Source organism: Bubalus bubalis, chromosome 11, assembly GCF_019923935.1.
Source record: "Bubalus bubalis isolate 160015118507 breed Murrah chromosome 11, NDDB_SH_1, whole genome shotgun sequence".
Taxonomy (NCBI): Eukaryota; Metazoa; Chordata; class Mammalia; order Artiodactyla; family Bovidae; genus Bubalus; species Bubalus bubalis.
In genome coordinates this window covers 96,389,595-96,461,683 of record NC_059167.1, presented here as the reverse complement: position 1 = coordinate 96,461,683, position 72,089 = coordinate 96,389,595, and the positions used below count along the sequence as shown (strand labels likewise).

Genomic DNA, 72,089 nt, shown 5'->3' with positions numbered 1-72,089 from the left:
TACACACGAGTAAACTTCTGCCTCCAGTGGTTCCTGGGCTTGTTCACTCACCTGTGCATTCATTTCTTTCTTTCATTCATTCATCAAATATTTATTAGGGTTTACTATGTACTTGGCTGTACATAGGCTGTACTCAGCTGTACTTGTTAGAAAAGAACTCGTTAGAAAAGACCCTGATGCTGGGAAAGGTTGAAGGCAGGAGTAGAAGGGGGTGACAGAGGAGGAGATGGTTGGATGGCATCACCGACTCAATGGACATGAGTTTGAGCAAGCTCCAGGAGATGGTGAAGGACAGGGAAGCCTGGCGTGCTGCAGTCCGTGCAGTTGCAAAGAGCTGGACATGACTGAGTGACTGAACAACAGCAGTGTACTCAGCTGTGTACCAGATTCTGGGGACCTAGAGATGAATAAGACTGAGAAGCAGTATAGAATAGTATGAGTTTAGAATGAGACAAATACAGATTTTTCATCTTAGCTCTACCGTTTTCCAGCTGTGTGACCTTAGCAAGTTGCTAAACCCCTCAGAGACTCAATTTCCACATTTACAGAGTAGAAATTGATTGCTGATACGGTTAGATATAATGTGTGCCTGGTGCTGAACGAATAGCGGGTATAATGCATAACTTTAGCTGTGCCATTTCAGCTCAGTCTACGTCTTCAAAAAGGGGCTATCTGTTGAGATCACAGACATGCACTTAAAAGCATTTTGACAGGGTCTGTGCAAAGTACTATGAGGACGTGGACTAGGGGGTAGCTAACTCCACTGCAGGGCTGGGGAAGGATTCAGACAGGAGGCGGTGTCATATGTAAAGTAAACTAGCCAGGAAGGAAAGGGGAAATAGCATTGAAAGAAGATGGCACAACATGTCCTAAGGCCAAGTCATGAAAAGCACAGCATTTCAGAAACAGAAAGGATATCCATTACTACGGCAGAGTATGTGCATGGGAGGAATGGCAGGAGGTGAGACTGGATGAGGGGCCGTGTCTGTCATAAAGGCTGCGTTGTAGACCAAGGGGAGGAAAGTACTTGGGGCTCTCTTTACCCCATCCCCCAGACTCTAATGGGAACTCTAATGGGAATTATTTACTGGTTAAAGGAGAAAGCAAGCCTTGGCATAATTAAGTTGCAGCGTATCTGACTCTTTGCAACCCTATGGACTACAGCCCATCAGGCTCCTCTGTCCATGAGGATTCTCCAGGCAAGAATATTGGAGTGGGCCGCCATGCCCTTCTCCAGATCTTCCCAGGGATTGAACCCGCATCTCTTACTTCTCCTGCATTGGCAGATGGTTCTTTACCACTAGCACCACCTGCTACTGCTACTGCTAAGTCGCTTCAGTCATGTCCAACTCTGTGCGACCCCATAGATGGAAGCCCACCAGGCTCCCCTGTCCCTGGGATTCTCCAGGCAAGAACACTGGAGTGGGTTGCCATTTCCTTCTCCAATGCATGAAAGTGAAAAGTGAAAGTGAAGTTGCTCAGTCGTGTCTGACCCTCAGTGACCCCATGGACTGCAGCCTACCAGGCTCCTCCGTCTATGGGATTTTCCAGGCAAGAGTACTGGAGTGGGGTGCTATGGAAAGCCCCAATTAAGTTGGAAGGTTGCTCCAATTCAAATCAAGAAATATGTATTGGGATTTCCCTGGTGGTCTAGTGGGTAAGACTCCATGCTCTCAATGCCGGGGACTTGGATCTGATCCCTGGTCGGGAAACTAAGATTGCGCATGCCATGTGGTATGGCCAAAGAAAAAGAAATAATAGTCATCAAGTTTCCCATCTGAGTCTCAAATAGCCTTCCTCCTAGACATGTCTTCATCGTTGTTCAGTTACCCAATTGTGTCTGACTCTTTGCAACCCCATGGACTGTAGCATGTAGACAGGTAAGTGTCTTTAACCTATAGACTTTTTATATATGTTCTAATTCTGAAGGAGATCAGCCCTGGGATTTCTTTGGAAGGAATGATGCTAAAGCTGAAACTCCAGTACTTTGGCCACCTCATGCGAAGAGTTGACTCACTGGAAAAGACTCTGATGGTGGGAGGGATTGGGGGCAGGAGGAGAAGGGGACGACAGAGGATGAGATGGCTGGATGGCATCACTGACTCAATGGATGTGAGTCTGAATGAACTCCTGGAGTTGGTGATGGACAGGGAGGTCTGGCGTGCTGGGATTCATGGGGCCGCAAAGAGTTGGACACGACTGAGCAACTGAACTGAACTGAACTGAACTGATGTAATCTCATAGTTTTATACTTGTCATCCACTTTATCAGATCTTAGCATTATGTCATGTTTGCTTCAGTTTTTTTTTATCCTTGGGGAATACCTTCCAACACCCCCAGTGGATGCCTGAAATCACATACAGCACCAAATATATACATGAATTCCTATGTGAGAGTTTCATCTATGAATTAGGCACCATAAGAGATTAACAGCAATAACAATAATAAAATAGAACAATTATAGCAGTAAACAGTAATAAAAGTTACATAAATGTGTAAAAGGGCCCTCCCCCTCTCTCAAAATAGGTTCTGGTACAAATGTAATGCCTTTTCCTCTTCACTAACCCATCACCCACTGTTCAGGATGCGGCAGTACAACTAGCAACTAGCATGATTTTTCTCCTTCTTCACAATTTCAGTTGGAAGATTCATTCTTACCACATAGCTTAGCAACCTCAGCCTACGATTTTTTTTTTCTTTCCTTATTGAGTCAAGAATGTTCACCTCTTCACTTTAAGGAAGTTCTTATGGCTTCTCTTTGGATCTCCCAATTACCAGCATCACTACTTTCGCAGGTTGCATTATTAAGTAAAATGAGGGCTACTTGAACACATGCCATATGATACCCCAACAAGCCATCTGATAACCCAGGCAGCTACTGAGTAACTATTGGGTGTGATGCCCTGGACAAAGGACAAAGGGGTGAGCTGTTCTCAGCGGGATGGAGGGGGACAGTGTGAGATTCCATTATACTACTCAGAACAGTGTGCAATTTAAAACTTTTGAACTCCTTATTTCCAGAATTTTCCATGTAGCGTTTTCAGACTGCAGTTGACAACAGGTAGTTGAAACTGCAGAAGGGAAACCACAGGTAAGGGGGATGGGCTACTGTAGATTGGCTTATGACTTCCCGTGAACCACAGCCTGATCCTAGACTTCCCACCCTCTCCAGGGCCAGTCACTGCCAGACATTTGGTATGGGTCATTGTGTGGTGTGTATTTATATACTTACTAATGTGTGCATCAATAAACAACATTTAATGTTGTTTGATGGGGCTTGCCTGGTGGCTCAGAGGGTAAAGAATCTGCCTACAATGCCAGAGACCCACATTTGATCCTTGGGTCGGGAAGATCCCCTGGAAAAGAGAATGGCTACCCACTCCAGTATTCTTGCCTGGAGAATTCCATGGACAGAGGAGCCTGGTGGGCTATATAGGCCATGGAGTCCCAAAGAGTTGGACATGACTGAGTGATTAACACTTTCAGTTTCAATGTTGCTTTGCATATTGAAACTATAAAAATAAATACAAGAAACATGATTCTTCAATTTTAACAACTTTTCAAAATGTCAACACCTTACTGCCTTCTGTTGTCTTAATAAATGTTTCTATATGCTTTTTTTTCTCTGCTAATTGAGAGGCTAGAAGTTATATTTCTATTCTTTTAACCTTTACTCTTACATTTTTAAATCACAAAATTAACAGGCTTTCCTAAACATGTCAATAATTAATTTATATTTCTATCTTCCTCCTGGCCAAGCAAAGCCTTGTTTTATTCGGAGTCCAATCAAGAGACAGGAACCACACAGTAATTTGGGAAGGGAAAACGCATTTTAAAGCAGCATTAAGTATAACTGGAGATTGGAGCAAGGAGACATTTCTACAAGGAGATAAAGAGAAGTCTAAAGAATATTTGAGCTCTACTCCTGGGGCAGAGCCTTAGCACCAGGGAAGTAACACGGCTGGGCGTTGTGTTACAAGGTCCTGTTTTTCTAGCATGGACCCAAACCCCACTGAAGAGGCTGCATCTGGGCTCGCTGGAGGGCATCCCAGGAGGCGGTAGTGCTAAAGAACCTGCCTGCCGGTTCAGGAGACATACGGAGCCTGGCGGGCCACAGTCCAGAGGGTCGCTAAGAGTCGAACACGACTGAAGCGACTTAACACGGATGGCAGAAGTTTGCGGGGAGCTGCCGCCTGCAGATCCTCGGGAATCCACCAGGGGGTGGTGCTCAGGGAACCCACGCTCTAGGGCGACGGGGGAGCCGCCACAGGACACGCCCAGGCACACCTGCCAAAAATAGAGCCTCTTATTTTTCTACAAAGCTTAACATCGTGCCATTTTGGCAAGGGAGAAAGATCCCAGCATCACAAGCAGGGCCATAAAGGGTGGATTGGGGAGAGAAGAGTCTATAGTTTGATAAGGGACACAGTAACCTACCAGGGTTTTCCTACAGCCCGCACGCTCCACCCTTGCACAAACATGCACACACACTTTTTTATTTAGAGTTTTAGTCTTACCTTTTACAAAGCACATCAAAATAAGTTTTATATCAAAGGTTAATTCTGTTTGCCAGGATATTTTCTCAGAGTTTGTTTAACGTTGCTCCTTCCCCACCTCTGCTGTGTGTTCACTTCTCTTCTAGCTGAAATGCACTCATTAATTACTTTTTTAATACAGGTCTCTGGGTGGTAAATTTATTTTCTATATATCAGAAAGTATCTTTATTTTGCCCTCATTCTTGAATTTTAACTGTTTAATATAAAATATGTGAGTTTATATTTTAAAACATCCAAGTTTAAGACTATCACTGTTCCCTTTTTAAAGTACACCATTGACACACACTGCTATAAGTTAAATAGATAACCAACAAGGACAGGGAACTATACTCAATATTTCATAATAATCTATAAGAGAAAAGAATCTGAATATATATGCATATATATGCTTGTGTGTATAACTGAATCACTTTGCTATACACCTGAAATTAACATAACATTATAAATCAACTCTACTTCAATAAAAAAAGAGAAGTCTGATGATGAGAAGTCTGCCGACATAAAAAATTGCTATTAAGTAACTGTTTTTATAAGTAATCTGTTATTTTTCCTCTGATGACTCGGTATGTTCTTTTTTAGCCTTGATGTTCTACAGTTCATTACAATGTGGGCGAATATCATTTATTTTTAGTTCTCCTTTTTCAGGGTTCTGAGTGAGCTTTTGATGTAGGAACTCATATCTCACTTCTTTTCTGGAATGTTCCTAATAAGCATATCTTCAAACAGTGCTTCTCTTCCATTCCCTCCACTCATAAGACAAATGTTGGGGTCCTGCCTACCCTCATGTCTCTTTGCTGCTTTATTTTTTAAACACCGTCCTCTGTGTGCTGCGACCTAGTTATATACCTCAGCACCCATTTCCAATTTGAAACACATCCATTGTTTCCTGCCTTTTTTTTCTCCTAAGGTCTATAATTTCTTCTTTCTCATATTCTTCTGTTATTTATATTTCTTAATTTCTAAATAGTCTGTACATTTTTATTTTTAAATCCTTTTTAGACTTTTAGTAAATGGTAATTTCCAAAGCCAGTTCTCATTCCAATAAGCTATTGATATCGCCAGGACAAAGCTGATGAGGACCCAGCTCTTGTCACAGAGCCAGAAAACTGGCCCAGCCATTACATCTTCCACTGGCCCATGAGCCCTGCTCTTCTGTCTGAAGCTCCCCAGGGGTAAGACAGAGCAGCAGGGTAGCAGAGACATCCACCTCTTTTCAACAGCATGAGGACATACCTCTAGTAGGGAGCCTGGCTCTGTCACCTCCCTTGTGGAACGGCTTTAATCACTCCACCTCCCAGAACTTGAACTCTGAGTCATTTCTTCTCATGTGTGGCTCACATCTCTTCAGGATCACCTACCTTTTGGAATTTCAGTTCAACTTCTGGTCTGTGGAGATGTCTCTCTTCTGTTTGAGCCAGCTGTGCCCTTTGGTCTTATTTTAATCTTCTCCATTGCTGTAATAATGTAGCATTCTTTAACATGAAGTGCGTGAACTCCCCCAAACACACATAGAGACCTTCAAGAGGTTTATATACAAATAACTGATTGGCTAGAACACAGATGCTGCAGAGGGATAGATAATTTGGGCACTTTCTCTGAAGGGCAAAATAGATCTAGAATCTAAAAAATGTTCATACCCTTTTGACATTATCCAGTTCTGTAAATACAGCCTTGAGAAATGTCCCAGCAGGTTGAGGCTGCTATAACAAGTTACTGTAGACTGGAAGACTTCAACACACTTTGATTTCTCACTGTTCTGGAGACTGGGAAGACCAAGATCAAGGTGCTGGCAGATTTGGTGTCTGGTGGGGGCCTGCTTCCTGATTTTCAGTTGGTCTTCTTTTTACTATATCCTTGCATAGCAGAGATAAGAAGCAAGCTCTCTCATACTTTTTCTTATAAGGGCACTAATCCCATTCATGAGGGCTCCACCCTCGTGACGTAATTTCCAAAGGTCTTGTTGTGGTTGCTTTGGTTTTCATTTTCATTGAGTTGAGAAGGGGTGCAGGGGGGTGGGGGAGGGTGGGCAAATGCAAACATTCAGTCCATAGCAGGAACTAATCTCAGGTAGGGACAAAGTCTCAGCTACAAGAATTCTCCTCTAAGCATTATTTTTAAAGGTGGAGAAAAAGGGAAATAGCTAAGAAAATAAATCAACAGTGTTTTAGAATAGAATATTGGACAGTAACTAAAAACATTTTTTAAAGCAACTATGAAACAACAAGAACAAGTGTTTGCTGATGTAATATTAAGTAAAAAAAAAAAATCAGGAACTACAACTGTCCCTGTTGTACAAAAACTACAGCTACATATATAATATGTAGCCAAAGACATATTTAAAAAAATATACATATGTGTACATTGAATAAAAAATCTAAGTACCATTTTTCTCTGTCTTTTAAGGTAAATTCTTTCTTTGTTATTTTTTGTATTCCCCCTGATTTCTACACCTGAACATACTTTTGTAATTAGGAAAACAAAAAATGAGGCATCTGAGAAGTCATAGCAATTCCCATTTTGAGCTCTCACTCAGTCCCTGGGGCTGCTTTTGCTGTTTCCATGAACAAGCATTAAAAAGTGTGTTCTCCTGGGAGCTGGGTCCCCCTCCCTCCCCACATTCACAGGCTGGTCACTTGGGGCCCAGAGTGGTCACCCACGGCTACTTACCCTGAGTCTAGCCCCTCTCAGATCCCCTCCACACTGCTGAGCCCCTGATGAGACCCCCAGCTACTTCCTGCCTTTGTGACTTGCTATATATTCAGTTTCACTTGACAGGAACATCCCACATGCCAGACACTGAGCCCAGAGCTTTGCGGCGCCCTTTTCTCATTCTCAGAACAACCCATGAAGTAGGTATTCAGTTGTGCAAACTGGAAAACAGGCTCAGAGCCATGAAACCAGTTGTCCAAGGCCAGAGAAAAGAAAGGGACTGACGCCGGGGCTCTCTAGTCCCCAAGTGCCCCTTCCCTCTGCTCTGCTTCATGACCTTTGACGGGGAAGAGCTGAGGCTCCTCTGCTCTGATTAGCAGCACCCCTCATTCACTCCCCATCTCCCCACAGCACCCCATCCCAGCCCCTCCTCTTCCCATCACCCTCATTTGCTGAGCCTTACTGAGCAGAGCAGATGCCTTGCTCCCCATGACAGCAGCTGAAGCCTGCAAGGGTGTCTGAGGAATTGTAACTTTCAAAGGAGGAGAAAAGCAAACATGAGACAGGGAGGCTTGACAAAGTGACAATGAAAAGCCCAGAAAAAGGCCTCTTGAATCTGACACAATTTGATCAAAAGAGACAAAAGGCTAAGGGGTGAAAACGCTGTGCTGCTATGACTTTAATATTGTGTTAAGAGCTTCAATCTTTTTCCTCAGCAACATGGAAACAAAAAGTAGATTTCCCTGTGCTGGAGAAGGTATGGGAGAACTTGAAATTGGGTCAGTGCCACTTGGAAAGTCTGGGAACTTTGGAGGCTCTAGAGGTGGGGAAAAGCCCTCCCTGGGAGGTGGCTCCCAGATTCCTGTAGACCCAGCAGAGCCTGCCTGGGGTCACCAAGAAGCAGGAGGAGGGGTCTGTACACTTTGCAGTGAAGCAGCAAAAACAAAGTCCCCATCCGTTTACTGATATTGCATCACGTGGAAGCATGCACAGGAGACACACACAGTTCACTGGATGAGCTATGCAGAAAAATTCCACAGGCTTCCAGCAGATGAGAGAGTTCACCATACTTGGAGGTGTGACCATTGCTATGCATCCAGCTGGCTCATCCCAGCTCACAAGAGCAGACAGTAGGCATCAAACCCAACTCTGCATTCAGTGATCCATTGGTAGCTTGCAATCCATCATAGTGGGAATATTTACAATTTTACAAAGCTCTTAACAATTGCAGCATTTGCTGCAATCGGCAAATGCTATCAGCCAAGGTTATTTGTCCTCTTAGATATTCCTGGGATTCCCCAAACCCTCTTTAAGCTAATGACTTCCAACGCCACCCATCCCCAGCAAGGACTTGTCTCTGATGTCCAGACCCACATCACCAGTTGCCTTTTGAATATTTCTTTTCAAATATAATAGTATTTTCTACAGATCAGGTCTTCCCCAGTGCCTATCTCGGTCGATAATACTACTACCTCCCAAGTCACATCCTTGAAATCAACCTGGGCCCCTCTTGCTTAATGAATCTGGTCACCGTGAAGTCCCACTAATTTTGCCTCCTCCATAACCACCCTCAGCCCCATTTCCCTCTAACAACTTTGGTCTTGCCTCCCTGGATCACCTCTGCTTGTATAACAAACTCTTTCTCTCCCCTTCCACATCATTGCACAAATGGTTTAGACCTAAATGGCTACTCTCCTACTTTACCCTTCCCACGGCTCATCACAACCTTTAGAGTGATAGTCAAGCCCTTTGACATTCCGAGTCCTCTATAATCTGGGCCCTGCCCGCTCTTCCAAAGTACCTCCGGAAACCACTTCCTCCATAGGCAGTGATCCAACACGGGAGATTAGTGTTGCCCCAGCCCTCCTCGGTATGCCAAGCCCTTGTGTGCTGGCACAGAAACCATCACACCTACTGTTCATCTGGTGACCTTCTGTTCACCCTTCAAGACCCGGGCTCAGGCATATCTTTTCTGTAAGTCTTCTCTGAAATATGCCCAACCCTCAAGAAAATCCCATCAGAGTCGCCTTTATTCTCCCCCTGGAATGCTTGCACAGTCACATTATTTGTGATGGTCTCTGTGCATCCAGCTCTGGAGGGCTGGGTCATGTGGTGGTTATCTTGGAGCTCCTCCTGCATAGTCCAGGCTCCAGCACCTACTAGGATCCTGGGGAAACCTTGTGGTGTGAGGAATGAATGAAGGTCCAAGATTACACGTCTAGAGATCGCAGAGGACTTAATGCAGGGCCCAGGGATCTCTCTGCTGAGTGGCCTGGCTTGTCATGGGGAGACGGGGGAGTGCCTATCCTGAGAGCTGGACCTGTAGTTCCTGAGCTGCACAGTGAGTCTCACATTAAGAACACGATCTGGGAGAGAGAAGTCAAGACTTCTGCTAATAAACCCCAGAGAACAAACTAAAAAATGCACAAAGCTTTTTCTGTAGTAGATGTCCTGTTCCTGGTGCCTTCCCTTTCTTTTTAATCATTGCCTTAAGCTGCTGTTATGTGTATAAGATCTCATCAAGATGTTTTGCATACATAACCCACATCTGTTAAACAAACAAAAAAAAATGCAAACATTCACTATATATCTTTTTCCCTCCAGTACTTGTAAATTATGCATGTTCTTGAAGATATATAATGTTAAGAATTATGGAGGGAATACAAAGAGATAGAAATTGATAGCATAATAGATTTTTTTTTTTTTTTTGCTTACTATAATAGATCATCTCATGCACCCCATTCACTCCAATTACAAGTGTCCATTTTGGAGGGCACTGGTCTATAACATCAAAATATGAGCAAACCCCACTGCTCAGAATTAGAAGCAGGTTACATTAATTGTAACTGGCATCACCAACTCAATGGACATGAGTTTGAGTAAACTCTGGGAGCTAGTGATAGACAGGAAGGCCTGGTGTGCTGCACTCCATGGGGTTGCAAAGAGTCGGATACGACTGAGTGACTGAACTGACTGACTACATTAACTGACCCCGACACCACCACCAGACTTGAATGACATTGTGCAGAGCACGGACATGATTTAAATCCTTGCTGTGTGTCCTTGAACAAATTGGCTTCACTTTTCTGATCCTCAGTTTTTCCATTGGTAAAAATCTTAATAATCATTCCCTAGGTGATCTGAGCTGGTTTCAGAAAAGGCAGAGGAACCAGAGATCAAATTGCCAACATCTGCTGGATCATCAAAAAAGCAAGAGAGTTCCAGAAAAACATCTATTTCTGCTTTATTGACTATGCCAAAGCCTTTGACTGTGTGGATCACAATAAACTGTGGAGAATTCTGAAAGAGATGGGAATACCAGACCACCTGACCTGCCTCTTGAGAAACCTATATGCAGGTCAGGAAGCAACAGTTAGAACTGGACATGGAACAACAGACTGGTTCCAAATAGGAAAAGGAGTACGTCAAGGCTGTATATTGTCACCCTGCTTATTTAACTTCTATGCAGAGTACATCATGAGAAATGCTGGGCTGGAAGAAGCACAAGCTGGAATCAAGATCACCGGGAGAAATATCAATAACCTGAGATATGCAGATGACACCACCCTTATGGCAGAAACTGAAGAGGAACTAAAAAGCCTCTTGATGAAAGTGCAAGTGGAGAGTGAAAAAGTTGGCTTAAAGCTCAACATTCAGAAAATGAAGATCATGGCATCTGGTCCCATCACTTCATGGGAAATAGTTGGGGAAACAGTGGAAACAGTGCCAGACTTTATTTTGGAGGGCTCCAAAATCACTGCAGATGGTGACTGCAGCCATGAAATTAAAAGATGCTTACTCCTTGGAAGGAAAGTTATGACCAACCTAGATAGCATATTCAAAAGCAGAGACATTACTTTGCCAACAAAGGTCCAGACGGACCTTTGTCAAGGTTATGGTTTTTCCAGTGGTCATGTATGGATGTGAGAGTTGGTCTGTGAAGACAGCTGAGCATTGAAGAATTAATGGTTTTGAACTGTGGTGTTGGAGAAGACTCTTGAGAGTCCCTAGGACTGCAAGGAGATCCAAGCAGCCCATCCTAAAGGAGATCAGTCCTGGGTGTTCATTGGAAGGAGTGATGCTGAAGTTGAAACTCCATTACTTTGGCCACCTCATGTGAAGAGCTGACTCATTGGAAAAGACCCTGATTCTGGGAGGGATTGGGGGCAGGAGGAGAAGGGGACGACAGAGGATGAGATGGCTGGATGGCATCACCGACTCGATGGACATGAGTTTGGGTAAACTCTGGGAGTTGGTGATGGACAGGGAGGCCTGGCGTGTTGCAATTCACGGGGTTTCAAAGAGTTGGACACTACTGAGCGACTGAACTGACTCACTGACTGAGGTGATCTGATAGGAGAAATTGGATACTTACCCATCCCACACAGAGTATAAACAGTCACTCACCAGAGAAGGTACAAGCAATGGTATCTGGAATATTATATAGTCATTTAGAATTATTCATGTATTTATGAAACATTCGTAACAAGGCAGGGTCTGGGGGGCTGCTGAAAAGATGTTCACCAAACACATGCGGATTATAGATTGGCAGATAACCCAAGGGAGAGCAGGGCTGTGTGCTGAAGAGGACTGAAGGTCCTCAAATAAATGTTTCAAGTGGGAGGATTATTTATTCAAAAGTTTCCGTTCTACCATATATAGTTATGGTTGACTGTTTAAGGAACCCAAAGAGAGAGAGAGAGATTATAGAAGGGAACAGAAATCTAAGGTGCCCTGAGAATGTGCAGGACGAAGATATTCCTTCGCTCCACACATCTGTGTTGTGAGTGTGCATGCGTCACAGGTGGCCCCATGGGCTGGGGGTCGGGGGAACTGGGACAGACAAACCCTCGGGACTGACATCCACGTGCAGCTTCTCTGGGTCCCTGAGAGCAGCCAAGGAAGCCAAACAGGTGATGCGGCAGAGAGTGCAGCAAGGCTGGCTGAGACTAGCTCGTCCAGGGAAGTGACATCCGGGCTAAGCTATGAAGGATGCAAAGGAGCCAGCCATGGGAAACCCAGAGTGAGCACAGAGAGACTCCCAGGTTGAGGAGCCGCCAGTGAGAAGGAGATGGACGCACAGAGCCGTCCTCCGCGGACCCAGCCTGGCCTGGCGTCATTCCACGCCAGCTCCTCACACATCTCCGAACGCCCTTGACCTCTTCTGCCGACCAGAGCATGGGAAGCCAGCATCACGGCTGGGACCTCGTAGAGCCAAGACCTTGCAGAGTGCCAGGCCCATGGCCGGGCTCCTTGCCAGGTGGCTGCAGCTGACGAGAACCTAAATGAACCAAGCAACCCATCGCCAGGGACTAAGCTGGACAGCTGGACGCCTGGACAGCAAAGATTTGGACTGTTCCTGCCCCTCTCTCTGCATAGACCTCAGCTCATGGGTCATCTTACAAGAGAGGTTGTTGCCCGCTCCCTGCTAGCCCAGCCCCTTTTGGCTGTTCTTCACAGCACCTTCCCCACCTCACGTTTCAGGTGTTTACTTGTGCCTGTGTGGACTCCCCGCCTGGACTGAGAACTCCATGGTGCAGGGATGACTCTTTCTTTTCCCACTGCTTCCCCTCCTCCTGGGATAGTTCCAAGTCCATTGCAGATGCTCCCTGGATAACATTTCCAGTTTGTTAATGGCCTCCGGTGTCTTCCATGCCTTTCTGCATTTGCCCAAAAGACAAAATAGCCAAAGAAACTTTCTTTTGAAGTAAAAAACAAAATGTGCATCAAACGAGTTACTTTTTAAGGAAAGGGAAAGAGTGCCACCTTCTGTACCAGCCATGTTCCTTGTAAAGTCCCATGTGCCCTCGGAGTGCCTCTGGGAGGTGGCATTTTCATCAGCATGAGTGTGACAAGACTTCAAGGACCAGGTGACGTGCTTTTCTGATCTCTGCACTTGGGATACCTCTCACCATGAGGGCTGTGCACACAGCAAGCCCGACAGCTTCCCGGGAGTCACTCCGTGCCTCAGGTGGTGAGTCATTATGAGATCAGAGAAGAAGAGCACGTGTTTCTGTCTTCTAAGTTCAAAAGCCGGTGATTATATAAAGCAGAACAATTGCGATGCGCACTTGGAAATAAAATTTTCCAGTTCTCCCTACAGAAGCCACTGCACGGGCTGAAGGGAGGAGGGGATTCATCAGGACGGCAACTGGGGGGGCAGGCGCAGGGATGGGACACCCCCTCGACCACTGGGACAAGGCCAGGGGGCCTCGTGGAGGCCTGAGTGGGGCTGCACAGGGGCCAGTGTCTGTCTGAAGGAAGGCCGACCATTGCTGTCTCTGTGACCCTCAGTCTTCTCAGGCACTTCTGGAGGGTCCTACTCTAACTAAGACTCCCAGAACAAAGGTGAGTCCCAAACAGTGGGTGGGAGAGAAACCAAGCCAGGCCCTGTGGGGCTCCTGGGCACAAAAGCCTTCCTGTGTCCTGCAGTTCTTATTTATAGGAAATAAACTTCAGCCTCCGTGACATTCCCCAAGTTCCAAAGGGTAGATTCAGACAGTTGTTCCTCAGGGAAGGGTGGGGATGCAGAGACAGGGAGGAGCAGGCCAGAAACAATAGTGAAGCCTTGGGGAAGGGTCCTGGTTTTCCCTCAAGGGATACCCAATGGACAATATCTTTAAGCTCTTCTGCAGAACTAAGTTCAGGGCAACAGAGAGAAGAAAGCAGAACCCCCAACAAATGGAAGATGTTAATTATTTGATAAAGCATTCTTCACTCCGAAGAGAAGGTCACCATTTGATAGCCTTGAAAACCACAGAAGCTCATCAAGAGACCCCCTGAGGCCAAATTAAAGAAATGCACACATACACACACCCTGATCCCTATCAGCAACCCACCCCTGAACCATTGTTATAAAACTCCTCACCAAATCCCCCAGGGTTGAGACACACTGCTTTTGAGGGCACAACCCTGCTGTGTCCTCCTTTGCCTGGCACCCAAAGGTGCCAAGTTTCTACTTCACACAAAACTCTGCTTCCAAGATTTGATCCAGCACCAGCACCATCACAGGAGGCCAAGCTTTTGGCATCAGAGGAAGAAAGGGCAAAAACTCAGAGTCAAAGAGGGAGGCAGAGAATAAGTTCAAGGTTAAGGCCTCTCAGGGGTGGAACATTCCCCCTCCGTTATGCTGATTTTGCAGACTAGGAAAACAATACTCAAGAAAGCAAATGGCCTGTACAAATAGATGTGATGGGAAAACAGTTTGAATTCACATATCATTGACTCCAAAGTTCCTGAGCTTTCCACCTCACCCAGCTACCTGCACCAAGAGGTAGCACTGATCAAAATCCATTTCCTACTAGCCACAAAAGGTCCTTGTAGTCATTAACGATGCTTCAAGTGAACCAAGAACCAAGGTTTCTCAGAGGGATGTGCTGGTGATTCCACATTTGGCCACCAGAGGGCACAAGCAACACACAGATCTGCTTGTCTCATCCTTTCAGGTGACTACCCCAAGCCAGACATCATTGTGAATTGTGCCCTTGTCCTCTCCCCTTTCTTCTTCTTTTAAAATCTTCTTTATTGCATTATTTTTTTATTGTCCTCTCAATTTGGTAGATGAAGATTCTCTTTTTTTAATTAATTAATCTTTTTTTATTGGAGTATAGTTGCTTTACAACATTTTGTTAGTTTCTGCTGTTCTGCAAAGTCAATCAGCTATTCTGCTAAGTCGCTTCAGTCGTGTTCAACTCTGTGTGACCCCATGGACTGTAGCCCGCCAGGCTCCTCTGTGCATGGGATTCTCCAGGCAAGAATACTGGAGTGGGTAGTCGTGCCCTCCTCCAGGTGATCTTTCCGATCCAGGGATCAAACCAGCATCTCTTACATCTCCTACATTGGCAGGCAGATTCTTTACCACCGAGCCACCTGGGAATTAGCTACACATATACATAAATCCCCTCTTTTTTGGATTTCCTTCCCATTTATGTCACCAGAGTACTGAACAGAGTTCCCTGTGCTATATGGTCAATTCTCATTAGTTTATCTATTATATAGATAGAATGCATATATGTCAATTCCAATCCACCCCACGCTCTCTTACCCTCTTGGTATCCATAAGTTTGTGTCTCTACAACTGTGTCTCTATTTCTACTTTGCATATAAGTTCATCTATACCATTTTTCTAGATTCCACATATATGTGTTAAGTCGTACCCAATGCCTTACGACCCCATGGACCGCAGTACACCAGGCTCCTCTGTTCTTCACTCTCTCTCGGGGTTTTCTCAGATGTGTGTCCACTGAGCTAGTGATGCTAGCTAACGATCGCATCCTCATCCCTCCTCCTCCTGCCTTCACTCTTTCCCAGCATCAGGGTCTTTTCCAATAAGTTGGCTCTTTGCATCAGGTGACCACTGAAATTTCTCCAAATCTAGCCTGGGACCATCTCTCCCAAGACCAGGAGTTCTTTGACAGGCAGATTGACCCCAACATCATGGAATTAAAAGTGGTGTGGGTCCCAGGAATCTGCATTTGTACAAAGTGTAGAAGAAGATTCTGTAGCCAGATAAACTTTGAGAACCCCTGCATTTCAGCACAGAAAGCACACAACTGCCCAGGTCAGCCTCACCCAGTCGCGGTGAGGCCGCTGGAAGAGAAACCACTTCCCCAAAGCCACATGCCCGCCGGCAGCGGGGCCAGGATGCGTCCCCGGTGCTGCCTGCTGCGTGCCGTTGGTGGGGCCCACTAGGCGTCTGGTGAGGTCTAGTTCCCCTGGGGGCCTCCCTGTAGGTAGCACCCCTGAAAGAATGAGGTGTTATTTGGGCCTCACAGAGTCTTAACCATAGAACCCCAAGAACCTTCTGTGGCGGGGGGGTGGATTTTCCTGTACCTTTCCCAGCCAGACTTCCAAGGTCCCTGAAATAGAGTTTAAAAATCAAATTAGGTTCCTGTTGGAAACAGAAAGGGAGGCAAGTCCCCAGCTGTTTAATAACGCCCTTCTACTTAGAAAATATCCCAACTCCTTAATGTCCACGGGTGTCCTTTCTAGAACATTCCAACCAAGCCAGATCCATTCCTGCCGTGGTAAGAGAGCAGAGGGGTGGGCCACTCCACCCCCAAGAAAACCACGGTAGGTGTAACTCTTATGGAGAGAAGGTAAGGAAAGGTAGTGACTTGGTGGTGAAAGGAGTGAGGGGAGAGAGAAGGCAGGAAGAGACGGAGACCGTCTAGTCTTGTCTGAACAGCGCCGCAAAGTGGGCACCACTGGAGTCAGACCTCTGTAGGGATGTGACTTCTGGAGCCGCGTCTCCGAGCCCTGAGGCGCAGAAGACGAGGCGAGGTAAGGTCCCTGCAGTGACTTGAGATACAGCCAGTCTTGGGCGGAGCACACTGGTGCTCATCGTCACCAAGAAAAGACATTCCATCACATCTGCCTACCGCTGCCTTGCTCCTGGGATCTCAGCGGACGCACAGGGCAGATGTACAGAGTTTCAGGGTAGTCTTATGTACTTCAAATTGGTGCATGCACTGGGCTGGGTTGCTTTTTGTTCAGCAGTGGGCTGCTTCAAGGAAACCGGAGATGTTGAAGGAACTAGAACATTTGGAGCATTTCTTTGAGAATTCTTCAAATATCCAAGAGCAGTCAGACAGAGGAGGATCAGATTGGGTTTAGATGTAGTCTAATGGGTGTAAATTATAGAGAAGGACGTTTAAACTCCATAAAACTAGTTAAACCAAATTCACGGGCCATCTCTAACACCTCTTAACCCGGGGCTGGACCCATCTATGATGATTTCAAGAAGACTGTAGAAGGTTTGTTGATGAATTTTTTGGAAAATTGTTATATATTTATTTTAACAGAATTGAAGAAAAATGTAATTGCACTTTCAGTTCTTTATGGTAGTAATACAAAATTGTATTTTTTGGTGAAGTTATCTATATTTTTTAAGTTAATTGATGTAAAGAAACATTAAATAAATAATATTAGAGCTAGTACCCAGAAAGTGGAAAAACTGTGCAGACAGTAAGAGACCAACTGTCTGGGAAACACTGAGCTCTTGGTGTTGCTTTGTGGGCACAGATAGTTGCTATAACAAAGAGCCCTTTGTCTCAATGGCTGTAGCATTCTGTCACACAAAGGGACCCCCAGTAGACTACATATCTTGCTATTCACACTTGGTATAGCCTTCTCTCCTCAAATCGGGCTGACTCTGCAACTCGCCCTCATCCAGAGCGGGCAGCAGAAGCGATGCTGGATCCATTTCGAGCCTAAGCCTTAGGAAGTTCTGGCCGGTTCCAGTTTTCCACTCTTGGGAGCCCTAAGCTCCAGAGAAGTAAAGCTATGCTGTTGGAGTGACCAATGAAAAACCACAGGAGAGGCCATGAGGAAAGAGAGAGGTCTTGATGCTACATGGAGAAAGAAAGAAGCCCCTCATCTTAGTGTTCCAAATGAACCCAGCCTCCAGGCACCCCCCCAGCTGAGCATGCCAGTTGCAAGTATAAGCAGCCCCAAGACCAACCCATATGCAGAACTGTGTGCAATTAAACATAGCTGGGGTCTCCCTGGGGGCTCAGCTGGTAAAGAATCTGCCTGCAATGCAGGAGCTGCTGCTGCTAAGTCATTCAGTTGTGTCCAACTCTGTGGCCCCATAGATGGCAGCCCACCAGGCTCCGCCGTCCCGCAATGCAGGAGGCCCCAGTTCAGTTCTTGGGTCAGGAAGATCCCCTGGAGAAGGGATAGGCTACCCACTCTGGTATTCTTGCCTGGTGAATCCCCATGGACAGAGGAGCCTGGCAGGCTACAGTCTGTGGGGTCGCAAAGAGTCAGACATGACCGAGTGACTAAGCACAGCACAGCACAAACACAGCTGTTGTTTTAACCACTAAGTTTTGAGATGGTTTGTTATGCAATAAAAGATAATAATCAAAGGTTGTTTTGAGGTGATGCAGGCTTCTTTCTCACTCACAATATTTTCCATGTGGGCTGAGAGCTGGGTGGCGCTCTGTTCCATGCCACAATTCAGGGATTCAGTATCCTTCCATAGGGTGGCTCAACCGTCTTCCAGGGCCTTGGCATCATTCAGATCCTCTACAGCTGGCCACAGACAAGGATTGTTCAGGATGCTTGACTAGCGAAGGGGGGTGTGGTGAGGCCTGAAAATGCAACAATTAAATAGGACAAGAACTCAGTCATATGGCCCCACCTGACTTAAAGGGGACTGGAAAATATATGACCAGTATAAAAAGGAAAAGTAGAGATTTGGAGAGCCTTCCCATCTCTTCACATATGTTATTAAAACATATGCATACATACACCACGCTATTGACATAGTGCAGTGAGTCTTGTGCTAGAATGTGAATAAGTGATTTGGGACCCTGAAAAAAAAGCAATGAGCTCTGCATGGAGTCAGCTGGCCAGTCATCAAATTCATGGAGTGGCTGGTAACATCTGACCTAGGTTTTGAAGGATGACTAAGAGTTTTCCAGCCAGAAGGGGAAGGTGAATCTAAGCAGAGGGCAGATGGCCTTGAAAGAACGCACTGGATACAGGAAGCAATGAAGGAAACAGCCACAAAATAAATAAGACTGTGCTTGGAGGACCTGATTTGAGGCTTCAGAGTTGGGGTACTTTAGAGGATCCTGGGGTCCTGTAATGAACCTTTAGTTTGAACCCATTGTGATCTAGGTTCAGTTATTTGTTAACCAAATAGTTAAGAGTCCTGGTAAATAATATTTTCTAACGTAAAATTCTGGAGAAGGCGCTGGCACCCCACTCCAGTACTCTTGCCTGGAAAATCCCATGGACGGAGGAGCCTGGTGGGCTGCAGTCCATGGGGTCACTAAGGGTCGGACACGACTGAGCGACTTCACTTTGACTTTTCACTTTCATGCATCGGAGAAGGAAATGGCAATCCACTCCAGTGTTCTTGCCTGGAGAATCTCAGGGATGGGGGAGCCTGGTAGGCTGCCATCTATGGGGTCGCACAGAGTCGGACACAACTGAAGTGATTTAGCAGCAGCAACGTAAAATTCTAGGATTATTTGTTTCTAAACAAATAACATCCATCACATCATCCAAGGCCATCACCCAAAAGTGAAGTGGGAGACAGCTAGATAATAAACATGAAGTATCCACAGACAGATCTTTACCACTGGTCCTCACTGTCAGAGCCCTTGATTAACTACTCTATCACCTATTCCTCAGAGTCGAAGTGTTTCCATCTCTGAGCCTCTGGCTCGCCTTCTGTCCATGGACATTGTATAAGACATATCATGGGGGCATCCCTTTAGCTCCAGCTGGAACAATGCCATCCCAAAGGACTCACTTCTGGCCATAGATGTTGAGTTGTAGCCACCTGACCCTTGATAAGTCTATCATATTCTTTGCTATTAGAACTAGAACCAGAGACACAAAATCTCCAGGTGGGGGTGCAATGGGGGTGGGGGTGGGAGTTGGGAGGTATGGGGGTGGGGGTGGAGGGGTGTTGATAAGCCTGGGGGTGGGGAGGGGCGGATGGTGTTGATAAGCCTGCAGTTGACAGCCTGGGACTTAGGATACATTTTCAGCAAGGTACAAGCTGGAAAGTTGATAATTGGAAACTCATCTTCAGAGAAAGACTGGAGAAGAAACAGATTATCAGAGAAATCATACATCCCAATAATTGAAAGGAAGAAGTGGCCCAATGCCTTTCTACTTCTCATGACACCCAACTCAATATCCTGCTTTTGTTTTTCATGATACTCCCTTGTAACCTACTGAGAAGCCACCTTTTCTTAGATAAGTTGAATAGGTTACTGTTCTTTGCAAAATAAATTAGTCCTGGCTGCAAGGAGATCCAACCAGTCCATCCTAAAGGAGATCAGTCCTGGGTATTCATTGGAAGGACTGATATTGAAGCTGAAAGTCCAATACTTTGGCCATCTGATGCAAAGAGCTGACTCATTTGAAAAGACCCTGATGCTGGGGAAAATTGAGGGCAGGAGGAGGAGGGGAAGACAGAGGATGAGGTGGTTGGATGGCATCACGGACTCGATGGACATAGGTTTGGGTGAACTCCAGGAGCTGGTGATAGACGGGGAGGCCTGGCATGCTGTGGTTCGTGGGGTCGCAAAGAGTCAGACACGACTGAGCGACTGAACTGAACTGAACTGAAGCGAGGAAAAAACAATTTATTAGGGCTATTGCAAGAGTAGTATTGTCATAATATAAAAGTATGAGTACACTGGGGATAAAAATATCTTATGGGAACATTGTGTAGATTACATGGGATTATCCATAAAATGCATAGTTCCTGGCACATATCGGATGCTTCCCCCACCAAATACCATTCTGACCATTATTATGACCACTCTGGTTCTTCCCACAGTCTCTCTCACACACACATTCCTGAGCGTGTGACCTTATTGAGGGTTTAATAGAGAGTGGGAGAAGGACATTTACCTCAGCTCACACACCACTGCTGACTTCAAATCCCAATACACATTCTCTTCTCCAAAGACCCTTCCCAGCCTTGGCCCACCAAGTATTTTTCTCTTTGTGTTCTCCCAACAAGGCCCCAGATACATGACTTCTTCTCTCCCTCCAGGATTACCAGCTGCACCCCAAACTTGCACACCCTGTTCCATCCAGGTACTCAGCAGAGCAGTGAATTATATGGCCAGCTTTCCCCTCGTTATGCTAACCATGGCCACTGAGGCTAAGCAGGTCCTGTTCTGGCTCCAGGGTCTGCCCGTAGGGTGAAGCCCGATCCAGCTCTGCCAAGAGACCAACAGGACAGAACATCAGGTCCCGTGAAGAATGAGGATCTACTCCAATCTCTTCATAACAGGCGCTACGCGACAGTGATGGGCCTGCCCTCCCTTGGCCTCCCCCGACGCTGCCCCCTCTCTCACCTCCCTTGCCTGTTTTAAGGACTCTTGATGATGTCACATCAGGCAACTGCCAACTTGTCAGTGAAGGAGGTGGCGCCTTAATGGAGTATGAGGTCTAATCAACAGGAACTGCCAACAGGGGAAGGAAGCCTGAGGCCTGTCCTATAAGGAAGAGGCTCTGCTTCCAAAGGTGGGGAGAAGTCTGGCAGTAGAGGGGGGTGGCGAAGCTGAGAGAAATCCTTCCAGTGAACCAGATGTGCCTTGACATGTCTTGTGTCTCATTCTCCACAAAGCTCCAAGACAAAAAATTAAATGTGCCTGGTGAACAGGAAGTGGACATGCCTGTGAGTTTTGAAATGAGGCGCTGCCAGTCCACATCACAATTAAGCTAAAATAGAACCTCAGTGACTTTTGGTTAAACACACTGGTTAACTTAATTTCATGCCCATAGACTACAATTCAACCATGCAGCCCACCAAACAATTATTTTATCAGCCCCAGGAACCATGATGCACGTAAGTTTTCAGCTTGCTCAACATCACTGAGCAAGTTGCAGCCTTTCTAAAGCAGATAAATCACTAACACCCACTGATGACTTCAGATTTCATCATCACCTAAGTGTCAAGTTGGAAATTCTCATATTTTTGTACTGTTAAGCTGAGAACATTAGAAGGCTATATGTTGGAACAAGACATTATATTTCTTTTATAATAAAAAAGAAATACAAGTGACTGGCAAACAGGAATGTATGTCCATGTCCCGTGATCGTTATGTAAATGCAAACTGAAAAGACAACAAAATGTCATTTTCATTTAGCAAACTAGCAAAAGCTAAAACATCTGATGGTTCCTCTTGTTGCTAACGATGGAGGCAGACAGAAACACTCTTACACTGTTGTCACTGAAAAGTAGTACAACCATTTAAAAAAACCTCAGCACAACCTCTCCAAAATGTGAAAGTATACTCACTCCGAGTATACCTTCTGCTGCCAGAAGTCTTCCTACCACTATAGGTAGCATAGGTTTGAATTCTATACAGTGGTCAGTATAAGTGAGCTGGATATGCACAAAGCAATGTGGTTATAGGTAGCATATGTTTGAATTCTATACAGTGGTCAGTATAAGTGAGCTGGATATACACAGAGCAATGTGGAATGATTCCAAAAATATAATGTATTTAAAATTAGAGAAGGAATTAATTTAAAGCATAAACTAAATATAAATATACCCCCAAAGAACATTAAATATTTGGAGATACCAATGATAGAAATGAAAAGTGGGTAGAAAGGATACACGTGATACACAAGAGAGTCGACGCCTGTGGTAAAAATAACGGCAACGAAAATGGTGATAAGTGAAAAGTAATAAAAATTTTAAAATAAATGTGGACATAATGCCATGCTGTGAATTAAGGGACATAATGGACTCGGTCAGGTATAACTGGATTCTGAAAAAAAGAAAAAATTACAATAACGACAACAAAAGCTTCCAACTATTCTTGCCTAAACATACAGAATATATAGGTTCAAAAATGTTAATTGAGACATTTGATGTACCAGCAATAGGTTGAAAACATTCTAAATGTCAATCAGGATAGGTTGGATAAATTAGCTTACCTCTATTCAATAGCACACAATGCAGCCTTGGAAAGATAATGAGGTGACTCTATATTAACTACATAGAATGTTCTGTAAGTATATCAGCTCAGTTCAGTCCAGTTGCTCAGTCGTGTCTGACTCTTTGCAACCCCATGGATTGCAGCACACCAGGCCTTCCTGTCCATCACCAACTCCCAGAGTTCACTCAAACTCACGTCCATCGAGTCGATGATGCCATCCAACCATCTCATCCTCTGTCGTCCCCTTCTCCTCCTGCCCCCAATCCCTCCCAGCATCAGAATCTTTTCCAACGAGTCAACTCTTCGCATGAGGTGGCCAAAGTACTGGAGTTTCAGCTTCAGCATCATTCCTTCCAATGAACACCCAGGATTGATCTCCTTTAGAATGGACTGGTTGGATCTCCTTGCAGTCCAAGGGACTCTCAAGTACATAGTTAAGTTGTAAAAATGATATGTAGTGTAAAAGGAGATAACATAGATGACCTGGAAGATTTTAATCTTGTCCTCCTGTGAATAGCTTAGTTAATAATACTGAGCCATCAGTACTGAATTTACTTAGTGAAAGAAAAAAAAAAGGCTGATTTCCAGTCATTCGGCCAAAGAGGATCCCCTTTTCCATAAAGATCATTTCTTCAACAAGGAAAGTCCCATTATAACATGGTCACCTAGATATTCCCTGATCCTCTTTTTCTGTAAACATAATAGACTATTTTAAGAATGGGTTTCCTGTCCTGAGTCCTTTCCTAAGATATTCCTAGTCAGGCTATGTCTAGATGAATCTGAGTATAATTGGAATTTCAAAAGGAGAAGAAAGAAAAATAGAGTAGAATAAATATATGAAAAGATGATTGAGAATTGTCCAACGACATCTATCATGTATCCAAAAATCCTAAAGAACTGTAGCAGAATAAATACTCCTCCTACCCAAATCCTTCCCAAATGCCTACACATGACATATTCAAACTAGTGAAAACCAAAGATAAAAAGGAAATCTTGAAGGCAGCTGAGAAAAATTACACTAAGTACAGAGTATCAAAGATATGAATTATAGCAAGATTTTTATCAGAAATTGTGCAAGTCAGAAGACATCTTTAAAGGGGCAAAGGAGAAAAAGAACAATCATCCAGGAATTCCATTCCTAGAGGAAAATACTCTTTCAAAAATGGAGATAAGGCAATATGCGTCTGGCTGTGATGGAGTAACAGGGAGAGAATCTATATTCCCACCTTAAACAACTAGAAAAACAAATAAAATATATTAAAAATTGGTTTTCACATATTAGAAAACATTTGGCAATGCCAAGTGGTCTAATGTGCTCATAAATGGGGTTCCAAAAGGATGTGCATGGCAAGACAGGGGGTGGAAGGGACAGAAAAAAATATTTGAAGAAATACTGGCCAAATGTTTCCCAATTAAAAAACCCACAAGTCCAAGCAACTAGAACACCAAGCAAAATTAGCAAAGAAAAGCATCGTTATCGTATTATTACAACTGACAATAAAGATAAAATTCTTGAAGAAATAATTTCTCTTACAAGCATTACTAGCCTAAATATTTCAACAAGAAATGTTATTCAGGGAAAAGGAAAATTATATCAACTGGAAATTTGGAATGAAGAACATGAGCTATCACCTCTGTCAGAGTGGCTATTATAAAAAGACAACAAATAACAAATTGTTGGTGAGAATGTGGAGAAAAGAGAATCCTAGTTTACTGTTGGTAGGAATGTAACTGAATGCAGCCGCTATGGAAAATAGTGTGGTGGTTCCTCAAAAAATTAAAACTAGAACTACCAAATGATCCAGAAATTCCACTTCTGGGTATTTTTCTGAAGAAAACAAAAACACTAATTCAAAAAGAAACATGCACCCCAGTGTTCACAGTAGCATAATTTATAATAGCACAGATACGAAAACAAACTAAGTGTCAGCTGATGAATGGATAAAGAAAATGTAGTGTGTGTACATATATACATATATGTTGTTTAGTCACTAAGTCATGTCTGGCTTTTGTGACTGCAGCCCACCAGGCTCCTCTGTCCAAGGCTTTTCCAGGCAAGAATACTGGAGCGGGTTGTCATTTCCTTCTCCAGGGAATCTTCCCAATCTAGGGATGGAACCTATGTCTACTACGTTAGCAGGTGGGTTTTTTTTACCACTAAGCCACCAGGGAAGCCCCACCTAAGATGTAGCTTATGCTCATTAAATGTTGGTGGAAATGAATGAAGAAAGGAGCTGGGACAGAACGAGGGAGGAAGAGCAAATGAATTTATAGTGATGTTATTAATCAGGGTCCCTGGAACACTGAAAGTCTCCCCTGACCCTCCCTTATCATATTTTATTTATTGCTGAGGCAATACGTCCCTGAAGGCAGTTAGTACCTAGTAAGTCAGGCAGATCCCGTAGAAGTTTTTCAGCCTATGTGGCTTATCAATTCCACCTCCCAATGTATCCCCACTCTGTGCACGTCTTACCACAACCAAAGTCACCAGGCCAACCTATCCTGAGAATAAAAGTTGTCTGGTCCCCTGATACTCAAGACCCAAACTCCCTCTTATTTTTACTCATACTATAATAGTATTGATTGCTTTTTGGACTATAATTCACCACTGTAATCCAAAGTATGCTCAAACTACCACACGATTACACTCATCTCACATACTAGTAAAGTAATGCTTAAAATTCTCCAAGCCAGGCTTCAGCAATACATGAACCATGAACTTCCAGATGTTCAAGCTGGTTTTAGAAAAGGCAGAGGAACCAGAGATCAAATTGCCAACATCCACTGGATCATGGAAAAAGCAAGAGAGTTCCAGAAAAGCATCTATTTCTGCTTTATTGACTATGCCAAGCCTTTGACTGTGGATCACAATAAACTGTGGAAAACTCTTCAAGAGATGGGAATACCAGACCACCTGACCTGCCTTTTGAGAAACCTGTATGCAGGTCAGGAAGCAACAGTTAGAACTGGACATGGAACAACAGACTGGTTCCAAATAGGAAAAGGAGTTCATCAAGGCTGTATATTGTTACCATGCAACTTATATGCAGAGTACATCATGAGAAACGCTGGGCTGGAAGAAGCACAAGCTGGAATCAAGATTGCTGGCAGAAATATCAATAACCTCAGATATGCAGATGACACCACCCTTATGGCAGAAAGTGAAGAGGAACTAAAAAGCCTCTTGATGAAAGTGAAAGAGGAAAGTGAAAAAGTTGGCTTAAAGCTCAACATTCAGAAAACGAAGATCATGGCATCCAGTCCCATCACTTCATGGCAAATAGATGGGGAAACAGTGGAGAAACAGTGTCAGACTTTATTTTTTTGGGCTCCAAGATCACTGCAGATGGTGATTGCAGCCATGAAATTAAGACGCTTACTCCTGGGAAGGAAAGTTATGACCAACCTAGATAGCATATTAAAAAGCAGAGTCATTACTTTGTCAACAAAGGTCCATCTAGTCAAGGCTATGGTTTTTTTAATGGTCATGTATGGATGTGAAAGTTGAACTATAAAGAAGGCTGAGCACCAAAGAATTGATGCTTTTGAACTGTGGTGTTGGAGAAGACTCTTGAGAGTCCCTTGGACTGCAAGGAGATCCAACCAGTTTATCCTAAAGGAGATCAGTCCTGGGTGTTCACTGGAAGGACTGATGTTGAACCTGAAACTGCAATACTTTGGCCACCTGATGCAAAGAGCTGACTCATTTGAAAAGACCCTGGTGCTGGGAAAGATTGAGGGCAGGAGGAGAAGGGGACGACAGAGGATGAGGTGGTTGGATGGCCAATGGGCATGGGTTTGGGTGGACTCCAGGAGTTGGTGATGGACAGGGAGGCCTGGCATGCTGTGGTTCATGGGGTTGGAAAGAGTTGGACACAACTGAGCAACTGAACTGAACTGAATCCAAGGACTTATTGGATTCATTCCAGTAAGACTCTTGGACTGAATCCAAAAGTCTTAGACTTATTAGATGCTAATAACAGTTTGCTGAATGAATGAATGAATGCATAAAAGAAGGACTGAGTAAACAAGTAAAGAATAGTGAGTACACATGGCACAATTTGTTAGCAACTGACAAAGAAACATAGTAGAAGGTGACTCTAATAACCTGCATTTACAGGCCTATGCTCCTTGGCACATTGTTTTGGTAAAATTTATAAGATAACATTTCAGAGTCATCATTTGTAGTAATTGCTAGTCCATTAAAACTCTCTTTCTTATGACCTCCATGTTAGAGTTAGCACAGAGAATGGGTGATAGCTGCTGGCAAGAAAGCATTGTTACAATCTTGTTTCCTCTCTGTCAAGTGACAAAAGAGCTGACCTTCGTTTCATAGCTGGGTGCCAGCTCTGGGCCACTTTTGCTACAACCACCCCAAGCAATTGGCTAAGTTCCTGGTCTGGACTGGACCAGATCCTGAAGATGCCAAGGTGCAGTCCTGGCCCCCACGTGTGCTTCCTCCAGCCTTGCAAGTACCTTTTTCTGAAACTAGTGCCATAAATATGAGGCCTGGAGTCAAGGGCCAGGAGAGTCCTGGTTAAACTCTCAAGCATAAGAGATGGAGCCAAGAAGCAGAGAGGAAATCAGTCAGGCAGAGCAGGACAGGTGGTCCTCGTGTGCGCACAGCCACTTGCTCTCACTGGGAGAAATGGAGAAGCTGACCTAGACCAAGATAGCAGGCCTCAGCCACTGTGTGCCAAGGGCACGGATGTGGCTCACATACTTATGGACATTATGAGTTCATATTTATGGACACTGCAATCAAAGAGGTAAAAAGGTACCACAATGGAGATACTTGAGATTCCACGAGCACTTTTATTTCTCCATAAAACCACTCCTGGAATGAAGGGACAGCTGGCAACAATGATATTTTCCGGGGGTGGGTGTAAATTACTTAGGACTTGGCTTTCAATGAAAGAAACACTTACTAAAAATGGGGACTACAGAACTGACATTCTCCTCTACTCAGTGAGCAAAGAACTCAGAATTCATACTGGTAAATGCAACTTTCTTTAGAAAGGAGAAGCTGTTCATCAAATATGCCCTCCCACCTTGTGCTGTGCTCAATCATGTCCGACCCTTCGCGATCCCATGGACTGTAGCCCGCCAGGCTCCTCTGTCCATGGGATTCTCCAGGCGAGGATACTGGAGGGGGTTGCCATTTCCTTCTCAGGGAATCTTCCTGACCCAGGGGTCAAACCTGCGTCTCTTGCACTTCCTACGTTGGCAGGCAGAGGATTCTTTACCACTAGCATTCCACCCTGGAAACCAAAGTATAACCTAAGACTATCTGTCTCCTGAGCCAGTTGCATAGTATACTTGCAAAGGCTCCTCCAAGTTGAAAATATCCCTACCATACCAGTTAGCCACACCAAAATTTTCCTACACGCTCTATCGCTTCAGCTTTCACACATATATCTGTTTGAAAGGCAAATCTCCAGAAGGAGGTCGTACTTAAAGCTCATACTAGTTCCTAACCAGCCTCTTGATATAATGACAGACGCTAGCATGTAAACCATTTACAGTCTTCAAAACACTTCCACTTTCATCACTGCGTGTGATGCTCACCGTAATAGAGGCCACTGTGGCCTGGGTCCTGGCCCTTTCGATAACTGCACATCTGGTCTTAACAAGAACTCAGCCACGTAGGTATTGCTGCTGTCCTCCTTTTACAAATGAGAGACGCACGTTCCATGGTGGGGGGAACTTGCCTGAGATGATGCAGTGGGCAGAGCACCGCCCACTGCTCTGGGTGGGGCGGGGATCCAAGCCTGGGCCAGCCATATGCTGAGGCTTGACTTTTCTCCCCAGCCCTGCTGTTCCTTAAACTGGGTTGTGAATCCTAGGGCATCCACAGTTGTCTTTGGAGGGTCCTAGGATGTCAACAAGGATTCCAAATTTTGTTTTCATTTTGTTGATAGTCTGTTTAAAATTAATGTAAGCATGCGAGCTGGCTCGGGGATGCAGGGCTGACCAGTGTAGAGTGGAAGACAGCTGTGGGATTCCAGTGCCTGTGCTTGCTTTACGGTGTAGAATGTGTTGAATCCATGGAACATAGTCCAACATCACATTCTCAGATGTCAGTGTGACATATGAGGACCGAATGATGACGTGGCCTCCTTATGAATAAAATCGCAGTGATATAAATAGAAACAAAGATGTGAGAACCAGGGTACCCCATATGACTCACACAGCCTAAGCATAGTGGACCCAAAGGTCCATCAGCCAATGCAATCAGCAAAGCATCATCTGTCTGTCATATTAACCTGTAAACATTAATTTCATTAATTTAAATTATATTGGGGTTCATGGATTTATTTCCATTTTGTTGCAAATTTTAGAAATCCATAGCACTATAGGCCGAAGGTATTTGATGCTAATGCTTATTTCACTAACTCTACAATAAAAATGATTGAAATAAGCACCTGAGTTTGCCTCTGAGAAGAATGTATTAAACCTACTGCCTCCAACATTCATGAGAGATAGAACAATGGGTGTCATTATCCGCCCTCATTTTGCAGATGAGGGAGCTGGAAATGACAAAGAAGAAGTGATTTCTTCAATATTACCATCTCACCAATGCTCAAACCAGGACCAGAATCCCAAGTCTTTCAGAGAAGCAGAGTGAAGTAGATAGAGCAGGGGTTGCAAGGTGGTAGCCCGTAGGCCAAATTTTGTGCTGATCTTATAAAGGATTAAAAAATGAAGACATTTCACAAAAAAATCCTGTTTTCCTGGCTTCTCTGGAAAAATGAGATCTGGTCAACCATCATTGACCAGAATTTGGAGGAGCTCTTCTCTCAGGACCCAGGGATCCTGCCCCAGTGCAGATTATCATTCACTGTGTCTGGGGTGGGGCCTGAGCTTCGCAAAAGCTCCCAGGTCTTGTTCAGAGATGTATTCTGGTCTCTTCTACTTCCATCCTCCACTTTTAAGGATCCTTCTAATTATTTTGGGCCCATATGGATAATCCAGGACAATCTCCTTCTTTTAAAGTCAGATGACCAGCAACCTTAGTATCCTCTTTCCCTGTAACCAAATATACTCACATATTCTAGAAATTAGGACAAGGACAGCTCTGAGCAGCCATGATTCTGTCTGCCATGTTCAAAATATATGCCTTATTTTTATAGTTATATTTATTTTTATAATCTATAGTTATAATCAATTTATAATTATATTTATAATTATTATTATTTTCCAAGTCAGGTTAATTTAATTTTCTATGCTGCCCAAAGAGTTGATGAGAAAGTCAGTCCTTGAGCCCAGTTTTTGCAGCAAAAGATAATGTTATCTTAGATCCTAATGAGTTTTTCTTCACTCAGATAGTAACCAGCTGCTAACCTGTTGCTTTCTACAGATAGACCAAGTATGTACACATACTTGGTCCCAAAAGACTTCACAAAGCTAGTGCACACTAGGTCAAAGCCATTACCAGCTCAGGGGGCTCAGAGAATGGAGAAGGTCAAGGGTAGAGAATCTGATTTCAAAGCAGAGCTAAAACACCATGCAGCCAGGGCAATGAGCATTTTCTGAGAAAAGATAATGTCACCTTTTCTTTGAAAGCCTGAGCCAACTTGGTCAGGCAAGAGAAGCACCCAGTCTGGCTGAATTAATGAAAGCACGTCTTCAGTTCTGGAGAAACTGCAGTAATTAGAGCCATGCCGTTTCCAGCAGGAGACACACATTGACCACCGCATCTTGTCTGAGCGCTCTTCTTTCTATGGAATTTGAGACAAGATTGACAAGTTCAACAATACTGACCAAAGTTGCCCACTCCAGTATCCTTGGGCTTCCCTTGTGGCTCAGCTGGTGAAGAATCTGCCTGCAATGTGGGAGACCTGGGTTCAATCCCTGGGTTGGGAAGATCCCCTGGAGAAGGGAAAGGCTACCCACTCCTGTATAATGGCCTGGAGAATTCCACGAACTGGATAGTCCATGAGTTCACAAGGAGTCGGACACGACTGAGCAACTTTCACTTTTACTTTCACGGTGACCTTACATGGAGTTCTGAACTGAGTCTCAGAAAGGGAACAGCAACACAAGAAAAACGTCTCTGGTTTAGAGTTCTTCCTTCTACTTTTTGTTTTAATTTCTGCTGCTCAAACTCTGGTTAAGTTACAAGTCAGGAATCGAGGGAATTGTTTTCCCATTGAAATTCTCCTAAATTCATGTGTTTAACAAGTACTTATTGAGAATAGCATATGTCCCTAGAGTACTGTTTCTTTATATCATTGTGTTAGTTTCAGCTGCTCAGCTATTGTGCTAAGTCGCTTCAGGAGTGTCTGACTCTGTGACCCTATGGACTGCAGCCCACCAGCCTCCTCCATCCATGGAATTCTCCAGGCAAGAATACTGAAGTGGGTTTCCACGTCCTTCTCCTGGGGATCTTGCCAACCCAAAGATCAACTCTTGTCTCTTAGTCTCCTGAATTGGCAGGCAGGTTCTTTACCACTAGCGCCTGGGAAGCCCTATTTTAGCCACAAGGAAGTATATATTGATGATAAACATTAATGAAAACAGGATCTAACATGGAGTGTTCCCTACAATCAATGTATACATTTGACCAGAGAAGATCCCAACAATAAAAATAGTAGGGTCAGCATTGTTCAAGGCTATTTCTTCACATCAAAACTGCCTTTAATATGTTTAGACTGTGTTTACAATGAAAGCAAAAGAAATGGCTGAGCTTGTAGATATTAATGCTGAATTGGTTTTAACTTCTTTCCTCCTGGTGAAGTATATCTTTCGTAGCTGGCGTCACTCGCCTTCTGCTTTCCCTGTGAGTAGCTACGCCCTTCAGCCTTTATTATTCCTGCATCTACTTGAGTGTCTTAGGATAAACGCCCCAAGGTTTCAACACAGTGCCATGGGAGACAAGGCTTGCACCAGTTAATTTAGCAAAACTCAGTGGTATCATGACTCGTTATTGCCCTAAATCAGATTCTTTTTCCTAAGTGAGAGTTGTAAACTTAAACTCTGCTTTCTGATCCTAGCCAGGCTGGGGACAGGGGAGATGGGTTTTAAGAAATAAAATTAATGAGTTCAATAAGGGTTACGTTGTTCAAAAAACTAAGATCATGGCATCCTGTCCCATCACTCCATGGCAAATAGATGGGGAAACAATGGAAACAGTGACAGACTTTATTTTCTTGGGTCTCAAAATCACTGCAGATGGTGACTGCAGCTATGAAATTAAAAGACACTTGCTCCTTGGAAGAAAAGCTATAACCAACCTAGACAGCATATTAAAAAGCAGAGACATTACTTTGCCAACAAAGGTCCATCTAGTCAAAGCTATGGTTTTTCCAGTAGTCATGTATGGATGTGAGAGTTGGACTATAAAGAAGGCTGAGCACTGAAGAATTGATGCTTTTGAACTGTGTTATTGGAGAAGACTCTTGAGAGTCCCTTGGGCTGCAAGGAGATCCAACCAGTCCATCCTAAAGGAAATCTGTCCTGAATATTCATTGGAAGGACTGATGCCGAAGCTGAAACTCCATACTTTGGCCACCTGATGCAAAGAACTGACTCACAGGAAAAGACCCTGATGCTGGGAAAGATTGAGGGCAGGAGGACAAGGGGATGACAGAGGATGAGATAGTTGGATGGCCTCACCGACTTGATGGACATGAGTTTGAGCAAGCTTCAGGAGCTGGTGATGGACAGGGAGGCCTGGCGTGCTGCAGTCCATGAGGTCTCAAAGAGTCAGACACGACTGAGTGACTGAATTGAAGAGTTATGTAGTTATTGCATACTCCTAGCTGTGCTAAAGTACGGGAAAAACACCCAGGTTCTGGAATCCGTCTGATCTGACTCCAGATCAGCCTCTTACCAGCTGTGTGGCCTTTGGTAAGCTACGCAGCCACTCTGGGCCTCATCCTGCTCTGCATTTACCAAGTTTCTATTACAGGTCAGGAATGATGATGGGCACCGAGGAAAGCTAAAGAAGGTCCCTGCTCCCCAGAGACTTGCAGTCAGTAGGATTTAGAGGCACTAAACAAGAAAACAAGTACAAACCAAATAATTCCTCGTGGCGATGATCCATATAGGAAAGAAATCTGACTGGATTGAGGCCAGCACAGAGAGGACGTTCTGGAAAATTCTCTTCTAGTAGGTGTCTTTTAAGGAAAGACCTAAGAGAGGATTCATTCTTAGAATAGTCTCAGGAAGAGATTTCAGGCATTAGAAGAGAAATTGAAGATTACAAAACTCCGCATCTCACAGATCTACTGTGGGGGTTAAATGGGCTGCTGTTCCCTAGTAAGACCTAAGATCAAGGTGTCTTGCTCAGGGCCCCTCGGAAACCAGCAGACACAACTACCACCACTACTGTGACCCTACATGTGATCCTGAGGAAGGGGCATGCTGGACACCAGAGTTTCAAAGGCTCGCTCTTCCAGATTCCCACATCAAAGATCCAGAGAGAGAAAGAGCAGGAGGGCTTCCCTGTGCTGACTGAAGGTTGCCCGCCTGAGATCCCTGAAGCTTCTCAGCAAGAAACCACACTTCTAGGTGATAAGCGGGTCAATTTCACAGAAAAATGAAAGTGCAGGAAGGAAGTTGAGAGACAGGGAGGCTTTCCTTCTTTCTCCTTCCAGAATGCGTTGTACCTGGAATACTCACACGGTTCTGGTCCAAAGGAAGAAGCAAAGCCATGACGTACTAAGGAAACTGCTAATATAATAACTAGGAAGCACCGTTGTGGTTCTTTCTTTTTCTACTGCTAAGTATTTTTTGTACTTTTATCATTGCTTTTTAACTACCTCTTTCCTCCTTCCTATGTGTTGAACCTATCTCCTATTAAATGTAAAATACTTATAATTGTTAGTATGGTTGTGTGATCTGGTGATATCTGTATATAAATCTTTCACTTTAGACAATTGCCATTAGAGTCAAGCATAATGACCCAGTAGACATCTGCCTGACGAGCTCTCACTTCCTAGAGTGAGAATCTACTCGTGCTGCCTTTATTACTAAAACTAGACAAGCATGACCTACATTATTTTCATTCTAGAATCAGAAATCCCCATTGAATACACACTTTTCCACCCCAGTCCCATTCCTTTCCCTTTTCTCTGATAAAAGACCAAAGTCCTGGGTCTCAGGCCAAGCTACAGAGGAATAAAGAACACAATGAACTTGAAAAAACACATGTATATGTTAGTATTAGATAAATAAGGGGTTGCTAGCAAGATTTTCTGCTTCCTAATCTCATCTGCTTCTTCCTAGGTTAGTGAAGGAGCAATCTCCTTTTTGATTTCTCAGGAATCACCATCAATCTTACGTGTCAGAACTTTTCTCCAGAATCCCAAGTTAGCTTTACTGTGGCCTGGCAGAGGGATGGAGGCGGGAGAGAAGAGGAAGAAGTATACTGCTTGGAGTGATGCGAGTTGAGTTTGAGTCTTGGGTCTGCTTTTTTGACTGTGCTGGGTCTTCACTGTGGCGCCTGTGCTTCTCTCGTTTCCTGTTCCATAGGAAAGGCCAGGTGTGCAGTGTATGGTATAGAGTAATTCACAAACAGTGATTTGAGGATGGTAATGACTGTGATGATGAAGATGATGATGATTTCAGCTGTGTGACCTTCAGTGAGTGACTTAACCTCCCAAAGTCCCATTTTTTGTTATTTGAAATGAAGGCAGAGGATGAACTACATGCCCACCAAGACCACATAACAGCTTTTTCATGTTATTGATGAATAGGGAAGCAGAACGAGTTTTCATGTGGATTTGCATGTTGGGATCCTCAGCTCATGGCCTGTAAATGGCTCTGATAACTGGACTGGATTGAACTGAATCCTCACTCATCAACTGTGCATCATCTTTTGTAATTTTGGGACCAGAGCCAACAAAGCTAAGGTTGTTTGTGGGTCCCAAAAGCAAAGACCAGAAGAGGCATTCAGGCTTTCCAAGAATCTTTCCCACACACTGTCTCTTATTTTCCTATCTTTCCCCCTTTGTAATGAAAACCTCAATGTCCAACTTCCATGTTCCTCTTTCTGGTCAACCTTAATGCCTGTCCCTATGGTTGCATCCTCTGACCATGGGGGAGAAGTTGGGCATTTGATGAGAGACGGTCCAGATATCTGCTGTCCACTGTGAGGACTTTGAAAAGGACTGGATGTACTTTGTATTGCTTAGAAGAATCCACTTGCCTCCAAACACCACTGAAAACTTTGTAGTGAAGACATTAGGTAGTGAGGAGATTATGTGCCCCACAGAAGGCTTCATAAAATCCCCATTTGCACACCTCCTTCCCAAACACCACGAAGGGTTTGCCTTTGCCCACCTGTCACCAGCCACGCAGACTCTGGGCTCCTCTGCTCGCTGACATCCCCCTGCTCTGAGGCAGCCTTTCAACCTGCCAACCCACACTTGTCAACAAGGAGGCTTCAGTGGCTGCTGCACCCTCCTCCTTAGAAAGGATGCTGGGGGTGGCAATTAGACATAATTTTGTCCTTGTCAGGCACACTCTAAGAACACTCTACTTAACTGTCAGGTCACATGTTTTTCAAATGGTTCCTTAAAAATCTTTGCCAATCCTTGTTCCTTAAGAAGCATCAGACTGGCAAAGTTGTGACAAATTGCTTTGAGTTCCAAGAGAGGAAAAAATGTACTCTCTACATATGGTGAGTAAATTCAAATATGCATGTAATACACAAAAATACAGAGGTACACAAATCCATATGATGTATAATCTTTTTGCATATAGTTGGATATATATATTTAGGTAGACATGTTGTGTAAACATATATCTGTGTGTGAATATATTGGGATAAATTGGTGGACTCGATGATGATGAAGGTAGAGCTTTTACTGAAATTTTCCATTGCTTCTGGCTGGATAACACGGAGTTGTTATGGTCTCACCTCATACAAGAAAGGATAAGTAGGTTCTGCTCAGAATTTAAAATAAGCTTTAAAAGAACACCCAGCGAGTGCCTGTCATCCTTTCTTTGGGGAGGGGTAATTGCTCCTGATCTCTTGCAGTTACCCTTTCTCTAAACCCAGAGAGGATTATCTCAGGGGGAAAATGAGAGTTCCGAGTTACCAGCAATACAGGAGTGCTCACTGGCACAATGGGGAGATGGTCCTCTCACAATGGGGAGATGGTCCTCTCACAATGGGGAGATGGTCCTCTCTTAGGCAAGAATACACAGAAGAACTTTACAGAAAAGATCTTCACAACCAAGATAATTGTGATGGTGTGATCACTCACCTAGAGCCAGACGTTCTGGAATGTGAAGTCAAGGGGGCCTTAGAAAGCGTCACTATGAACAAAGCTAGTGGAGGTGATGGAATTCCAGTTGAGCTCTTTCAAATCCTGAAAGATGATGCTATGAAAGTGCTGCACTCAATACGCCAGAAAATTTGGAAAACTCAGCAGTGGCCACAGGACTGGAAAAGGTCAGTTTTCATTCCAATCCCAAAGAAAGGCAATGCCAAAGAATGTTCAAACTATGGCATAGTTGCACTCATCTCACACACTAGAAAAGTAATGCTTAAAATACTCCAAGCCAGGCTTCAGCAATATGTGAACCGTGAACTTCCAGATGTTCAAGCTGGTTTTAGAAAAGGCAGAGGAACCAGAGATCAAATTGCCAACATCCACTGGATCATGGAAAAAGCAAGAGAGTTCCAGAAAAACATCTATTTCTGCTTTATTGACTATGCCAAAGCCTTTGACTGTGTGGATCACAATAAACTGTGGAAAATTCTGAAAGAGATGGGAATACCAGACCACCTGATCCGACTCTTGAGAAACCTATATGCAGGTCAGGAAGCAACTGTTAGAACTGGACATGGAACAACAGACTGGTTCCAAATAGGAAAAGGAGTACGTCAAGGCTGTATATTGTCACCCTGCTTATTTAACTTACATGCAGAGTACATCAGGAGAAACGCTGGACTGGAAGAAACACAAGCTGGAATCAAGATTGCTGGGAGAAATATCAATAGCTTCAGATATGCAGATGACACCACCCTTATGGCAGAAAGTGAAGAGGAACTAAAGGGCCTCTTGATGAAAGTGAAAGAGGAGAGTGAAAAAGTTGGCTTAAAGCTCAACATTCAGAAAACTAAGATCATGGCATCTGGTCCCATCACTTCATGGCAGATAGATGGGGAAACAGTGGAAACAATGTCAGACTTTATTTTGGGGGGCTCCAAAATCACTGCAGATGGTGACTGTAGCCATGAAATTAAGACACTTACTCCTTGGAAGGAAAGTTATGACCAACTTAGATAGCATATTCAAAAGCAGAGACATTACTTTGCCAACAAAGGTCCATCTAGTCAAGGCTATTGTTTTTCCAGTGGTCATGTGTGGATGTGAGAGTTGGACTGTGGAGAAAGCTGAGCTCCGAAGAATTGATGCTTTTGAACTGTGGTGTTGGAGAAGACTCTTGAGAGTCCCTTGGACTGCAAGGAGATCCAGCCAGTCCATCCTAAAGGAGATCAGTCCTGGGTGTTCATTGGAAGGACTGATGCTGAAACTGAAACTCCAATACTTTGGCCACCTGATGCGAAGAGCTGACTCATTGGAAAAGACTCTGATGCTGGGAGGGATTGGAGGCAGGAGGAGAAGGGGATGACAGAGGATGAGATGGCTGGATGGCATCACCAACTCGATGGACATGAGTTTGGGTAAACTCCGGGCATTGGTGATGGACAGGGAGGCCTGGCGTGCTGTGATTCATGGGGTCACAAAGAGTCAGACATGACTGACCGACTGGACTGAACTGAACTGAACTGGGTGACCTCTGACATGATGCTTCTAATCCTGGGAAGAGAAAGCAAATAAGTCAATGCCAGGCTAGAAATGCCCTGAAGCTTATTCAAGGAACTGGCCAAAGGGCTATGATGAAGTAAAGAACTGGAAGCGATGCCACCAATGAGGTATCTCCAGGGCTGTGACTCCACTCAGAAGAAAACCTCCAGTCAGTGGGGCATGAATGCACAGTGAGTCCACATCATTTGGATCCCTTGTACTGAAAATCATCATAGGGTAGGTTGTTATGTATTCAACCACCGATTATTCAACTTCCATTAAGAACCTACTATGTTCTCCCTGAATAATCAGGCACCTAATACTCAACAGCTATTCTGGGCACAGAAGAAACCTAATAAAAAGGCAGACATAAATATGAGACTCTAAGTGACGTACTCTCTAGCTAAGAATTTAGCGATAAATTAATAAATATGTAGTAGAGGTTTCCCTGAGGTGGCCCCACTTTATACAAGTTATAAAAAATACTGATATCAAATAGCACCATGTCACTTTGAAAAGTGTTGTTTTGGAAGGTAAATTAGTATATGATCACTCTACTGATAAGTAAAGGAGGATAAAAATTGAATTTATCAATCTGACAAGTGTAACAGTTGCAGTTTAAGCAGAATGCTGGGGGGAAAAATCTGACTGGAGTAGGCTTTAAAAAAAAAAAAAGAATGGGTAAAGAAGCAATGGAGACTGTGAATCCAGACACTTTTTTGAAGAGTTTTGCTCTGAAGGAGAGTAAAAAATTAGAACAAATATTGGTGGAGGTTGAGAGAGCTTACTGTTAGTATAGGAGAAATGGGCTTCCCTGATAGGTCAGTTGGCAAAGAATCTGCCTGCAATGCAGGAGACCCCAGTTCGATTCCTGGGTTGGGAAGATCCCCTGTAGAAGGGAAAGGCTACCCACTCCAGTATTCTGGCCTGGAGAATTCCATGGACTGTATTGTCCATGGAGTCGCAAAGAGTCAGACACGACTCAGTGACTTTCACTCACTCACTCACTCACTCATAGGAGAAACAGCGGCATGTCTACTTGTTGAGGGATTGGTCCAAGAAGGGAAATTCTGATGATGCAATGGGGAGTGAAGAGTGGAGCCAACTTCTAGAAAGCCATCATTGAGTGGAAGAGAGAAGTGGAGAGCTAGCATGGAATGTGGAGAGAATGCCAGGGATAGGAGAGAGGACAATTCATCTGTTGTACCAGGAAGAAAAAGAACAGATGATGGATAAAAGGATGGATGGATGGATAGGTGGATAGATAGAAGGTAGGTTGGTAGATGTACAGATAGATAGATGAGGTAGGTTAAAAGTCATTTGGTTAAGTAGATGTAGTGAATGTTATTAGAAATTTTCTTTGCATTGCTTCAGTTTTCTCAACAAAATAAAAATCAGGCCCTTCTTTGGTGAGGAAGCACTATTAGAGGCTTAAGGAGAGAGGAGAAGATGCAACGTGGTATTGGGAGAGCAGGAGAATGAATAGACCCGAAAAGGACACAAAGATTGCTTGGTATCCCACACAGCTGCTCAGGGCTTGTGGCCATCCCTGGATGAGAGGGCTGGCATGGTTAGCAGTTTTATCTTCAGCCACATTTGCTGCTGGAGTGCAGACTTGAAATAGTGGAGAGCTGGATGCGACCAACTTTGCATTCTTGTCGTACAGCTACATTGCAATTGCAAGGGACTGAAGGTATGTGCAATGCAGTGCTTAGAATGTCAGACCATGGAATTTAAACTGGGTAGGGAGAAGAGTAAGGGACATGAGGAGGATTTGGACTGAAGGTTCTGGTGGGGTCCAGATGTTGGACTTGAAGTACTCAAGCTAGAGAGACAGGAAGTAGCATTCAGAGAGTGGACTAGCAGGAACTAGACGTATGGGTGAGAGCATAGTTACTGGTGATGCCTACAGGGCATGCCCGTGACAATAAGCAAATGAGGCAGCACAGGGGACAAGAGCATGGACGATGAGCAGGTGATACACGGAGGGGCCAGTGTATCCGAAGGATTGTCTGATTGTCTAGTGGTTCATACCATGCACCAAGCACTTAAGGGGCAAATTTCCTGTTTGGGAGTAGATCACAATCTGATGGGAAAGTGAGAGACATAAAGAAGAATTTTTGACAAAGAAAATGTGATATCACATTATATGTATAATACAACTATATATAATATCATGTTGTTATATATGTCAGCCAGAGAAAGACAAATGCTGTATGATCTCACTTATATGTAGATTCTAAAACTCCCTGAACTCATAGCTACAGGGAGCAGAATGGTGGCTGCCAGAGGCAGGGGGTATAGAGTGGGTGAAATAGGTGAAATTGGTCAAAAGGTAAAGAAAAAAAGATTAAAAAGTGATATGTTCTGGGTTCTCTTGGAAAAGTGGAAGATCCGGCAGTAGGATCTGGCAGACCTCAGGCTGGGATAAGAAAACACAAGCAGAAAAGATCTTATCCCAAAGAATTCACTCAGTAAATGTTTGTCAAAGACAAATAGAGAAGGAAGGAGGAAGAGAAGATGTTTCCTTGGCAGAACTACCAGAGTTTGATAACAAAACAGAATTTAGGGAGCAGAGAATAAGTTAAAATGCTTCTGAGATATCATGCCTGGGCACTTGAATGGAATTGAGTTCAGTAAATGCTGAATGGAGACTGTTAGTTATGCTGATGTAATTCAGACATTTAGAGTGTTGAAATATCAGAGCTCAGTGTGTGAATCAATGGCTTTATTGATGGATCCCATAGCTGGAAAATCCATTTCAAAATGCCTGGGCTGAGAGATACATTCAGAGTCTTCTTAATATTCATTTCCACAAACAAAAGTGTACTTTAGGAAAAGGTTGTACCCTAGAAAACCTTAAGTTTTCAAACTGGTTCACAAACATACAGAAAGTGTTATGAGTTTGTTGGAAAAAAATGAGAGAATTTCCTGGCATCCCTTCCGGTTATCCTTACCTTGAATCTCTGGAGAAGGATATTTCTCTCTGAAAAAAGCAGGTTTTTCTGTTACTTCTCAGATACTAGGCGCTCAGAGAGCCACAGAGGAGTTAATTAACTTCAGGTTTATCAGGTGAAGACTGCCCCGGTGTTTTAGACTGAGGGATAAGAGGAAAAGCAAATTGCTTCAAAAAGTAAGCTCAGGTCAGAAGGGGAAGCATGCAGAGATTTGGGGTTTTGGAGTGAACATAAGGAATTCAATGTTTCTTGAGACCTTTACTCTGCAGAGAGTACTTGTAATTTAATCCAAGAGTGACAGTGAGTGGAACTGATGGGAAGAGCCATAGTATCTTAAGACACCATCAGATGAAGTTAGCATGAATAGCCTAAAGCTGAAGACCAAGTTCAAACGCCAGTCCCTCATAACAATTCACCTATCATTTTCTAAACTGGTATTTCATTTCAAGTTTCTATTCTTTGTACCAGCTTGTTCCTTCTGCTTAGGAAGATCTTTCTGCTTGTCTTTAATTAATAAAGGAACTTTTTATGTTAAGGCTCATTTGCCCCCTAGAAGGATTAAAATTAGGAGCTACTTCTTTTGTGTACCTCTCTATTCTAGAATCCATTTCACTCTGTGGGAATTATTTATTTGTGGGTGTTTTCCTTACTCTAACTCAAGTATTTATTGAAAAAAATAATTGAATGTCTGCTGCTGCTAAGTCGCTTCAGTCATGTCCAACTCTGTGCAACCCCATAGAGTGCAGCCCACCAGGCTCCCCCGTCCCTAGGATTCTCCAGGCAAGAACACTGAAGTGGGTTGCCATTTCCTTTTCCAATGCATGAAAGTGAAAAGTGAAAGTCAAGTCGCTCAGTCGTGTCCGACTCCCAGAGACCCCATGGACTGCAGCCTACCAGGCTCATCCGTCCGCGGGATTTTCCAGGCAAGAGTACTGGAGTGGGGTGCCATTGCCTTCTCCAATTGAATGTCTACATTATACTAAATACTTTGGGAAGAAGTGAAAAATTCTGTCAATTTCCCAAATGATTTAGTAAACACAATTTGGAGCAACTACCTACCTGACAAGAACTAATCGGATTTTCTAGTGAATTTTTCACTTTTAAAGCATCTGATTGACAAATGATAGCCATGGCTCCAGGGAGCATTTTTCTTCTCTTCCCGTATAGCTCAGTTGGTAAAGAATCCACCTGTAATGTGGGAGACCTGGGTTCGATCCCTAGGTTGGGAAGATCCCCTGGAGGAGGGAAAGGACACCCACTCCAGTATGCTGGCCTGGAGAATTTCATGGACTGTACATTCCATGGGGTCACAAAGAGTAGGACACAACTAAGCAACTTTGACTTTCACTTTTCTTTCTCTCAAAAAAAAAAAAAAAAATCTATATATAGGCTTTTTAATAGATGTAAACAAAACCTAAAGGACCCAGCTCTTTCTTGACCCTTAGGCCATGGTGAAGAGTCACCAATGAAAACTCCAAAGGATGCTTTCTTCTTATTCATTTCTGCAACTATACATCACTGCATTTGTAATGGGAAGAAGGATTTCAGCCCAGCTACTCAAATGGGGGGCTGCCTCTACCCATTCTTTTTGTCACTTCACAATTTATCAGGAAGGAGGACCCACTAACTTGATTGTTCAGAGTATGAAATATTAAGGGGCTGTGATTGCTAGTAATCAGACTTATATTTTCCTTCTTAACTATTTCAGGATAGTTAAGAAAACTCACACCCCTCTCTTCTGAGAATTGTTCTTGCTTTATTTTTTTTTTTAATTCTAACACTTTGTTGAGACTAGTGTTCTGTTTTGTTTTGTTTTTGGCTGTACCATGCAGCATGTGTGATCTTAGTTCCTTGACCAGGGATCAAACCTGCACCCCCTGCAGTGGAAGCATGGAATCTTAACCACTGTACCATCAGGGAAGCCTGAGACTCTAATTTTATGTAGCATAGACCTCTATTTTGGGGAAAGAGTGGTGATTTCTTTATCAAAAACTTGTAGCTTGCCTCTATTATTCTTCTACCATACTAAAGGATTTATCCAATGCAATTAGATAAGAAAAATCAATGCAAAGCACAAGAATGGGAAAAGAAGTAAAACTATCCTTATTTTCAGATGATATAATAGTATACCTGGAAAATTCCAGATAACCAATGATTTATAAAAGCTAACTCAAGCAATAAAATAATTCAGTGAAATAGCAAAATAGGCTTGACATACAAAACTCAATAGCCTTTACTGAGAGGATTCTGAGAAGCTGGTACAGGAGGAAGCACCAGGAATCTGTCTCTCCACCTATGCAATAATTGCATTAGCTGAATGTGATTGATAGAACTATTTTGGAACTCAGGAGCCTATTAAAGATTTGAAACTTCCAGGGAAATTTTTAAGCAGTAAATTGCAGTTAATTTCAGTCAATTTCAGCTCATAGCACAGTTCATACCTTCATGAACTACCCAGTTCATAGCCTTCAGCCCCATGGCAGGTAGCTATGGCTGTGGGAGCCAGTGTGGACAAAAGGACCCTGTCCTCCTAATAATATGGGGAATCCATGCTCTGATTGCTGGTTGCTACTTTGGCACAGACATGCAGACAGAAAGGCAAGTGGCCATTGTTCCTGCCCCTTCCTCCTTGTTTCAAGCCCCTCTTCCTCTGCTTAAAGTGACTTCGAAGGTATATAAAGAGAAAGTGCTTTCCTCCCCTCCCCTCCCCACCCACTCCATTTTTCTCTATGTCCTCCTCTGGGGACCAGACAATGAATCCAGGGCATTCAAAAGTAACCACATATATGAAGGGTATTAGAAAATCACTGCATGCCCAGGAAAGGTGCAAGCTCAGAGAATATATGAGAAGGTCTTAAGTCTATACCTAACACTTAATCTTGGCCCAGTGGCAGTTTACATCAATCACAAAAACAAAAGCACAACCAACCTTGGGGAGAGGTCAGAGGAAGGAACCTAATTTCCAGAGTTACTGCATTTATTTCAAATGGCCAGTTTTCAACAACAAAAAACAAAAACAGACAAAAAAAACAAAAATCAAGCCAACAGAAATTGTCCCTGAAAAATACCTGATGGCAGATCTATAAATACAGTTATTTTAAAGAAGCTCAAAGAACTAAAGGAAGACACAGAGAAAATCAAGAAAAAGATGCATGACCAAAACAGAAGTATCAGTAAAGACATAGGAAACCTGACCCCTGCCCCAATAGAATGAAAATTAGAGCTGAAAAATACAATAACTGAAATGAAATATTCACTGATAGGACTCAAAAGCAGATTTTAGGAGATGGAAAAAAGAATCAGCAAAAAGTGAAGAAAGGACAATATGAATTACCAAATCTGAGGAACAGAAAGTAAACAAGATTAAAAAAAAAAAAAAAAAAAAACGGGCAAAATCTAAAGGAACTATAAGGCAATATCAACCAGAATAACATGCACATTGTGGGAGCCCCAGAAAAAGAAGAGAATATTTGAAGAAATAAGGGTCAACATGTCCCAAATTTAAGATATGAATATAAACATTTAAGAAACTAAAAACAAAAACTCAGAGTAGGATGAACTCAGAGAGACCCAAAACAAAGAATGGTGACCACAGAAGTGAGCCTTATTAGTAGAAGAAATAGCACTAACAATATTAACCAACAATAAACTTCTCCAGTGAAATGTTTATTTTGAGTGTTTTCTATGGAATAGTTTTGATCAGTGAGAAAAAAGAAATCAAGACCAACTTCCTTTCCTGCTGGTCACTCAACAGCTCCTAATAACACCAGGCCTCCTTGTTAGAGAAGTAGTTGATACCCGATGAACAAGCTGATACTTGCTGAGCCAGGGAACACGGAAGTGCTCAGAGATACAGGATCAGGTCAAAGGACATGGGAGATGGCTTGAAAAGCTTCCACTGATCATATTTGGAATAATTTGAGCAACACAACAAATAATGAAAGTAATGGTTTTTAATATATTAACTTTTTAAAATCCATGACTCCATAGTGTCATTGGTAGAATTTCCAAAAAGACTACCAGAAAGTATAGTTGATTTACAATGTTGTGTTAGTCTCAGGTATACAGCAAAGTGGATCAGTTTATATATATATATATTTATACACACTTATGTGTGTGTGTGTGTTAGTCCCACAGTCATTTCCAACTCTATGCAACACCATGGACTATAGCCTGCCAGGCTCTGTCCATGTAATTTTCCAAGAATAATGGAGTAGGTTGCCATTTCCTACTCCATACACACACACACACACACATGTGTGTGTTACCATATATATATATATATTCTTTTTCAGATTATTTTCCTTTTTCAGTTCAGTTGCTCAGTCGTGTCCTACTCTTTGCAACCCCATGAACCGCAGCATGCCAGGCCTCCCTGTCCATCACCAACTTCCAAAGTCCACCCAAAACCATGTCCACTGAGTCGGTGATGCCATAAAGCCATCTCATCCTCTGTCATCCCCTTCTCCTCCTGCCTTCAATCTTTCCCAGCATCAGGGTCTTTTCCAATGAGTCAGCTCTTTGCATCAGGTGGCCAAAGTATTGGAGTTTCAGCTTCAGCATCAGTCCTTCTAATGAATATTCAGGACTGATTTCCTTTAGGATGGACTGGTTGGATCTCCTTGAAGTCCAAGGGACTCTCAAGAGTCTTCTCTAACACCACAGTTCAAAAGCATCAATTCTTTGGCATTCAGCTTTCTTTATGGTCCAACTCTCACATCCTTACATGACTACTGGAAAAACCATAGCCTTGACTAGATGGACCTTTGTTGACAAAGTAATGTCTCTGCTTTTCAATATGCTGTCTAGGTTGGCCATAACTTCCCTTCCAAGGAATAAGCGTCTTTTAATTTCATGGCTGCAGTCACCATCTGCAGTAATTTTGGAGCCCAGAAAAAATAAAGTCAGCCACTGTTTCCACAGTTTCCCCATCTATTTGCCATGAAGTGATGGGACCGGATGCCATGATCTTCGTTTTCTGAATGTTAAGCTTTAAGACAACTTTTTCACTCTCCTCTTTCACTTTCATCAAGAGGCCCTTTAGTTCTCCTTCACTTTCTGCCATAAGGGTGGTGTCATCTGCATATCTGAGGTTATTGATATTTCTCCCGGCAATCTTGATCCCAGCTTGTGCTTCCTCCAACCCAGCATTTCTCATGATGTACTCTGTATATAAGTTAAATAAGCACGTTGACAATATACAGCCTTGACGTACTCCTTTTCCTATTTGGAACCATTCTGTTGTTCCATGTCCAGTTCTAACATTTGCTTCCTGACCTGCATATAGGTTTCTCAAGAGGCAGGTGAGGTGGTCTGGTATTCCCATATCTTTCAGAATTTTCCATAGTTTATTGTGATCCACACAGTCAAAGACTTTGGCATAGTCAATAAAGCAGAAATAGATGTTTTTCTGGAACTCTCTTGCTTTTTTGATGATCCAGCAGATTGAGTATACTTCCCTATGCTATACAGTAAATCCTTTTTGGCTATCTATTTTATATATAGTAGTGTGTATCTGTTAATTCAAAACTCTTAATTTATCCCTAACCCTTCTTTCCCCTTTGACAACCATAAGTTTGTTTTCCATATCTGCAAGTCTATTTCTGTCTTCTAAGTAAGTTCATTTGTATGATTTTTTTAAGATTCTATACATAAGTGATACCATATGGTATTTCTCTTTGCCTGACTCACTTCACTTAGTATGATAATCTCTACCTAGATTGTCTAGATAATCTCTAGATACCTAAATAATCTAGATTATCCCTAGATTACCTAGATTATCTCTACCTAGATCATAGGTCCACCTTTGTTGCTGCAAGTAGCCGTACTTCATTTTTTATGGCTGAGTAGTATTGCACTGAGACTTCCTGGCGGCTCAGATGGTAAAAGCATCTGCCTACAATGTGGGAGACCTGGGTTCGATCCCTGGGTTGGGAAGATCCCCTGGAGAAGGAAATGGCAACCCACTCCAGTAGTCTTGCCTGGAAAATCCCATGGATTGCCAGAGGAGCCTGGCAGGCTACAGTCCATGGGGTCGCAAAGAGTCAGACACAACTGAGCAACTTCACTTCACTTCAGTATTCCATTGTCTATATACCACATCTTCATCTATTCCTCTGTTTATGGATGTTTAAGTTGCTTCCATTTCTTGGCTATTGTAACTAGTGTTGTGAACACTGGGGTGCGTGTATTGAGATTATCCTTTAAACACACACACACCTCTCTGATGGAATTAGATCAAAGAAAGAAGACAACTGATTTGTCATCAGCCTTCTGTGTTTGGCAAGGTTATCCCTTCCAGCCACATGCCCAAGCTAGGATTTGGGCAACTGCAAGAAAATAGAGGGCCTAATTGAGATGGAAACTGGCTGAGGCCAAAGCAGGTCATTCCAAGGTACAAGAACAGCGACCCTGTGATGAGCATCTGCTCTTTACAGCCCCCGAGCTCTGTCCCCTGACCCTGGAGGAGTCACTGTGTGAGGGAGGCAGACAGACCTGTGACTGAGCCGGGGGACAGACCAAGAACCACTGAGAGGAGTGGGTGCAGGGCCTCTGCCTCTGCTTGCTCTTCAGAGGCCTCCGCCTGTCCCTGTGATGGGGCTGGGGAGTGGGGGGGTGGTGTGCAGAGAGCACTGGACAGTGAGCCGGGGGAGCCCTGACTCTGAGCCGCTCCACCTCTCAGACAGAGGCTGGCTCTCGGGTTGGAACTGACCCCAGGTGGGTTTGCTTTGCCCTGCATTTATTTTTAAATTTGTTTTTAATTGGAGAAAAATTGCTTTACAATGTTGTGTTACTTTCTGCTCTACAACAAAGTGAATCAGTTATATGTACGTATACATCCCCTCCCTCCCACCACCTCCCATCCTACCCTCTAGGTCACCACAGAGCACCAAATTGAGCCCCCTGTGCTATACAGCAGGTTCCCATGAGCTATCTATTTGACATACAGTAGTGTGTGTGTGTGTGTGTGTGTGTGTGTGTGTGTGTATGGATGTGCTGTGCTGTGCTAAGTCACTTTAGTCATGTCCGATTCTTTGCAATCCTATGGACCATAGCCTGCTAGGTTCCTCTGTCCATGGGATTCTCCAGGCAAGAATACCAGAGTGGGTTGCCATTCCCTTATCCAGGGGATCTTCCTGACCCAGGGATTGAACCTGTGTCTTTTATCTCTCCTGCACTGGCAGGCGGAACAGTAGACGAAATGCAGGAGATGCCAAAGCAGGGGATGCAGGAGACCCGGGTTCAATCCCTGGGTCAGGAAGACCCCCTGGAGGAGGGCATGACAACCACTCAAGTATTCTTGCTTGGAGAATCCCATGGACAGAGGAGCCTGGCAGACTACAGTCCGTGGGGTTGCAAAGAGATGGACACAACCGAAGCGACTTAGCACTAGAGTTTATATGTCAATCCTGATCTCCCGATTCATCCCATCCTCCCCTTTTCCCATTGTGTCCAAAGTCCATTCTTTATGTCTGCGTCTCTATTCCTGCCCTACAAATAGGTTCATCAATACCATCTTTCTAGATTCCACATATATGTTTTAATATAAGAATGTGTTTCTCTTTCTGACTTACTTCACTCTTTATGACAGGCTCTGCTGCTGCTGCTGCTAAATCACTTCAGTCGTGTCCAACTCTGTGTGACCCCGTAGACGGCAGCCCACCAGGCTCCCCGGTCCCTGGGATTCTCCAGGCAAGAACACTGGAGTGGGGTGCCATCGCCTTCTCCAATGACAGGCTCTAGGTTCATCCACACCTTGACTCTACTGCTCCTGCTCCCAGGGCCTCTCTCCTTGTTGCCTCTGTAAGTAAAATAGACCAAAGGTCTTCTCTGCCTTGAGGCTAGCTTAGAGCAAGCAGAAACCCAGGCCTTGGCCACAGCAGACACCTGCTCAGTGACACTTGGTCTTTGCCACTGATGTCTATTTCTTTTGAAAGGCCCCAAGGCTGACGGGTCCTCTTTCTGGACCCACTAAGCTATGATTTCATAGCCCTGAGCTCCTGTGATTCCTTTGTGTCAAGGGTTTGCCTCAGCTGTCTTATTAAATATGGAAAACATCTGGCTTTTAGAAAAATCCCCCCATCTGGAAAATACTGGTCAAGAGTCTAATTAAGTATGTCAATGACAAATTGTTCTCATGGGAAGTATTTAGGACAAGTAGATAATTGGGATGTCTTGGGCTCTGCCTTGCCTTCTTGTTTACTTATCCCAGCAGGGATGGGGAGTCAGGCTTCCACCCTGCCCCTGCCCCAGCCCAGCTAACCCCAGGCCACACTGCTGCAGGAATGTCAGCCCCTGGAGCAAGAAACTGCCCCCAGGTTGATAAATGAGGGTGGACATTGCATTTGAAATCTCCTCTCTTAAAGCCACACAAACACACTCCACTATTGAAATCTCGACCTTGATGTTTTCTGTCAGGTCCACATCTTAATTGAAGATGAGGCTCAAAGGAGACTCTTTCATTTCTTTCTTGGACTTTGCTCCTTCATTCTTCACAGAGCCACAGACATCAGAGCAAATGCAGTCCCTGCCCATCCCCTAGGTGATATTTCTAACTTCTAAAACATGAAGCTTAAAGCACTTTCAATACTATATACCTCCCCTCAAGGGAGGGATTTTCTCCCTCCTTTATTAAGAAATTAATAAAGGGCTTTGAGAACCTTTCATCCCCATGAAGCTTCAGGAAGCCCAGCATCTCCTCATCCCGGATCCTATCAACCACCTGAACCCAGATGGCTCCCATGCCATTAACATGAAGACAATGACAATACGGAAGCCTGGGTTTGATGCCCCACCTTCTTGCTCCTTGGAAGAAAGCTATGACCAACCTAGACAGCATATTAAAAAGCAGAGACATTACTTGGCCAACCAAGGTCTGTCTAGTCAAAGCTATGGTTTTTTCCAGTGGTCATGTATGGATGTGAGAGTTGGACCACACAGAAGGCTGAGCACCGAAGAATTGATGCTTTTGAACTGTGGTGTTGGAGAAGGCTCTTGAGAGTCCCTTGGACTACAAGGAGATCCAACCAGGTAATCCTAAAGGAAATCAGTCCTGAATATTCACTGGAAGTATTGATGCTGAAGCTGAAACTCCAATACAAGCCCATATTCATTGTGAGCTGCTCTTATGTCTAAATTAAAATGTTCCTACTGGATAGCATGCATTTTCACTTGTTCTTTTTTGGATGAAGAATAATGCCTGTCCACTGCCTCCCAATGATGGAGCCAAAGATGGAGAAGCTCTATACAGTCAGCAAAATAACCAGGAGTTGACCGTGGCTCAGATCATGAACTCCTTATTGCCAAATTCAGACTTAAATTGAAGAAAGTAGGGGAAACCACTAAGTCATTCAGGTATGACCTAAATCAAATCCCTTACAATTATACAGTAGAAGTGACAAACAGATTCCAGGGATTAGATCTCATAGACAGAATGGCTGAAGAACTATGGACGGAGGTTCGTGACATTGTACAGGAGACAGGGATCAAGACCATCCCCAAGAAAAAGAAATGCAAAAAGACAAAATGGTTGACTAAGGAGGGCTTACAAATAGCTGAGAAAAGAAGAGAAACTAAAGGCAAAGGAGAAAGGAAAAGATATATGCATCTGAATGCAGAGCTCCAAAGAATAACAAGAAGAGATAAGAAAGCCTTCCTCAGTGATCAGTGCAAAGAAATAGAGGAAAACAATAGAATGGGAAAGACTAGAGATCTCTTCAAGAAAATTAGAGATACCAAGGGAACATTTCATGCAAAGATGGGCACAATAAAGGACAGAAATTGTATGGACCTAACAGAAGCAGAAAATATTAAGAAGAGGTGGCAAGAATACACAGAAGAGCTATACAAAAAAGATCTTAATGTCCCAGATAACCACAATGGTGTGATCACTCACCTAGAGCCAGACATCCTGGAGTGCAAAGTCAAGTGAGCCTTAGGAAGCATCACTATGAACAAAGCTAGTGAAGGTGATGGAATTCCAGTTGAGCTATTTCAAATCGTAAAAGATGATGCTATGAAAGTGCTGCACTCAATATGCCAGGAAATTTGAAAAACTCAGCAGTGGCCACAGAACTGGAAAAGGTCAGTTTTCATTCCAATCCTGAGAAAAGGCAATGCCAAATAACGTTCAAACTATTACACAATTGCATTCATCTCACATGCTAAGAAAGTAATGCTGAAAATTCTCCAAGCCAGGCTCCAACAGTATGTGAACCATGAACTTCCAGATGTTCAAGCTGGATTTAGAAAAGGCAGAGGAACCAAAGATCAAATTGCCAACATCCGCTGAATCACTGCATAAGCAAGAGAGTTCCAGAAAAACATCTACTTCTACTTTATTGACTACGACAAAGCCTTTGACTGTGTGGATCACAACAAACTGTGGAAAATTCTTAAAGAGACGGGAATACCAGACCACCTGACCTGCCTCCTGAGAAGATTTGCATGCAAGTTAAGAAGCAACAGTTAGAACTGGACATAGAATAACAGACTGGTTCCAAATAGGAAAAGGAGTACATCAAGGCTCTATATTGTCACCCTGCTTATTTAACTTATATGCAGAGTATATCATGCAAAATGCTGGGCTGGATGAAGCACAAACTGGAATCAAGTTTGCTGGGAGAAATATTAATAACCTCAGATAGGCAAATGATACCACCCTTATGGCAGAAAACAAAGAAGAACTAAATAGCCTCTTGATGAAGGTGAAAGAGGAAAGTGGAAGAGTTGGCTTAAAACTCAGCATTCAGAAAACTAAGATCATGGCATCTGGTCCCATCACTTCATGGCAAATAGAGACTATTTTGGGGGGCTCCAAAATCACTGTAGATGGTGACTGCAGCCATGAAATTAAAAGATGCTTCCTACTTGGAAGAAAAGCTGTGATCAACTTCATTTCAGTTCAGTTTAGTTGCTCAGTCGTGTCTGACTCTTTGCGACCCCCATGAATCGCAGCACACCAGGCCTCCCTGTCCATCACCAACTCCCAGAGTTCACCCAGACTCACGTCCATAGAGTCAGTGATGCCCTCACAGGAAGGAAATCAGTCCTGAATATTCATTGGAAGGACTGATGTTGAAGCTGAAACTCCAATACTTTGGCCACCTGATGCAAAGAACTGACTCCTTGGAAAAGACCCTGATGCTGGGAAAGACTGAAGGCAGGAGGAGAAGGGGACCACAGAGGATGAGATGATTGGATGGCATCACCGACTCGATGGACATGAGTTTGAGCAGGCTCTGCGAGTTGGTGATGGACAGGGAAGCCTGTTGTGCTGCAGTCCATGGGGTCTCAAAGAGGCAGACACTGAGCGACTGAACTGAACTGAAACTGCTTCGCTGAAGTACTGAAGTATAATTGTTGTAGACGTGGGTGCAGGCTTTAGTTGTGTCCTCCTCTCTGTGATCCTGAGGACAGTAGCTCGCCTGGCTCCTCTGTCCATGGGATTCTCCAGGCGAGAATCCTCGAGTGGGCAGCCATTTCCTCCTCCAGGGGAGCTTCCCAACACAGAGATCAAACCTGCATCCCCTGTGACTCCTGCATTGCAGGCGGATTTTTTACCACTGAGCCCCCGGGGGAGGCCTTTAATTGGCATGTAAACAATGATGTGCTGTGCAGTGCTTAGTCACTCAGTCGTGTCCGACTCTTTGCCACCCCATGGACTGTAGCCCACCAGGCTCCTCTGTGCATGCAGATTCTTCAGGCAAGTATACTGGAGTGGGTTACCATGCCCTTCTCTAGGGGATCTTCCCAACCCAGGGCTCCAACTCAGGTCTTCCTCATTGCAGGCAGATTCTTTACCATCTGAGCCACCAGGGAAGCCCATAAATGAGGATAGATTGAAGGGAAAGAGTAAAGCTCTATTTGATCAGCTGTGCCAGGCATGTCCCACAGAACAGAGTGACTCAGAGATGGAGGAGTGAAGAGTATTTCTAAATACCTGTTTGGGAAAACCGGAACTGATGGTACTGTTAGCTCCACACACAGTTCATCACTCACTCTCATCTCCATGACCTAAAGCAGATGGAATCTAAGATACCATGTTGCAGTAGAGAAAAGTATATAAAAAAAAGAGCCATAGTGAATTTATTTCAAATAGTAAATGCTCAAGCACATGACAAAATGTATCATAAAAGGAAGGATGGTGGCAATTAGATGAATCAAAAATACTGAGTCCAGGGACTTCCCTGGTGGTCCAGGGGCTAAGACTCCATGCTCCCAGTGCAGGGGTGTAGGTTCGATCCCTGGTCAGGGAACTACATCCCACATGCCACCACTAAAGAGTCCACATGCTGCAAAGAAGGTGAATCCTAAAAAAATAATCCATGACTTAACATAGGATTGTTGAAGGGACAGAGGAGACAATTGAAAGAGCTCACGATGATCAGAGCTGGAACAATCTGAACGACATAATACAGGAGTTGTTGTTGGTGTTCAGTCATTCGGTCTATCCAAATCTAGCAACACCATGGACTGTAGCACCCCATGTTTCCCTATCCTTCACCATCTCCTGTCCATCAAGTCAGTGATGCCATCCAAATACCTTGTCCTCTGTCATCCCCTTCTCCTTCTGCCTTCAATCTTTCTCAGCATCAGAGTCTTTTCCAATGAGTCAGCTCTTCGCATCAGGTGGCCAAAGTATTGGAACTTCAGCTTCAGCATCAGTCCCTCCAATGAACACCCAGGACTGATCTCCTTTAGGATGGGCTGCTTGGATCTCCTTGCTGTCCAAGGGACTCTCAAGAGTCTTTTGCAACACCACAGTTCAAAAGCATCAATTCTTTGGCGCTCAGCTTTCTTTATAGTCCAACTCTCACATCCATACATGACTACTGGAAAAACCATACCTTTGACTAGACGGACCTTTGTTGGCAAAGTCATGTCTCTGCTTTTTAATATGCTATCTAAGTTAGCTTTTCTTCCAAATGGCAAGCATCTTTTAATTTCATGGCTGCAATCACCATCTGCAGTGATTTTGGAGCCCCAAAAAATAGTCTCTCACCGTTTCCACTGTTTCCCCATCTATTTGCCATGAAGTGATGGGACCAGATGCCATGATATTAGTTTTCTGAATGCTGAGTTTTAAGCCAGCTTTTTCACTCTCCTCTTTCACCTTCATCAAGAGGCTCTTTAGTTCTTCTTTGCTTTCTGCCCATAAGGGTGGTATCATCTGCATATCTGAGGTTACCGATATTTCTCCCGGCAATCTTGATTCCAGTTTGTGCTTCATCCAGCCCAGCATTTTGCATAATATACTCTGCATATAAGTTAAATAAGCAGGGTGACAATATACAGCCTTGACATACTTCTTTCCCGATTTGGAACCAGTTTGTTATTCTATGTCCAGTTCTAACTGTTGCTTCTTGACCTGCATGCAGATTTCTCAGGAGGCAGGTCAGGTGGTCTGGTATTCCTGTCTCTTTAAGAGTTTTCCACAGTTTGTTGTGATCCACACAGTCAAAGGCTTTGGCGTAGTCAATGAAGCAAAAGTACGTGTTTTTCTGGAACTCTTGGTTTTTTGATGATCCAATGGATGTTGGCAATTTGATCTCTGGTTCCTCTGCCTTTTCTAAATCCAGCTTGAACATCTCGAAGTTCATGGTTCATGTACTGTTGAAGCCTGGCTTGGAGAATTTTGAGCTTTACTTTGTTAGCATGTGAGATGAGTGCAATTGTGTGATAGTTTGAACATTCTTTGGCATTGTCCTTCTTTTCGATTGGAATGAAAACTGACCTTTTATAGTCCTGTGGCCACTGCTGAGTTTTCCAAATTTGTTGGCATATTGAGTGCAGCACTTTCATAGCATCATCTTTGAGAATTTGAAATAGCTCAACTGGAATTCCATCACCTCCACTAGCTTTATTCATATAACAAAGTATTATACAAGTATTACAGAACTATATGTATTAGAGAACCGTGGATCTGTACGTATTCAAGAACGGCGAATCTATATGTATTAGAGAACTGTGGATCAGAATTATAATGTGGCATCACCTCAAACATGTCAGAAAGGTCTGAATAGAAAATCTCTACAATAAATGCTGGAGAGGGAATGCAGGCAAAGAACCCTCCTAGCTGTTGGTGGGAATGAAAGTCAGGAAATCCACGAAGGAGAACAGAACAAAGGGCCATGAAAATCTAGGCAGACAAGTGCCGTGGGACCAGCAGCCCCATTCCTGGGCACAGATCCAGAGAAAACCATAGTTTTAAAAGACAGGAGCACACCAGTGTTCATGGCAGCACTATGTGCAAAAGCCAAGACGTGGATGAAGCCTAAGTGGGTGAGGACAGATGGATGGCACACAGGATGGGGTACAGGCACACAGAGCCATATCGCTCAGCCATAAGGAGGGTGACATCACTCCACGTCCAGCAACAAGGAAGGAAGTAGAGATGCTCACAGTAAGTGAAGACAAAGGAAGACAAGTATCATGTCGTAGCTCTTGGAGGTGGATGCTAAAAATGGATACAAATGAACTCCTTGACCAAACAGAAATGGTCTTACAACATAGCAAAGCACATGGTTACCAAAAGCAAAAGGTGGCAGGCAAAGGAAATGAAAAGGTGGAGATGAACATACACACAAGACGCTTTGTAAAATAATCAACAAGAACCCACTATAGGACAGGGACCCCTAATCAACACTGCATAATAAACTATATGGGAAGAGAACCCAGAAAAGGACATGTACACAACTCTGCATAATTGAGTCATGTTGCTGTTCACCTGAAACACACACACACACACACCCTGCAACACTGTGAGTCACCTCTACACCAATGCAAAATGCAAACTACAAAAAGAGCATGCCGACTCTATTCCCTTCCAGCCTCAGTGACTTGGGCTGCTGCCACATCCCCCAAGCCTTGGGTCCCTTGGATGGACTGTCTTGGAGCTGAGGGAGGTGGGGAGGATGTGCCGGCCAATGAGCCCTGCCCCATGGACCTGGTGAGCCTGTTCCCCTCTGCACCGGCCCACAACCTCCAGATCCTGGCGGGCCCTCCTGCAGTGAAACTACACCTACTACACCCAAGGGACGTGGAGTCTGGGCTGGAAGAGCTCTGGAAAGCCCCTGGGCTCCATGTCTCCAGGTGATGGGGTTCCCACCTCCAGCTTCCTCCTTAGGGTCACCCCACCTGTGATGAAAGCACCCTCCGCAGAGTGGTGTTGCAGGAATTGGGATGTGTCCAGGGGATAGGGGTAAGGAAGCAAGAAGGAATGGGATGCAAGCCTTGGGTGTTTCTTCTGGCACATTCCATTCTACTTGACAATCAGGAACAGGACTTTCCCTAAGGCTCTGGTTCCTTCAGCAACCAGGGTAGGGGCATAAAGACACACTGCCGCCTTGTGGCCATTTCCTGTAACAACACCTTTGAAAGCTTTGCTCACGAGCACTTAATATTCACATGGCCTGTGGGCTGTAAGTAAAAAACACCCGCCCTCAAGAAATGTCCTAGGGGAGGTCAACAGAAAAATATTAAAAACAGAGCAGGTGTCAAGAAGACAATTTGAATAAGTTTAACTTACACTGTTTTTAAAAAATCACATGTAAAGATGTCAGCATCGCCAAATATGAGAGAAATGCAAATCAAAACTTCAAGGAGGTATAAACTTACACCAGCCAGAATGGCCATAGATGGAAACTCTACAAACAATAAATGCTGCAGAGGGTGTAAAACAAAGGGAACCCACCTACACTGATGCTGGGAGCGGAAATTGGGAGCAGCCCCTGGAGGACACCCGGCAGGTTCCTTAGCATTAAAATGAGAATGCAATTCAGATGCTCCTTAACATCATACACAAAAATAAACTCCAAACAGATTAAAGATCTAAATAAAAGGACAGATACTATGAAACTCTTGAGGAAAAGAGCATGCACCTTGACATCAAATGCAGCAAGTTCTTTTGTGATCCACCTTGTAGAACCATGAAAATACAACAAAAATAAACAAATGGGACCTAATAAACATTAAAAGCATCTGCACAGCAAAGGAAAGCATCAGTGAAAGAAAAAGACAGTCCTCAGAATGGAAAAAAATTCTTGCAAACAAAGATACCTACAGGGAATTTCTCTTCAACACAGACAAACCACTAGCACACCTCAATATCAAAAAACAAACAACCCAATAAAAACTCAGCCAAAGAATAAATGCACGCTTCTCCAAAGAAGTTATAGAGATGGCCATAAAGCACATGAAATGATGCTCAGCATCACTAGTTCTTAGAGAAAGGCAAATCAAATGGACAATGAGGTGTCACCTCACATTGATCAGAATGGCCACAGTGAAAACCCTACAACAATAACGTCTGCAGAGGTGTGGAGAAAAGTGGGGGAGTGTTGGGGGAGTGTCAGTCAGTGCACACACTAGGGGGAACACTATGGAGGTTCTTAAAAAACAAAACATAGAAATCCCCAGTGACCCAGCAATCCCACACCTAGATGGAGACCCAGAGGAAACCAAAATTTAAAAAGACACCTGCACGCAGCGATCAGGGCAGCACTAGGTACAATAACCAAGACACGGAAGCAACCTAAGTGTACAAGGACAGATGAATGAAGGCGGAAAACGGGGTACATACGCACAACGCAATACCACTCAGACAAAAAGGATAACCAAGACACGGAAGCAACCTAAGTGTACAAGGACAGATGAATGAAGGCGGAAAACGGGGTACATGTGCACAACGCAATACCACTCAGACAAAAAGGATAACCAAGACACGGAAGCAACCTAAGTGTACAAGGACAGATGAATGAAGGCGGAAAACGGGGTACATGCGCACAACGCAATATCACTCAGACAAAAAGGAGGACGAGTTAATGCCATTTCCAGTTACTGGGAAGAAACTAGAGACAATCATACTAACTGAGGTGAGATAGAGAATGAGAAGTATAGGCTATTACTTCCTGCGGAATCTAAATATGGACACAAATAAACTTCTTTACAAAAGAGAAACAAGCTCATAGACTTAGAAAAGAAACTCAAGTTTACCAAAAAAACAAAGGCGGAGGGACAGGGAGTAATTAGCTGCTTCAGATCAATATATACACCTTAAAACAGATGCTTAAGGGTTCATAATAGTCCCAAGTCTGAGAGGGCTGTAAATGACACCTGCCTTCAAGAAATGTCCTAGGATAAATCATCGGAAAAAAATTCCAAACCGGGCCAACTTTCAAGAAGCCAGATTGAAGAGGCAAATTGCTCTCACACGATGTAAAATAATAATAAAAGTGCATGGAAAGATAGTCCACATCAGTAATTATTAAATCAATGCCAGACAAAACTATGAGGTATCACCTCACACTGGTCACAATGGCCATCGTCGAAAAGATCTACAAAGAATAATTACTGCAGAGAATGTACAGCCAATAAGATCCTCCCACGGTCTTGGTGGGAATGTAAATGGTGAAGCCATGATGGAAACCAGCATGGAGGTTCCTAGAAACACTAGACATAGAGGTATCATATGATCCTGCAATCCCACTCCTCGCTGAGGTCCAGAGAAAGTGAAAGTGGAAGTGAAGTTGTTCAGTCGTGTCTGACTCTTTGTGACTCCATAGACTGTAGTGTACCAGGCTCCTCTGTCCATGGGATTTTCCAGGCAATAGTACTGGAGTGGATTGCCATTTCCTTCTCCAGGGGATCTTCCCCTCCCAGGGCTCGAAACTGGGTCTCCCGCATTGTAGACAGACGCTTTACCATCTGAGCCACCAGGGAGGTCCAAGGTCCAGAGAAAAGCACCATTCAAAATGACACGTGCACCGCAGCCAAGACACAGGATCCACCAAAATGTCCATTGACAGAAAAACGAAGACTACGTGGTACAGCTATACACTGGAATGCTACTCAGCCATAAAACAGAATGAAATAATGATACTGGCAGCAGCTTGGATACACCAAGAAACTATCATACTATAAATACTTTTCAGAGAGAAAAGGACAAGTATCCTAAGATATCACGTACAGATTGAATCTATAAGTTCAGACCAATGAACTAATTTATGAAACAGACTCCCAGACTGGGAAAATCAAATTATGATCATCAAAGGAAAGGGACAGATAAATTAAGAGTTTGGGAAGAAAATACATACACTATCAAGTTGAAAAAGAAAAAGGACCTACTGAATAGAACTGGGGACTCTACTGAACAGACTGTACTAACCTATATGAGGGAAAAAGCAGAGAAAGAATAGATATCCATCTATGTATAACTGAATCAAGTTCATGTACACCTAAAACAAACAAAAGATTGGAAATCAACTCTGCCCCAATATAAAATAACAACAAATTACAAATTAAATTACATGAGCTTGGTCTAGAGGAAACCAGAGACTGGGGACCCTATGAGTTAGATATATGGCATGCTATGCTATTAACATGACACCACCAAAGGTTGTCTTTCACTCAGCGGAACACAGAGCAGCAACTCACTCAAAGGTGCCTGACCTCATGTGAACGCAACAATATAAAGAGAAGAAAAAGGCCACAGGTTAGTCAGGGCAACACCCTCAATTCAGATGTCAGAGGGGACAAGAGGCACCGAGGTAAAGAGCACATGCGGAGTCAGCGGGTGCAGGATAGGACCCATGTGGATGGGGTGAGACCCACACAACCCCCAGAGCCTGCACCTGCGGTCACACACCCACAGGCTCCAGGGTGACCGCCTCCAGACCCTGCACCTGGGATCACACACCCACAGGCTCCAGGGTGACCGCCTCCAGACCCTGCACCTGGGGTCACACACCCACAGGCTCCAGGGTGATCCCCTTCAGACCCTGCACCTGGGATCACACATCCACAGGCTCCGGGGTGACCCCCTTCAGACCCTGCACCTGGGATCACACATCCACAGGCTCCGGGGTGACCCCCTTCAGACCCTGCACCTGGGATCACACATCCACAGGCTCCAGGGTGATCCCCTTCAGACCCTGCACCTGGGATCACACATCCACAGGCTCCAGGGTGATCCCCTTCAGACCCTGCACCTGGGATCACACATCCACAGGCTCCGGGGTGACCCCCTTCAGACCCTGCACCTGGGATCACACATCCACAGGCTCCAGGGTGATCCCCTTCAGACCCTGCACCTGGGATCACACATCCACAGGCTCCGGGGTGACCCCCTTCAGACCCTGCACCTGGAGTCACAAGTCCACAGTCTCCAGGGTGACCCTCTCCAGACCCTGCACCTGGAGATACACATCCACAGTCTCCAGGGTGACCCTCTCCAGACCCTGCACCTGGAGATACACATCCACAGTCTCCAGGGTGACTGCCCCCAAGACCCTGCACCTGGGGTCACATGTCCACAGTCTCCAGGGTGACCCCCTCCAGTCCCTGCACCTGGGGTCACATGTCCACAGTCTCCAGGGTGACCCCCTCCAGTCCCTGCACCTGGGGTCACATGTCCACAGTCTCCAGGGTGACCCCCTCCAGTCCCTGCACCTGGGGATACACATCCACAGTCTCTAGGGTGACCCCCTCCAGTCCCTGCACCTGGGGTCACATGTCCACAGTCTCCAGGGTGACCCCCTCCAGTCCCTGCACCTGGGGATACACATCCACAGTCTCCAGGGTGACCCCCTCCAGTCCCTGCACCTTCGGTCACACACCCACAGGCTCCAGGGTGACCGCCTCCAGACCCTGCACCTGGGATCACACACCCACAGGCTCCAGGGTGATCCCCTTCAGACCCTGCACCTGGGATCACACATCCACAGGCTCCGGGGTGACCCCCTTCAGACCCTGCACCTGGGATCACACATCCACAGGCTCCAGGGTGATCCCCTTCAGACCCTGCACCTGGGATCACACATCCACAGGCTCCGGGGTGACCGCCTCCAGACCCTGCACCTGGGATCACACACCCACAGGCTCCAGGGTGATCCCCTTCAGACCCTGCACCTGGGATCACACATCCACAGGCTCCGGGGTGACCCCCTTCAGACCCTGCACCTGGAGTCACAAGTCCACAGTCTCCAGGGTGACCCTCTCCAGACCCTGCACCTGGAGATACACATCCACAGTCTCCAGGGTGACCCTCTCCAGACCCTGCACCTGGAGATACACATCCACAGTCTCCAGGGTGACTGCCCCCAAGACCCTGCACCTGGGGTCATATGTCCACAGTCTCCAGGGTGACCCCCTCCAGTCCCTGCACCTGGGGTCACATGTCCACAGTCTCCAGGGTGACCCCCTCCAGTCCCTGCACCTGGGGATACACATCCACAGTCTCTAGGGTGACCCCCTCCAGTCCCTGCACCTGGGGTCACATGTCCACAGTCTCTAGGGCGACCCTCTCCCAGATCCTGCACCTTTGGTGGCAAGACCCTTGGTTAGGACACCAGGTCTCTGCTGGTTGGGCCCCTACAGTGGAAAGGAGTGAGTTCCTGTAAGCTCCTGGCCTGGCAGATAGAGGTGTCAGTCTCCTTCCCTCAACTTGTCCCAGAGAAATCCTCCTCTTTCCCTTCGGTTCTCTGTGATAGTAACTGTTCTTACAGCTGTCATGGTAATGTTGAACACACTACCTTGGTGCTGGCAGTCTCGGTCTTTTGTTGTCCTGCTGAGGTGCCGCGAAAACACACCAGACTCTGGGCTGGAGATGAGGGGCAGGTCTAGTCACTGCTGAGCATGGACGCTCTGCTGGAAGGAGAGCACAGCAGAAACCTCACCTGCTGCCCATTGGCTTTTTGCCGGATCCATGTGCCCTGCAATCAATTGCCCAGATAAACCTGCTCCCTTCTTGCCAGGATCGTGGTGAATTGGAATAATTACCAGGTAGCTCACCTGAGGAGTCTCCAGGAGCCCCAGGCATGGGGAACCTCACAGTGGTAAAGAGGGAATAGACACAGGCCTGTGTAAAATGATACTGTAAAGCATTAATTCTTAAACACAAGTGAAGCTCACATGTATTCTTCCCTTTTTCTTAGTTTTGTGTATATGGTCTCCCTCTGCACATGATTCTGACCCATGCAGACCGGGTGAGGCTCACACAGCCCCCAGACCCCCCTCCACCTGGGGTCACACGTCTCCTTGGTCAGAACACCATGGTTGTGGTCGGCAGAACCCCAATATGTAAACAAGCCAGGTCCATCTAGTCAAAGCTATGGTTTGTCCAGTAGTCATGTATGGAGGTGAGAGTTGGGCCATATTGAGCACCAAAGAACTGATGCTTTCAAACTGTGGTGCTGGAGAAGACTCTTGAGAGACCTTGGACAGCAAGGAGATCAAAGCAGTCAATCCTAAAGGAAATCAACTGTAAATGTTCATTGGAAGGACTGATGCTGAAGCTGAAGCTCCAATACTTTGGCCACCTGATGCGAAGAGCTGACTCATTGGAAAAGACCCTGATGCTGGGAAAGATTGAAGGCAGGAGAAGGGGATGACAGAGGATGAGATGGTTGGATGGCTTCACTGACTCAATGGGCATGAGTTTGAGCAAGCTCCAGGAGATAGTGGAGGACAGGGAAGCCTGGCGTGCTGCAGTCCAAGGGGTCACAAAGAGTTGGACACGACTGAGCAACTGAACAACCACAACCAGGTAGCCTGCCTGAGGTGCCTCAATGAGCCCTCATCCAAACATAATCCGTGTAGACAGCACGTGGAGAGGTCTGAATCTACCATGTAGACAGAACTTGGCCAGGTTCAAAGTAGCTTAGGGCTGCGCTGGCAGGAGGCACGGTCACACCCCCGGGGTCTCTCATCGCTGGACAGGGGCTTACCCGCACTTGGGAACTAGGATGTACCTTTCTTGAAGAAGAGATCATCCCTGGGCTCCACACTTCACCCACGTCAGGAAACGGAACAAAAGCTTCCTTACTAAACATCTCAAGGGGCAGAACAAAGCTGCGAACAGGTTCTGCGCCATGTGGCAATCGGGGGAGGGGAGAACCAGGAACCTCCAGCGCAGCCTGGGGTGCGGCGGGGACAGATCGGAAGTGGCCTGGCTGCAGTGTCCCGGGCCTCCAGTAGGAGGCCCTGCCCCAGACACCCAGGAAGGGACAGTCCTGCAGGGTCCAGCGGAGACAGCGGGTCTGTCCATCCTGATGGTCAATTAGGAGGTGGAGCGCGCTCAGGTCCTGCTTCTCCGCAGGGTGGTGGGGAGAGGGGCCGACACCTCCTAGGCTCCCGCTCAGATGACTTCGTGCTGGGGCTGACGCTGGCCCGCAGGCACCACGCAGCATCCGAGCGGGAATGCAGGAAGAGGTGGGACATAGATGCCCCCAGAGCAGAGAACCACGGGGAGCTCCCACCTGCACCCGCCTGCCCACCTTGGGCCCCAAGCCCCCAGCCCAGGACCCACTACCAGCCCCTCCACCCCCCACACACATATGCGCTGCACACCTACATACACCATGCACCCGAACAGCACATCAGCAAACACACACCCATAGCACACACAGGGGTAATAAAATGAATATCCTAAAGCATTTGTTCCTAAATACAGGCGAAGCTCACATACAGTCTTCCCTTCTTCTGAGCTTTGATGGATTTCAAAATAAAAAAGTTTACAAAGTAGGTAATGGTGAATGACTTTTGGATCATGGGACTTTCTGAAGCTATTCCACAAATATGACAAAACATGAGAGATGAATGTAGATATTTCACGTGTCCCTTGGCAGAAGAACAGACAAGCAGACCACAGTCCATCCACACAATGAATGTTGTCCAGCCTGAAAGGAAGGCAGTTCTGACACAGCCTTCACCGTGGATGAAACCTGAAGGCATTATGCTCAGTTACATAAGCCAGATATGGAAGACCAAATGTTTAAGTCCACTCATATAAGGTCCCAGAGCAGTCGGCTCCATAGACACAGAAAGCAGGATTGTAGGTGCCAGCGGCTGAGGGAGGGGAATGGGGACTGCGTGTCTCTTGGGGACTGTCTCAGTTTTGCAAGATAGAAGTAGCGACTGAGCAACAAGAATGCACACAAGCATGCACTGCAGCAGCGTTTACAACAGCTGAGACATGGAAGTAACCAAAATGTACGTGGACAGATGAATGAGTAAAGAAGTCATATATGCACAGAATGGAATATGATTCAGCCATGAAAAATGATAATGCCATTTGCAGGGATAATCTACAACAATCAAAGATTAATCTAGAATATTCATAGTGAGTGAAGTACTTCAGAAGGAGAAACTGATATCAATGAGCTATTTTATAAAAGTGAAATACACACACAGTCTCAGGAAACACACATGGTTACAGAAGAGGAGTTGTGGATGGAAGGGATAAATTAGGAGGTTGGGATTAATTTATACAAATGCATGTAGAATATAGACTCAAACGGGCCTACTTTAGAAAGGGTGGTATACTACACGCTATAATAACGTGTGTGTGAAAAAAACAAAGATGAATCAGTATGTGTATGGGGATCACTGGTGAAGAATCTTCACACCTACAAACACGACATTGTGAGTCAGTTGTCCTCCCAAAGAAGTAAACATTAAGTTTAAAAAAAAAAACAAAACACGGATTAATGAGACACAGGTTTCTGGCATGTGCCAGAAGAAGCCACGTACTGGGAGTAACACTATGGCTCTGGTTATTCTAGAACAGGTGTAGGGCCCGAGAAGTCCTGTCTCCTCGTGAACACTCAGGGTGCTGGTGAGATGTAAATGCCAAGAATCCCTGTGGAGAGGAGTACGGAACTGCCTTTGATAATCTTTGGTAAGACAAACCTTGATTCCAGCCCAGGTCTCAGGAGGACTTAGAGCAAGCCCTGCTCAGTGCTCCCTCCTCGTCAGCACCAACAAGGGCAGGAGGGGCCTGGACAGCAGCTCCGCCCGAGGCCGGCAGACAGCCTCGCTGAGGGACACGCAGTCACGGCTCTGCCTCGGCAGGCGGTTAACAAGGCTCCCCACCCAGAGCAAAGGGCTCCTTAACTCCAAATTCATTTTGCACAGAGTAGAGGAAAGAATCAGACATAAACTATAAACTAAATCAAGTATCTTTATTTTTTAATTTAAATATAAAAAGTGAAGGATAGTGCTCGCTTCGGCAGCACATATACTAACATTGGAACGATGCAGAGATTAGAGTGGCCATGAGCAAGGGTGACATGCAAATTTGTGAAGCGTTCCATGTTTAAAAATAAAAAAAGTGAAGGATAAAAGCAGTAAAAATGACACTTTAAGTGAATAAACTACAAACTAAATCAACTATATATTCTGGCTTACATATAAAAAAGAGGAGAAGGGTGGAAGCAACACAAATTACTATTAAGTGAGCAGCCCTTGGCTATGTGGGTACCACCCAAGTTCTCTAGTAAATTCCACCGCTAGACTCGGCTGCAGACACCATCCGGGAACCAGAGCTGCTCTTTCCATCACACCCGGAGGAGCCTTCTTTGTCTCCAGGGCATGTACAGAACCCAAGTCTGTGCCTTCAGGCACCTCTTCTGCCAGGCTCCAAGCAGAAGGCTCCACTTGAGTTGTGTTCTTCATCTTCTCCTGCAGGTTAATGGTGGTAAAATGAGGCAAAGGAAGTGCCTAGAACTTGAGCGCGTCCCCTTTCTGCAGCTGTTTGATTTTCTTCTCTTTCTGTAAGTGACTTTTTTGAATCGAAAGAGAAAGGGCATATTTCCACAGTTCTCCTCACCGGGAGTTTGGGCTTAATAGGTACTGTCATGGGGCAATTGTTGAGCTCCTCATCCTCATCTTCTTGGGTGGGTTGGGGGTTCTCTTCTGAACAAAGGCAGGTAACCTGGGGACAGTGATTGGAATTTCTTTCTAACGGGGAACACCCACAACACCTAACAAGATGCAATAAGGGCAAGGCTTCGCATAAATTTAAAGCGTTTATCCTCCAGTACCCTCTTTGCTTTTCGCTGATTCTTTTCTCCGTTTCAAAATCAAAGACAAAATCAAAAGCATGGCCGGTGGCTTCTCTGGCTGGTTTCTAAGGGAAAATGCACCCACTGTAAAGAACTCCAGGATCCAGCTTCCGCACTTTAAATTTGTAGAGCCCTGCTTCTACAGGATTACATTTCTTGGATTTTGCATTGGTTTCCAACACCTCCACCACCTCTCGCATTTTTATTCTCTTCTCAGTACTTTTTAGAATCTTCTGTATATGGGAAAAAGAACCTGAAAAAGAATAGGTATGCATTTATACATGAATTCATTAAGTTCTTGTGCACCTTATACAAACACAACTTTGGAAATCAACTGTATTCCAGTGTAAGATCAAAATGAAATTGCACAGAAAGAAAAAGAAAAAAGAAAGGTGCATGAAGAAATGCTGCCACCTTGTGGCCGCTTTCCATAACAACAAAGTGGAAAGCTGTGCTGATGGGCACTTAATATTCAGAAGGCTCGTGGGGTTGCGAGTTAAACAACTCCTACCTTCAAGGACTGTTCTAGGAGTGTTCATCAAAACACAGGGAAGACATTCAAAAGCCAATTGCTAGATGTTTCACTCATACCCTTAAAAAACACACACAGGAAATGCTGTCAACCTTGCTAAATATTAAAGAAATCCAAATCAAAACTACAATGAGGTATCAACACACACTGGTCAGAATTGCCATTGTCAGACACTCTACAAAGAACCAAGGCTGGCGAGGGTGTGGAGAAATGAGAACCCTCCTCCATCTATGCTGGAATGACAATTCGGAACAGCCACTATGGAGACAGTGTGTGTGCGTGCTAAGTCGTTTCAGTCGTGTCCGACTCTTTTCGACCCCGTGGACTGTAGCCCGCCAGGCTCCTCTGTCCATGGGATTACACAGAGCTTTGTAACACAGGGAAGGTAGTCCGAATATGAAAAGATTACTGTTAAAGACAACCAGATATCCTGAGTCAAGCAATTTAGTGCTCTTCTGTGTATGGGAAGATGCCCCAGTCCTGGCTCACTGAAATTGCTCCTTTCGTATGCACCTCCCCTGTGTGGGCCAGCATCCTGTTTTCACTTCGTGACCTTCCTTTCCTCAGGGCTCACCTTAGAGTGTCTGCAGTCTGATGGCTGCCAGAGAGCAGATATTCTTCTTCCTGAGTTCCTGAGGGCTCACCGGCTCACACTGGAGGGCTGCAATTGCAGATGACTATCACATCTAGCTGGAGAAGGCAATGGCACCCCACTCCAGTACTCTTGCCTGGAAAATCCCATGGATGGAGGAGCCTGGTGGGCCGCAGTCCATGGGGTCGCTAAGAGTCGGACAAGACTCAGCGACTTCACTTTCACTTTTCACTTTCATGCATTGGAGAAGGAAATGGCAACCCACTCCAGTGTTCTTGCCTGGAGAATCCCAGGGACGGGGGAGCCTGGTGGGCTGCCGTCTATGGGGTAGCAAAGAGTTGGACACGACTGAAGCAACTTAGCAGCAGCAGCAGCAGCATCACATCTAGCCAGGAGCGGCCAAGAAGAGCTACCCCATGTCCGAGGCTGGGGCGGCGGCCAAGATGGACTGGTTGGATCTCCTTGCAGTCCAAGGGACTCTCAAGAGTCTTCTCCAACACCACAGTTCAAAAGCATCAATCCTTCAGCGCTTAGCTTTCTTGCTTAGCTTTCTTCACAGTCCAACTCTCACATCCATACATGACCACTGGAAAAACCATAGCCTTGACTAGATGGACCTTTGTTGGCAAAGTAATGTCTCTGCTTTTGAATATGCTATCTGGGTTGGTCATAACTTTCCTTCCCAGGAGTAAGCATCTTTTAATTTCATGGCTGCAGTCACCATCTGCAGTGATTTTGGAGCCCCCCAAAATAAAGTCTGACACTGTTTCCACTGTTTCCTCATCTGTTTGCCATGAAGTGATGGGACCAGATGCCATGATCTTCGTTTTCTGAATGTTGAGCTCTTAAGCCAACTTTTTCACTCTCCTCTTTCACTTTCATCAAGAGGCTTTTTAGTTCTTCTTCACTTTCTGCCATAAGGGTGGTGTCATCTGCATATCTGAGGTTATTGATATTTCTCCCAGCAATCTTGATTCCAGCTTGTGCTTCTTCCAGCCCAGCGTTTCTCCTGATGTACTCTGCATATAAGTTAAATAAGCAGGGTGACAATATACAGCCTTGACGTACTCCTTTTCCTATTTGGAACCAGTCTGTTGTTCCATGTCCAGTTCTAACTGTTGCTTCCTGACCAGCATATAGGTTTCTCAAGAGGCAGGTCAGGTGGTCTGGTATTCCCATCTCCTGAAGAATTTTCCACAGTTTATTGTGATCCACACAGTCAAAGGCTTTGGCATAGTCAATAAAGCAGAAATAGATGTTTTTCTGGAACTCTCTTGCTTTTTCCATTATCCAGCAGATGTTGGCAATTTGATCTCTGATTCCTCTGCCTTTTCTAAAACCATCTTGAACATCTGGAAGTTCACGGTTCACGTATTGCTGAAACCTGGCTTGGAGAATTTTGAGCATGACTTTACTAGTGTGTGAAATGAATGCAATTGTGTGGTAGTTTGAGCATTCTTTGGCATTGCCTTTCTTTGGGATTGGAATGAAAACTGACCTTTTCCAGTCCTGTGGCCACTGCTGAGTTTTCCAAATTTGCTGGCATATTGAGTGCAACACTTTCACAGCATCATCTTTCAGGATTTGAAATAGCTCAACTGGAATCCCATCACCTCCACTAGCTTTGTTCGTAGTGATGCTTTCTAAGGCCCACAGATAACTAGGGTATTCTTTTAGGCGGTGGAGAGCCCTGGGGTTCTTCCTTCCCAGGGTCTGGTTTTCCAGTTGGTATGTCGTTTCCACAGATACTGGGCATATAGCTCAAAGTCCACAGTCCAGCCCAAGATGGAGTCCTGCTTTCAAGATGGAGCCTGTTCTGTTTCCTCCTTCAATATGTCTAGCTATACATGAGTCAAGCACCTGGAAAGACACCCCCCCACACACACACATTACTGTGCTCAGTTGCGCAGTCATGTCGGACTCTTCGCAATCCCTTGGAGTGTAGCCTGCCAGTCTCTTCTGTCCATGGAATTTTCCAGGAAAGAATACTGGATTGGGTTGCCACTTCCTTCTTCAGGGGATCTTCCTGACTCAGGGATCGGATCTACATCTCTCGCATCTTCTACATTGCAGTCGGATTCTTTACTGCTGAGCCACACCAGGGAAGACCCACTCACTATTAAATCAATGCAAATCAAACCTACACTGAGGAATCCCCTCACACTGGTCAGGATGGCCATCATCAGAAAGATTTCCAAAGAATAAATGCTGCAGAGGGTGTAGGGGAAACAGAATCCTCCTGCGCTCTGAGCGGGGATGCACAAGGGTACAGCCACCAGGGGAAACAGCACGGAGGTTCCTGAGAAAAGGAAACAGAGGAGCCATGGGATCCTGCAGTCCCACTTCTGGGCTCGTACCTGGAGGACATCACGATTCAAAATGACATGTGCACCCCTGTTTTCAGGGAAGCACTGTTTACAATAGCCAAGACATAAGGCCCACCAAAATGTCCAGCAAAAGGAACATGAGTGGTCCATCTATACACTGGAATACTCCTCAGGCTCTGGGAGTGGAATCAGGATGGGAGAAGGTGGGCCTCTGACCAGCAGCTGGTTGGAAGAGGGGAGATCAGCCCTGAGGGTGGGGTTCCCTGAAGTCTGTGGGCCCCAGTGCCCTGATGGGCTTCATCCCCAGTGGGGACGTGGGCAGGGCCTGAGCCCTGCAGCCACAGCGGCACTGGGCTCAGAAGTCTCTGAGGGTGTCTCAAACCCTGACACTGTGTTTCACAAAGGAACAAGAGAAGGAAGCTGTGCTCCTGAGCGCCAGTCCTTCCAGCTCTGAGTTGCTTCCAGCAGGACCACCATCATCTGCATGGGGTTGGCTGTGACCCACCTGCCCCCTCCTGGCCCTTCCTCTTCCTCCCAGTGAGGATTCCAGTGACATTTCCAGCCTGGATCCCTCTCCAGGCCAGATGCCCCTGTCCATCCCCTGCCTCCCCATCTCACCCTGGGGGCTAACAGACCCTTGGAGGACTGCGATCCTGCTGCTCCCCACGCCCAGGAGGTAGCCCCACCTTCCCCAGCTGCTGAGCCCAGACACACGGTGTAACCGAGCAGGAGCCTGTGGGGCCTTCCCAGGACAGACCCTGTCCTGGATCCTCTGCTGTAGCTCCTCTCTGAAGTATGGAGGTAATGGTTTCTGATGCACACTCCCTGAGTTGTTTTACAGATGCCAAAACCCCCCGAATGGAAGATGTTCACTACTGATGAGCATAAACACATAGCCCTCTGATGAGCGTCTCTGGCGGGTATGGGGTTTGATTCTAAACGCTATTTTGCCCCTTCTACAGTCTTGTTGGGGCTTCTCCTTTGCCTTTGGACATGGCGTACCTTGTTTTGGTGGGATCCAACATTCTCCTGTTGATGGTTGTTCAGCAGCGAGTTGCAATTTTGGAGTTCTCTCAGGAGAAGATGAGTGTACACCCTACTTCGCCATCTTGTTGTTGTTGGTTGGCCTATTGTTTGCCAAAGAGACTTGTTCTAGTCTTCCAAGACAATAAATTCTTTTTTTTTTAATCTTTTGTTTGAAAAAAAAATCCATTTTTCTGGTATAGTGAAGGACAGGGAAACCTGGTATGCTGCAGTCCATGGGGTTGCAAAGAGTCAGACTGAGTGCCTGACTACAACAACAAAGGATTATCTGCTTCCATCCTTTCTTCCTGCCTGCCTGCCGTGTATACACAGATAGCTGTATCCCTGAGAGATAATCCACAATGATTATCTCCTTCCTTCCTCATTTACTGAGGCTCCAACACTTTGCCCACCTGATGAGAAAAACTGACTCATTAGAAAAGACCCTGATGCTGGGAAAGACTGAAGGCGGGAGGAGAAGGGGAGGACAGAGGATGAGATGGTGGGATGGCATCAGCAACTCGATGGACTCGATGGAGTTTGAGCAAGCTCTAGGAGTTGGTGATGGACAGGGAAGCCTGGCATACTGCAGTCCATGGGGTCGCAAAGAGTCTCGGACACGACTGAGTGACTGAACTGAACTGAACTTTCTCATATACACAGAAAGCTCAGCACTCTGATTGAAAATCTATGGCAAAAAAAAGAGTAGAGATACTCCATAGATACATAATACCCCAATCAGGTGACTATACACAGACCACAATCCCTACATTGTATTTTGTCTATACAGCACGATGTTAAAGAAAAGGAAAGAAAAGCAGTCCTGGAAGCTGAGCAGGCTTGGGTCCTACTGCTGGGTTGGGGTGGGGTTGACACAGCCTGGCCCTGGTGCCCTTCACTGACCTTTTTTTGTTTGTTTTTTTATTTTTAGTTCTACTAGTTTATTGCTGCCACCCATCTCCCTCCACCCTGATGCATACGTGCTCAGTCATGTAACCCCATGGATTGCAGCCCTCCAGGCTCCTCTGTCCATGGACTTTTCCAGTCAAGAATACCGGAGCGGGTTGCCATTTCCTTCTCCATTCATTGACCCTTTTTAAAAACCCATTGTCTGCTGTGTTCTGGTTACGACCAGAGCCCCATGTGACATCAAAGCCTGGAGGAATTTGAAGGCAAGATTTAGCTAGCTTCAACCTCTCCTGGAGTTCCCAGCTCAAGCCTCTTACCTGAGAGTGCAGCCTCCTAGCCCCTCAGCACACTCAACAGGGTGCAGTGGATCGGGAAGGGATTAGTCTGGACAGAGTGTTTCTCTGATGCTTTAAGGGGGAAAAGTAGTGAGACTCAAGCCATTAAGTGTTTGTTCAGGCACATTCTACTCTATTTCACAGCGGTAGGAAGCATACTTTCCCTAAGGCTCTGGCTGCCTCAGGAAACAGAATTTTTTTTCCCCCTAGATTTTAAAGTCATTCAGTCATGTCCGACTGTTTGCGACCCCATGGACTATACAGTCCATGGAATTCTCTAGGCCAGAATACTAGTAGAGTGGGTAGCCTTTCCCTTCTCCAGGGGAGCTTCCCAACCCAGGGATCAAACCCAGGTCTCTGGCATTGCAGGTGGATTCTTTACCAGCTAAGCCACAAAGGAAGCCCAAGAATACTAGAGTGGGTAGCCTATCCCTTTTCCAGGGGATATTCCGGACCCAGGAATCGAACCGGGGTCTCCTGCACTGCAGGCAGATTCTTTGCCAACTGAGCTACCAGGGAACGGAGGTGGGCATGGAAAAGTGCTGCCACCTTGTGGGAATTCTCTGTAACTACAATATGACCACCTGTGCTCACTGCCACCTCTTAATTCATAAGGCCTGCTGTTTTCTTCCCCACTCCAGTACTCTTGCCTGGAAAATCCCATGGATGGAGGAGCCTGGTGGGCTGCAGTCCATGGGGTCCCTAAAAGTTGGACATGACTGAGCAACTTCACTTTTACTTTTCACTTGCATGCACTGGAGAAGGAAATGGCAACCCACTCCAGTGTTCTTGCCTGGAGAATCCCAGGGACGGGGGAGCCTGGTGGGCTGCCATCCATGGGGTCGCACAGAGTCAGACATGACTGAAGTGACTTAGCAGCAGCAGTGGTTTTCTTAATGACAACTCCTCTCAGGTAATATCCTGGGATGGGAATTGCAGAAAAATATTCCAAATATTCCTGACTTTCAGGAAGGCAATTGCCAAAGGCAAATTTTCCTCAAATCTCTGCCACAGGACAAGATGCTCAGTTCAGTCACTCAGTCGTGTCCAATTCTTTGCCACCCCACGGACTGCAGCACGCCAGGCTTCCCTGTCACTCACCAACTCCCAGAGCTTACTCAAATTCATGTCCATCAAGTCGGTGATGCCATCCAACCATCTCATCCTC

General features: G+C 45.0%; 1 long non-coding RNA gene and 1 other non-coding gene across 3 annotated transcripts; one reads left to right on the top strand and one right to left on the bottom strand.

Annotated features, from left to right (window-relative positions):
- Nucleotides 1-20,402: 20,402 nt before the first annotated feature.
- LOC123328256 lies at nt 20,403-61,062 on the bottom strand. Of its 2 annotated transcripts, XR_006543086.2 has the most exons (4): nt 60,893-61,062; nt 40,362-40,501; nt 30,189-30,357; nt 20,403-20,902 (listed from the first exon to the last, which is right to left on the bottom strand). It is a non-coding gene; the product is annotated as an uncharacterized LOC123328256 (long non-coding RNA). The 2 variants fall into 2 exon arrangements; XR_006543087.2 differs by lacking the exon at nt 40,362-40,501 and having other exon boundaries at nt 60,893-61,056.
- Nucleotides 61,063-64,356: 3,294 nt separating this feature from the next.
- Nucleotides 64,357-64,459, top strand: LOC112577854. Its single transcript, XR_003102056.2, has one exon. It is a non-coding gene; the product is annotated as a U6 spliceosomal RNA (small nuclear RNA).
- Nucleotides 64,460-72,089: the final 7,630 nt, after the last annotated feature.